Source organism: Elaeis guineensis, chromosome 14, assembly GCF_000442705.2.
Source record: "Elaeis guineensis isolate ETL-2024a chromosome 14, EG11, whole genome shotgun sequence".
Lineage (NCBI taxonomy): Eukaryota > Viridiplantae > Streptophyta > Magnoliopsida > Arecales > Arecaceae > Elaeis > Elaeis guineensis.
Genome location: NC_026006.2, coordinates 6,424,954 through 6,497,042, shown reverse-complemented (window position 1 = coordinate 6,497,042; position 72,089 = coordinate 6,424,954). Strand labels below are relative to the sequence as shown.

The 72,089-nt window shown below is 37.9% G+C and overlaps 1 protein-coding gene across 2 annotated transcripts; it reads right to left on the bottom strand.

Moving 5' to 3' along the window:
- Positions 1–12,970: 12,970 nt before the first annotated feature.
- On the bottom strand, positions 12,971–71,106 carry LOC105034502 (ferredoxin C 2, chloroplastic). 2 transcript variants are annotated; one of them, XM_073248837.1, is made up of 7 exons: positions 70,713–71,106; positions 70,528–70,591; positions 69,732–69,820; positions 52,580–52,648; positions 52,384–52,428; positions 51,871–51,945; positions 12,971–13,119 (listed from the first exon to the last, which is right to left on the bottom strand). In XM_073248837.1, the coding sequence occupies exons 1-6, from the start codon at positions 70,932–70,934 to the stop codon at positions 51,901–51,903; spliced, it is 534 nt and encodes a 177-aa protein (XP_073104938.1). In that variant the 5' UTR covers positions 70,935–71,106; the 3' UTR covers positions 12,971–13,119; positions 51,871–51,900. The 2 variants fall into 2 exon arrangements, with proteins under 2 accessions (XP_073104938.1, XP_010907995.1); XM_010909693.3 differs by lacking the exon at positions 12,971–13,119 and having other exon boundaries at positions 51,677–51,945.
- Positions 71,107–72,089: the final 983 nt, after the last annotated feature.

Here is a 72,089-nt window from a genome sequence, read left to right as displayed (position 1 = left end):
ACTTTAATAGAGATCATAGTATACATCTCACTACCAGATAGAATTGAATCTATAGGATCATACAAACAAAAGAATCAATTTTGAGTCACCAATTGGACTTATGAAGTCCTGATTAGATTTGGATTTAGAGAAATCCTATAGACTTTAGAAATTTCTTGCTAGCACATGATTAAATCCAATTCTTTTTTAGACTTGAATTCTTTATTTGATAAGGATTATACTAAATTAGTTACATGCATTAGATCTAATCCAAATTAAATTTAGAATTGGGTTCAAAGGGCTCGATTGTTGAGCACCAACATGCTTTGGATCAAGCCTTTATTGCACCATTTGATTTGATCAAATTGGGTGCACCATATGTGGATAAACTAGAGGGACCACACTTCCCTTAAATCTAATTTGGGCGTGGACTATTGCATAGCAAGAGATGGGCGCAACCCCATCTCCTTGTGGGGTGAGGATCCTAGAGGGCGTCAATAGTTGGCGCCTCCTCCCTTTTCCTTATGAGATAAGGAATGCCTAAGAGTTTAAAAGAAAAAAATCTTAATAAGATTAGGATTCCTCTTTAAATAAAGATTGAAGTTTGATTTGGACTCTAATTAAAGCCCTATATAAGAGGACCCCCTCTTAGCCTTTAAGCATAACAATCAAGCCATCAAAGCAATCAGCCATCCAAGTCTCCATGCCTCCCCACTCTCCCTCTCTATCTCCTATGCCCAAAAGATGTTGGGTGTCCTTGCATCCACACACCCAAAGGTGTTGCGCGTTCTATCTTTCTTCCTAGTTTTGGTTGGTGGTTGTTTTTCATCAAGAAAGATCCAAGGTAGAAGAACAAGCTGATCAAGGAATTGATTAAAAGGATCCAAAGGCTAATCAAAAGGTTGATCAATTACATGTAAAGAAGAAAAAAAGAAAAAGAGGAGCAATCCAAGTCGTTCCGATGTAGATATCCATAGAGATCGAGTAGTTGTATAGCTAAGATAGAACCTACTCATCTTTCGGATCTAGATTTGAAGAAAAAAAAATGAAATAGGTGTAATCCAATTACATGATTTTATTTTCAGATTACAAATCTACATGTATTAATTTCAGCATGTGAACTAGATCCTTGGGTACTTTGATCATATGTGTGCATATTCTAGATTAAAAGAGATTTTAATCTATTATTTCATTGCGTTGTTTTTCAAAAGAGTTTTGAAATCTACATGCACCAGCACTTATGAAATTTCAATAGTAGTATCAGAGCCACGGATTCATGTGTATGAAAATTAACAAGCATGTTTTGAAAAAGGTTATGAAAACCTGATTTTTAATGATACATGAGATATATAGATGTTTGATTTAGAACTGAATTCGTTTAGATCTGATTTATAAATTGTATATGATATATATGATAGCATGATTAGATTTAAAATTTGTTTAGATCTGATTTTATAATTCATATATGAGATATATGAAGGCATGCATAAATCTGAAATTTAGTCTAAATCTGAATTTCATTTCATGTATGAGATATATAATGGCATGTCAAGATCTGAAATTTAGATTGGATCTAAATTTTAATTCATGTATGAGATATATGATGGCATGTCAAAATCTGAAATTTAGTCTAGATCTGAACTTGATTCATAGATGAGATATATGATTGTATGTTGAGATCTGAAAATTTATTTTAAGATCAAAACTTACTTTTTATGCAAAAAATTTAGATATAAAATTTAGTTTTAAGATCTAAAATTTGTGTTAATGCATGAAGATTTGGTTATGGATAGAATAAATTAGGTCAAATAATTGGATTACATCTAGAATTTTTGATTTAAACATAATAGGTCTAAATCGATTTAGCGGTTAATCAAACTAAGTCAAGTATTGATTAAGGTTAGATCAAAAAAGTTTAAGCCCATATAATTATTATTGATCAAATCGATTAACATCCATATGTAGAATCGATAAACCTAAGGACCTAATTCGGCTCTATAGCTTGAGCCTTATTCACTTAAGCAAACCTATTTGAATCAATTGACTAATTGATGTCTAAGATAAATAATTAAGAAGTGGTTACTTAATTAGGACCATTGATCCATCAAGAAGAAGCCTCCCATCGATCTCCAATTATCTGGCCAATTTAGAAGATTATGTTTTGAATGTGGTTGGCGGTTTGATTTAACCTATGCCAATTAGATCAGTCATTTGATGACTGATTAGATGAGACCTAAACTAAATCTCTCCATGAATATTAAGTCTAGAGATCTTTCACCGTTGTAGATATGCGAGTGTGTTACTGGTGTTGATAGTTTTCGACTAGTCACAGTGGTTCAGTTGCACCAGAAACATGCAACCACTCTATTAGCAAAGAGTTGCTCCAGGATAAAGATAGGGTTGGACCCAATAACTATTAGGTCAGGACTCAATGACTGCTGTGCACCTGCTAGTGAATGATGGGTCGGGCTTAACTAAGAAGTGTGGTCAATAATTGTCAGATAAGCCCACATAACTTAAAGATCAAGTAACTGCAACATGCTTAGAAAAGCATCTAGACAAGAGATTGTCCAAGCATTAGTATACGTGTTACCAACAATTGTCAGGTGAGGTGCACAGCATCAGTGGGACTGTAGCACCTATTAGAAATCTAATTGTCATATTAGGATTTTCACTTCTCCACTTGAGAAGTGTAAAGATCCGAAAAAATAGTAAGAGTCTATTTGCTTCTTAAAGTTCATAGAGCAAATATAAAAATTTAAGTACAAATATCTAACTTGAATCTTTATTCTCGCAGTTAAACCATATCAGCTTTGAACCCTCTAGCCCGCATCTTTGAGTCCAATCATTTGATCGAAACTAATTTTAATGACTGACTTAGAAACCTCAAGATTATCTTAATTTTGAAGAAAATAGGATATGTACTTGATCAGAACCCTCCAATTTTACCAAGCCATCCTAGTGTTGAGCAGAGAGCAGCACTTGACAAATAGACAGATGATAACAGTCGAATTAAGTGCTATATGCTGGCTTCTATGTCAAACTAGTTGCAAAGCCAGCATGAGTATATACCTACTGCAGAACTATGATCACTCATCTGTAAGAGTTGTATGATGAGCAGAGCCGCACTGCACATTTTGAAGTGTCCAAGAGACTCCAACATGAAGATACGTGAAGGTAGTCGGTCCGTGAATATTTTTTGATAATGATCAAGGATCTTGAGAAGCTCAAGCTAAATATGCAAAAGAAATTACAAGTGGATTTGATCCTGCAATCCTTTACGAGTTCATATAGTCAATTTACCATAAATTCTCATATGAACAAGTTGGACAGCACTATATCCGAATTGGTCAACATGTTGATCACTACTGAGGATATCTTGAAAAGTTCAAAGTGTACTGCTCTTACTGTAGAGCAGGCATCTTTCAAGAGAAAGTTTACTTGGAAGAAGAAAAAGAATAAGCTTATGAAGAAATAGAAGAAGGAGAACAGGCCAAAGAAGAACACTCCAAAGAAGAACACTCCAAAGAAGGCTGCAAACAAAGAAAAGTATTTCTACTGCAGCGCTGACAGTCATTGGAGGAGGAAAGGTCCGCTATACTTGAAAAGTTTGAAGACCAAGAAGAGTGACACATCTTTGGAAGGTATGTCTAGTTTGCTCATAATTGAATCTAACCTAACGATTTTTTCTACTTCTAGTTGGATATTGAACTCTAGTTTTAGTACTTATATATATACTTCAATGTAGGGTCTAATAAAAAGAAAGAGGTTAAGGCAAGATGATATGATCCTTCGAGTCAGCAATAGAGCAAAGATTGCTACAGAAATTGTTGGCACCTACCCTTTTTGATTACTGTCGGAGTTTAGAATAGATTTAAAGGATTGTTATTTTGTATCTGTAGCTAGTCAGAATTTGATTTTCATATCTGTACTAGCATAGGATGGATTTGATTTCTAATTTAATAAAAACTTTTTCTATTTATTTGTAAAATAAATTGATTGTATGTGATCTTTTAATTGACAGTCTTTATCACTTGTATATTGATGCGAATGTGAATATAAATAAGCAAATAGTAAGTGTCGTAGGTCAAAAGAAACCCCAAAATGAAGTTAACCAAAAATATATATGGCATCTTAGGCTTGGTCATATTAGAGAGGATAGGATAAACAAATTGAAAAATGATAGAATCCTTGATTTTTTTTATTTTAAGTCGCATCCAGCTTGTGAATCTTATCTTCGAGAAAAAATGATCAAGCTGCCCTTTATGGGACATGAAGAAAGGGCCACTGATATACTTACCTTAGTACACATCGTGTGTGGGCCATTTGATGTGCAGACCAGAGATGGTTATAACTAGTTCATTATTTTTATCGATGACTTGTTATGGTACAGATATGTGTTTCTGATAAGACACAAATTTGAAGTCTTTGAAAAGTTTGAAGAATTTAAAAATAAAGTAAAAAAATAAACAGACAAACCCATTGAGGTTCTTCGATCTGATCTAGGAGAAGAATACCTTAGTCAGAAATTTTTAGATTATCTTAAGGACAATGATATGGTCTCTCAATAGACTCCTTCTGATATACCTCAACTCAACAGAATATCCAAAAGAAGGAATAGGACCCTATTATATATGATTAGGTCCACGATGAGCTTCACTGATTTATCCTTATATCTTTAGGGACATATCTTATTAACCACAATATATTTATTAAATAAAATTTATTCTAAATTTGTTCCTACCACATTATATGAGATATGGTATGATAGAAAGTCGAATCTAGATCATCTAAAAACTTGAAAATATCCAGCGTATGTCAAAAGATAGATGACTGACAGATTAGAGGATAGATCTATCATAGCTCATTTTATTGGATACCCGAAAGAATTCATGGGATATTACTTTTACTTTTTATATGATCACAATGTGATTGTTAGTCGTCATGTCATATTTCTAGAAAAATAGTTTATCAAGAATGATGGCAGTGGGAGGTTAATGAGCTTGAAAAGAAAATATCTGAAGAGTAACAAGCTCTAGATCTTCAAGAACCTATTATTATGAGTAAGTAGTTAATGTTCCTCTACCACCTCATAGATCTGTATGATCTCCTATCCTCCTAAAAGGTATATAGGTATGCTTACAAAAGATGTAGAGAAAATATTTTTTATGAGAGATAAGGATCATAAAGATGATCTGAATATCTTTGACGAGATGATGTCAGACATCAATTTCAAAAAATGATTAGATGCAATGAAGTCAGAAATTGACTCAATGTATTCAAACCAAGTATGGACTTTAGTAGATGCACCAGAAGGTATAGTACCCATTAGGTATAAATGGATCTACAAAAGAAAAATAAGTGCAGATGGCCAGATAGAAACTTATAAAGCTAGACTCATGGTAAAAGATTATAGTCAGCGTGAAGGTATTGACTATCAGGAAACCTTCTCGCCTGTAGCCATGCTTAAATCTATCCATACTCTACTTACTGTCGTAGCTTATTATAATTATGAAATCTGATAGATGGTGTGAAAACTACTTTTCTAAATGGATATCTTGAGAAAGATATCTATATGAAGTAACTTTTGGGTTTCACTTCCGATGATGGAGATCACACAGTCTGCAAGCTGCAAAGGTCCATATATGGATTAAAGCAAGCTTCTCGAAGTTGAAATTTTTATTTTGATGATGCAATCAAATCATTTGGTTTTATCAAAAATAAGGAGAAACCATGTGTATACAAAAAAGTCAGTGGGAGCGCAATAACATTCTTTGTATTGTACGTGGATGATATTCTCTTTATTGAAAATGATATTCTCATGCTGATCTCAGTCAAAAGATAGTTGTCCAAGAAATTCTCCATGAAAGATTTAGAGGAAGCATCCTATATTCTTGAAATTAAGGTCCATAAGGATAGATCTAAGAAAATGCTAGACCTGTCACAAAAACTGTACATAGAGAAAGTACTGAAGAGGTTCAGCATGAAAAACTCTAAAAAGAGACTTCTACCTCTTGGGCATGGTCTTCACCTTTCCAAGATGATGTATCCGACCACATCTGAGGAAGTTCAATGCATGAGTAGGATTCTTTATGTCTCGATAATAGGGAGTCTCATGTATGTCATGCTGTATACTCAACCTGATATTGTCCTTGCTGTGAGTGTCATGAGCAAGTATTAGTCGAATTCAGACGAGGAACACTAAATAACTGTGAAGAATATCCTTAAGTACTTGAGAAGAACTAAAGATTTATTCTTGAACTTTAGAGGAAAATCTGAGTTGCGAGTCAAGGAATATACTGTTTCAGACTTCATGTCTGATCCTGATGATAGAAAGTTTACATCAGGACATATGTTCGTATGCAATGGTGATGCAATTAGCTGGAAGAGTTCTAAATAACCCATCAAAGTAGATTCGACCACCGAAGCTGAATATATTGCTGCTTCAGATACCTAAAGAGGAAGGCTTCTGGTTCAAAAAGTTTATCACGGAGCTTGATGTAATGACGTCGGATGCCATACCACTATACTACGATAACAATGGAGCCATAGCACTAGCTAAGGAGTCCGGATCTCATCAAAAATTCAAGCACATCGAGTGTCGATTCCACATCATACACGACAACCTCAAGAAGAAATATATCGAGGTGCGAAGAGGAGACTCCGTAGATAACGTAGTAGACCCACTAACAAAATAATTAAGCCAGCCAAAGATAAAAGTCCATTTTGAGAAGATAAGACTTAGATTAATGGCCACTTGACTCTTATTCAAGTGGGAGATGGTTAGAAGTATGTCCTAGAAGCCAATATGGCTCACATATTGTATTTTTCTAGGACATAAAATTTGTACTTGAAACATTGATCTGATCAATAAAAAAGATAATTTTATTTTTTATTCAAATATGATGTGTCTTTGAATTATTCAAAAAATTAATTTTTACGATATATATTCTCAAAGAGTTGAAAATTAGAGGTATATATAATTAATTTCTAATTTACCCCTGATCATAGTATCATCATGAAGATGTTGATCGATCTGGATAGACCAGTGTATGGATCGTTTCTTTCGAGATAGATGAGTCTCTAATCTATAGTGTAGAAATATTGAGTGACAAATACGATAGTTGTTAAAGAACAACTAGTACTGAACGTGATCATACGAAAGATCACGTGATTTTCTACTCAATCATCAGTGATCATCTCGATGCTGTAGTTATGTGAATGTACCTTCAATCTGTGGTGATACGATGACTCACAATGAGGTTGCTGGAGTTTCACTGCACAGAAACATGACCTTTTAGCCACTTGAGTCCTTATAGTGTATGTTGGCGACAGTTGATCCACTATAAGAGCAGAGTGAGCATCTAGATGAAATCTATCAACCTTGATAAAAAGTAGTACTATAGGATTTGAAAGTCTAAGTCCTTAAATCTGTAGCCACAGTAGTGTGATTGATAGAAAAGAGTTTCTATAAGAATCACAATTAGATTTGAGCTAATTGAATTCATCATATGACTGATATTGAGGTTCAACGATTTATCCATGACCTACCATCGAGTCGAGACTCACGATAAAGGGACTAAATCAGATGAAAACTACATCTGGAGGTTTTTATTCGATTCTACTGGGTTGCCACTATATACTAATGAAAGAACCAGATCTAGGATTTCAGGATTAAATCTTGAAACTTTTCAAGATCAGACAGCGAAAGACTAAAATAAATCAAAATTTATCTTATAAAACTAGAGAATCCCTATATTTAAGATCCTATTACATGATTATTACATAACATTAAATCAAAAATTAAAATATAAAGAGCAAAAACTACATGTTGATCATATCAACATGTTTCTATACTACATCTAAGGTATGTAAAATATAATAGATCAGATCTATTACCTTGCAAGTTAGACGTTCTAACTTTACTGATCCAGACTTGAGGATGATGTTGCGAGCCGCACATGCATCCGACCTCTAAAAGTCATCCACACAAGCCCATGAATCACGATCAGAAGTCTTGATCTAGAAAATCAGCACAGTATGCTAGTACTGCACTGATCTTTCTTCGATGATCGATCAGATGCCTCTTTTTTCTTGATTTGGACTCTTCCAAAAATGAGAAATAGGAGAAGGAGTTTTAAATGTGAGACACTCAGAAAACTCACAGATGGAGGAAGGAAAGAGGTGAATTCAGCAACCCTAGAAGAAGACCCTCTTCTTCTTCTCTTTGCTCTCACCTAGACACCTAGTTTTGTGTCTATTATATCTCCATGCCCCAACACTCTTTCTCCCTGATTTTCACATGCCCCAAAGGTATCTCAATGCTCTATAATCCACAAAACTCTCAAGAAAAAAATTATCTTAAATAAAGAGATATGAAGAATCTTTGTCTAGGTCAAATACCTAGTCAAAAAAAATTCAATTAGGGTAAGACAAGGGGTGCCCAACTCTTGGGCGTCCCCTCCTTTTTTTGTCATGGACCACCAGCAAAAGGCGCACAATATGTGCCATAAAAGCCATGAAAATCTCAAATAAAATCTAGATAAAATCAATGCCATAAGGAAAGAGTTTTGGTTTCTTAAAATTCTATCTCATAGAATTTGAAATTCAAACTAATTCCTACTTTGACTTGGTCCACAACCACATACCATGTAAGAGAGAGAGTGAAATACTTTAGGCATGCGTGAAGGCTTGGGAGAGAAGATTTTGTCGCACAAAATAAGAGAGAGTGGGCATGGGGGATTAAGTTGGTGCAAGATGGAATCCTAGTCTTACTAGGATTCAATCTATGACTTGTTCAAATTTAGTTTTTCAAACCAAATCAAACCAAAACCAAATCAACCCAATTAAAATAGGTATTGATCAAATTAAGAACCTAATTTAATCAGATTAAATTAGATTTAAATCTGATTTAATTTTCTAATCGAATTAGAAATTAGGTTGATCTAAATCCTAATTAAACTAGGACTAGTTTTTTCTTGCACTTGGCTTATCCAATAAACCAATTGGACTTGATTCAATCAAGTCCAAACTAAATCTAATTAAATCATATTCAATTAGAATTAATCTCAGCCCATTGACTTAATCAAATTAAGCCAATTAGCAATCGAATTACTAATCGATCCTCCTGCAACACTTGCACTAGGTTAAATATCAATCGTATTGATCATTTAACCCTAGAATGATTCGTAATCATTGATCAACCATCTGATCGGATCGTGAACTCTAATGTGTGTGACCTTATAGGTCCGAACCTAAGCCAATAGTACAGAAATAAATTTCTGTACCAATCGAAGTGAACATCTAGCAATGGTACTCGACGGTCGGATAGGTCAAATGTGTAGAACAACATCCTTAGAACCCATGCGGATATAGTTTTTATATAATTCATCTCCTTGACCAAAATGCTCATAGGACACCTCAGAGTTCAACTGTCAACTCTGATCAGGTTGTCCACATTGTATTTCAAAATATCAAATCTATCTGATGGATTATCCTGATCAAAATTTTGCTAAATTGAAATACCGCAACTCATTCTTCTCCAACTCTTGGAGTGATCAATCCCATCTTGATCACACTCTAACTTTGCAAGTACTTGACTGTGCTCAGAAGCCTTCCGTCACTGAATTAAAAATTTAGTTAGTCCAGTACCAAAGCACAGTGAGTTGCTTGCAAGTCACTAAGGTGATCTCAGGTCTAAGAGACAATTATACCTATATTCCATTAGAGACATTCTCGATAGTAGAATGCTCTGGAGTTGGTCACGTTCAATGACGATGTACCCTTACATCTCACCTGTATGTCATACTAGTATCTCCACACTCCTTGATTAAGAGGACAACTAACCCATATGGCCTACAGCGACCTATGCTCGATAGAAGCTATCGTCCTTATTAACAGCCTATCATTTGGTTGTGAACAATTTTAAGGACTAATCGATAAATCTTCTCTTTATCGAACCTAAATAGTCCTAAGGACTTCATCACAACAACGAAGTTCATTAGAAGATAAAAATTTATGATGAAAATATCAAAAATATATTTTATTTATTAACAAATAAATTATAATACAAGGTTACTCAACCATCAACAGATTGACGATTGACTTTTGGGACATATTTTTCAATAACTCCCACTTATCCTAAAGCCACTCGGCATAATTTCTAATACCCATCTTCGACTTGTGATTGTCGAACTCCTTTATCGCTAGGGCTTTAGTGAAGAGGTCGGTCAGGTTCTCCTTTCTGTCGATCTTCTGAAGGTCGACGTCACCTCGATCCATGATCTTTCAGTCCAGATGGAAGCGACGTAAAATGTACTTCATTTGCTGGTGTGCTTTGGGTTCCTTCGCCTGAGCAATGGCACCAGTGCTATTGCAATAGAGCAGAACCAGACCATCGATGGAGGGTGCTACTCCGAGCTCGGTGATGAATTTTCTCAGCCACAGCTTTCTTCGTGACATCCGATGCTGTGATGTACTCCGCCTCACAAACAGAGTCTGCCACAGTATGCTGCTTGAAACTCTTCCAGCAGATGGCTCCACCATTCAGAGTAAAGATATAACCTGACACGCTTCTGCTGTCATCATGGTCAGATTGAAAGCTGGAGTCTGTGAACCCCACAAATTTTAGATCTGACTCACCATAAACCAACCATTGGTCCTTAGTATTTCTCAAATACTTAAGGATGGCTTTAATCACTTTTTAGTGATTTTCTTCAAGATCAGATTGGTATCTACTCACTACTCCTAGTGAGTATGCCATATCAGGCCTTTTACATGTCATGGCGTACATGATAGATCCCACGATCGAAGCATATGGGACTCTACTCATACGCTCTCTCTCTTCAGAAGTTGTCGGACAATCCTTATTAGAGAGAAATTCTATGGCCTATCGGTAGATAGTCCTTCTTGAAATTCTCTATGCTGAACCTCTTCAGCACAGTATCTATGTACGTGGACTGGGATAACCTAAGCATCCTTTTAAATCTATCCCTATAGATCTTCATCCCTAGGATGTAGGATGCTTCATCCAAGTCCTTTATAGAGAACTGCGATGACAACCAAACTTTTATTCCCTGTAATGCGGAGCTGTCATTCCTGATTAAGATAATGTCATCCACATACAAGACAAAGAATATCACAACTGGACCATTTACCCATTTATAGATGCAAGGCTCTTCTCCGTTCTTAACGAAACCATACGTTTTGATCATCTTATCAAAATGCATGTTCCAACTCCGAGAAGCTTGCTTCAATCCATAAATAGATCTCTGAAGCTTGTACACCTTAGATTCATTTATGGATGTAAATCCCTCAAGTTGTATCATATACACCTCTTCAGTCAGCTCTCCATTCAGGAAAGCTGTCTTTATATCCACCTGCCAGATCTCATAATCCAGATGGGTAGCTATTGCAAGCATTATCCGAATGGATTTGAGTATTGCCATATGGGAGAACATCTCGTTATAGTCAATATCATAATGTTGACGATATCCCTTGATAACCAGACGGACTTTATAGGTCTCCACCTTTTCGTCTGCACCCCTCTTCCTTTTGAAGACCTATTTACCCCCAATGAGTTTAACCTCTTCAGGTGGGTCAACCAATGTCCATACATCGTTGACCTTCATAGACTTCATTTCAGATTTCATAACTTCAAGCCATTTTTCGGAATCAGATCTCTGCATTGCATCCATATAGGTGATCGGATCCTCATCGTTCTCATCAAGTTCGATGGGATCACCGTCCCAGACCAAGAAACCGAAGTATCGTCCGGCTGATGCGGTACTCTACCGGATCACCTTAGTGATGCAAGTACATTGGGCTTCGAATCTGATCTAATCAAATTCGACTCTGGTTCAGCTATTGGTGTCGGTCCTTCTACCTATTGAACTTGATCAAGTTCAACCTTAGAGGCAACGGTTCCTTCACCAGAAACTCCTTTTCTAAAAAGGTTGCCTTAAGGCTGATGAATACCTTTTGTTCATCAGCATGGTAGAAAAAATATCCTTTGATCTCTTTGGGATATCCTATGAATGTGCATTTGTCAGACCTAGGTCCATGTTAATCTGTAACTAACCGTTTGACATAGGCTGGGCACCCCCAGACCCTAAGGTGTGAAAGTGCTGGCTTACGTCCTATCCATATCTCATATGGAGTCTTAATTACAGACTTACTTGGAATCCTATTTAATAGATAACAGGCCGATTCAAGTGCATATCCCCAGAAAGATTTTGGCAAGCTGGCAAAATCCATCATGGATCGGACCATATCTAACAGAGTCTGATTTCTCCTTTTAGACACACGATTATACTGTGGTGTTCCTGGAGGAGTCCATTGAGAAAGAATTTCATTCTCTCCTAGATATGTGAAAAACTCACCAGAAAGGTATTCTCCTCCTCGGTCAGACTGAAGAGTTTTAATACTCTTCCCAATTTATTTTTCTACTTCACTTCGGAATCGTTTGAACATTTCAAATGAATCCGACTTATGTTTCATCAGATAGATATATCCATATCTGGATAGATCATCCATGAAAGTGATGAAGTAGAAATATCCATCTCTAGCATTTGTGCTCATGGGCCCGCATACATCAGTATGTACTAGGTCCAAGAGCTCAGTAGCTCTCTCACCTTTTTCAGTAAAAGATGACTTGGTCATTTTACCAAGAAGACAGGACTCACAAGTTGAAAGTGATTCACAATCATTGACTTTGAGGATTCTCTCTTGAGTCAACCTATTTATCCTGTTCTTATTTATATGACCTAGCCTACAGTGCCATAAGTAGATATTTGATATACTATCTAAACTAGGATGCTTGCCAGTAGAATAGACTACGTTAACAGGTTGTGATAACATATACACACTATTGTTCAAATATCCACAAAAAATAGTAATACTATTCATAATGATATTACAAACTTATTTCTTTATTGAAATTTCATAATCATTTTTTATCAGAAAACCTACAGAAATAACATTTAAAAAGAAAATGGGACAGAAATGACAATCATTAAGAACAACAGTATGGGACTCAAATACAAGTTTCAAGATTCCTAATGCTAAAACTGAAACTGGTCTTCCATCTCCAATGTTTAGGAACCTCTCGCTTTGCTCGAATCTCCTACTGACCTGCAACCCCTGCAATGAATTGCAAATATAGTAAAGGCTATCAGTATCCAATACCCAGTCAGTTATATCACAAATAGAGAAATTGCAAGGAGTTATCATATAAATACGTTGCCCAACAACAGCTTGCTTCTTTCTTTGCCTGTTCGGGTCCAGGGAGGCAATGTACTGAGGACAGTTCCTCTTTCAGTGCCCCTACTTCTTGCAAAAAAAGCATTCAGCTTGACTCTTATCGGGCTTGATCTTTCAGGTCTGGCCCTATACTGATGTCCCAACCTGAACTTACACCTTCTTTACTTTCTTCTTGTTCTTCTTTCCTTTCTCAAAGGGTCAAGAACCAGAAGACGAACCTCCTACTAGGTTCACCGACTTCTTGTGGAGTTGGTGATCCTTCTTAAAGTTCTGAAGCAACCCCAGTAACCTGTGGTAGTTTACTTCAGGCTTTGTCATTCTATAATGAGTGAGGAATAGGAGATAAGACTTGAGCAGCGAGTTCAGTATTGCATTTTTTTCAAAATGCTCATGCAAGGAAAAATCGAACTTGCTCAAACGCTCCATCAGCTCGATCATGTACAATACATGATCAGTGATAGAGGCACCATCCTGCATTTTGGCGTTGAAGATGGCATAACTAGTCTTATGCCTCTCCGCGTCATCAGGTGTGCCAAAGGTATCCTCCAACACTTGAAATATATCCTTTGGCTGAGCTATCTCAAATCTACGACTAAACTCGTTGCTCATGGCAGCCAGCATGATGCAGCACACCGTGGTCCGATCACTGAGCCACTTTTGGTAAATGTCTCTGACTGTTCCACATGCATGACAGTTGGCTCCTCAGGTGCAGGATCCGTTATCACATATAGGATCCGTTTATGCTCTAGGACTATCTTGAACTTTCGGTGCTAGCTACCAAAGTTGGATCCCACCAAATTTTTATTGTCCAATAGTGATCAGAGTTATAGGAAAGTGGCCATATCTACATAAAGAAAAACCATAACCTAATTAGTAATTGATTCATTAAACCTAAAGATTTAGACTTTAATCAAAAGGTTTTTTCCACTATTTTATTCGAATTGGTAGCCTCTACCTCCAATTCGAGAAATTATCCTAATTCCTTAGTGGGTACTAGAATCCACTTAGACTGCACACAAACCCAACTTTGGTTGGCCAACCCATGTACATCTAAGGGTAGGTTCATAACCAATTGTTTCTCTAAATAATTTTTAGTAATTTTAATTTTGTTTCGGTCCCTAATCAGTAAGCTTTGGCCTCCACTGAAAAGATCTGGTTAGGTCCAACCATTAACATGACCATACTTAGCCCATCTAGCCAATGAATGATTAGGCCCAACTTTGGTTGGCTAACCTAACCATCATTTAGAAAGATGCAGTTAAGAAATCATATTATAAATGACAATTCCATCAGCTAATAAGCATCAGGCCTTTGTGCCTCCAATGATTATCCAACTGATGGACCCATTATCATCCACTTAATGGGAGGCTATGATCTAGTTATCACCATAACTATTTCATTTTAAGGATCTAATAATTTTAAAAAATTTAATTGATTTAGAGGAGGAGGTCCGATGAACCAGCTTATCATGATCCTCCCACTGGCTTCACCAAGTCAGCTTAAGGGAGACCATTAAAAGGGCTGATCTAGGAGCACCTAAATCAGTCACACTGATTTACCTAGCTGACATGGGTCAGCTCGAATAGTCAAGTGATTCGATCAAAATATAATTTCACTAAGAGGCTAAGTAAGTTCGATCGATGGGAGGGTCTGCCAAAGCTTGTCTTAGACACCATCAGAAATGGCTAGGTAAGCGGGCTGCCAATTAAAAACCACCGATCTGATTTACCTTAGACACCAACTGATTTAATTAGTTTCGATTAGATCAACCTAACAGTTCGTGCTAGACCGTTTAGCCAAGAATCAAGTCCATTTGGTTCTCGTTAAAGATATAGACTTGACCAACTACAACTATTGTAATTGATTTAGAGAATTCTTGACCTAATCTAAGACAACAATTGATTAGATTTAGTCAATTCTCTAATTAAGTCCATCTTTAATCTAACCTTTGGTCTAACCCAATTAATGGACCTAATTCTCACTAACCTATTAACCAAATGTGTTATGGTTTGTGTCTTAAGTTCTTCAATTCACAATTCTAGAACCTAATCAAATAACTTCTTAATTCTCAATTAAGTTTTGGACTGAGGGTTGGGGTTCATCTTTTCGAAAATAATTTTCATATTTATAAAATATTTTTATAATATGGTTCAACCAACCAAGTTGTATGTTTGATTCATAATCAAAATGCAAGTGAAATAAGCATGAAACTACTTTAGATCTAATCTAAACAAATTCATGTAATTAAAATAATTTCAACTTTAAACTACGCAAATTTTTCAGATAAATATACGATGGTTCTTTGCACGAAAATTATTAACAAAGAGATTTTATTTTAGATTTAAATATCTTTTAAATCTAATAAATCATAAATTTAATCTAGATCACATCTAACAAATTTATGATTAAAGATAGATCTACACGAACTAGGACAACCTTTGCACTATAAGGGATAAACCTTATAGCAGGACAACCTACAGTTCGTGATTGATCTAAAAATTTTAATTTTAGATTTAACAATCAGATTATAAATTAGATCTAATCTAATAAATAATCTAAATATGTATAAACAATCATGTAATAAACAACCTAGGCTCTGATACCAATTAAAGAAACCAGATCTAAGATTTTAGGGTTAGATCTTGAAAATTTTTCAAGATCAGACAGCGAAAGACTAAAATAAATCAAAATTTATCTTATAAAATTAGAGAATCTCTAAATCTAAGATCTTATTATATGATTATTACATGACATTAAATCAGAAATTAAAATATAAAGAGTAAGAACTACATGTTGATCATATCAACATGTTTCTATACTATATCTAATGTATGTAAAATATAATAGATCAGATCTATTACCTTGCAAGTTAGATGTTCAAACTTTACTGATCTAGGCTTGAGGATGATGTTGCGAGCCGCACATGCATCCGGTCTCTAGGAGTCGTCCACACGAGCCCACGAATTACGATCAGAAGTCCTGATCCAGAAAATCAGCACAGTATGCTAGTACTGCGCTGATCCTTCTTCGAAGGTCGATCAGATACCCCTTTTTTCTTGATTTGGACTCTTCCAAAGATAAAAAGTAGTAAGAGTTTTAGATGTGAGACACTCTCAGAAAACTCACGGATGGAGGAAGGAAAGAGGTGAACTCAGCAACCCTAGAAGAAGACCCTCTTCTTCTTTTCTTTGCTCACACCTAGACACCTAGTTTTGTGTCTATTATATCTCCACACCCCAACACTCTTTCTCTCTAATTTTCACATGCCCCAAAGGTATATCAATGCTCTGTAATCTACAAAAATCTCAAGAAAAAATTCAACTTAAATAAAGAGATATGAAGAATCTTTGTCTAGGTCAAATACCTAGTAAAAAAAAATCCAAATAGGGCAAGACAAGGGGAGCCCAACTCTCGGACGCTCCCTCCTTCTTTTTCTATCATCGACCACTAGCAAAGGACGTACAATATGTACCATAAAAGTCACAAAAATCTCAAAAAAAATTTAGATAAAATCAGTGCCATAAGGAAAGAGTTTTAATTTTCTAAAATTCTATCTCATAGAATTTGAAATCTAAACTAATTCCTACTTTGACTTAGTCCACAACCACATACCATATAAGAGAGAAAGAGTGGAATGCTTTGGGCATGCATGAAGGTCTGGGAGAGAAGATTTTGTCACACAAAATAAGAGAGAGTAGGCATGGAAGGCTAAGTTGGTGCAAGGTGGAATCCTAGTCTTATTAGGATTCAATTTATGACTTGTTCAAATTTGGTTTCTCAAACTAAATCAAACCAAAATCAAATCAATCCATTTAAAATAGGTCTTAATCAAATTAAAAATCTAATTTAATCAGATTAAATTAGATTTAAATCTGATTTAATTTTTCAATCGAATTAGAAATTAAGTTGATCCAAGTCCTAATTGAACTAAGACTAGTTTTTTCTTGTACTTGGCTTATCCAATAAACCAATTGGACTTGATCCAATCAAGCCCAAACCAAATCTAATTAAATCATATTCAATTAGACTTAATCTCAGCCCATTGGCTTAATCAAATTAAGCCAATTAGCAATCGAATTGCTAATCGATCCTCCTGCAACACTTGCACTAGGTTAAATGTCAATCGTATTGATCGTTTAATCCTAGAATGATTCTTAATCGTTGATCAACCATCCGATCGGATCGTGAACTCTAATGTGTGTGACTTCATAGGTCCAAACCTAAGTCAGTAGCACAGAAATAAATTCTTGTACCAATCGAAGTGACCATCTAGTAATGATACTCGACAGCCGGATAGGTCGAATGTGTAGAACAACATTCTGAGAACCCATGCGGATATAGTTTCCATATAATTCATCCCCTTGACCAAAATGCTCATAGGACACCTCAGAGTTCATCTGTCAACTCTGATCAGGTTGTCCACATTGTATTTTAAAATATCAAATCTATCTGATGGATTATCCTGACCAAAGTTTTGCTAAATTGAAATACAGCGACTCATTCTTCTTCAACTCTTGAAGTGGTCAATCCCATCTTGATCACACTCTGACTTTGCAACTACTTGACTGTGTCCAAAAACCTTCCGTCACTGAATTAAAAATTCAGTTAGTCCAGTACCAAAGCATAGTGAGTTGCTTGCAAGTCACTGAGGTGATCTCAAGTCTAAGGGACACTTATACCTATATTCCATCAGAGACATTCTCGACAGCAGAATGCTCTAGAGTTGGTCACGTTCAATGATGATGTACCCTTACATCTCACATGTATGCCATATCAGTGTCTCCACACTCCTTGGTTAAGAGGACAACCAACCCATATGACCTACAGTGATCTATGCTCGATAGAAGCTGTCGTCCTTATTAACAGCCTATCATTTGGTCATGAATAATTTTAAAAACTAATCAATAAATCTTCTCTTTATTGAACCTAAATAGTTCTATGGACTTCATCACAACAACGGAGTTCATTAGAAGATGAAAAATTATGATAAAAATATCAAAAATATATTTTATTTATTAACAAATCAATTACAATACAAAGTTGCTCAATCGTCAACAGATTGATGATTGACTTTTGGGACATATTTTTCAACAACTAGTAGATGTCACTGATGGATTATGAGAGCTTACTAGATTATTTTAGATCGACAGTCTATGTTGAGAAAGAGTAGAATTATTCCGATCCATTGAAAAAAATTTCAATGATACTATAATAGAGATCATAGTATACATCCCACTACCAGATAGAATTAAATTTATGAGATCACACAAATAATGGAACCAATTTGGATTGATCAATTGGACTTATGAAGCTCTAATTGGATTTAATCCTATTAAGTTTAGGAAAGCCTTACTAACACATGATTAAACATAATTCTTCTTTGAACTTGGATTCTTTATTTGATAAGGATTAGATCAAATTATTTCCATACATTAGACCTAATCCAAATTAGATTTGAAATTGGGTTCAAAGAGCTCAATTGTTAGGCGCCAACATATTTTGGATCGTTTTTATTACGCCATTTGATTTGATCAAATTAGGTGCACCATATGTAGATAAACTAGAGAGACCATGCCTCCCTTAAATCTGATTTGGGCGTGGGCTATTAGATAGCAAGAGATGGGCACAATCCCATCTCCTTATGGCGTGAGGATTCCTAGAGGGCGCCAATAGTTGGCACCTCCTCCCTTTTCCTTATAAGATAAAAAGGAATGCCTAAGAGTTAAAAGTAATAATCCTAATGAGATTAGGACTCCTTTTTAAATAAAGATTGGAATTTGATTTGGACTTCAATTAAAGCCCTATACGAAAGGACCCCCTCTTAGCCTTTAGGCATAACAATCAAGCCATCAAAGCAATCGGCCCTCCAAGTCTCCATGTCTCTCGTCTCTCCCTCTCTATCTCCGATGCCCAAAAGGTGTTGGGCATCCTTGCATCCACGTGCCCAAAGGTGTTGGGCGTCTCATCATTCTTCCTAGTTTTGGTTGGTGGTTGTTCTTCATCAAGAAAAATCTAAGGAAGAAGAAAAAGCTGATCAAGGAGTAGATCAAAAGGATCCAAAGGCTGATCAAAGGGTTGATCAATTGCATATAAAGAAGAAAAAGAAGAGCAATCCAAGTTGTTCCTACATGGATACTTGTAAAGACCGGGCACTTGTGTGGCTAAGATAAAACCTATTCATTTTTCAAATTCAAATTTGAGAAAAGAAAAAGTGATATAAGTATGTGATTTGATCACACGATTTTATTTTCAAATTAAAAATCTAGATGTATTAATTTCAGCATGTGAACTAGATCGTTAGGTGCTTTGATCATACGCATGTATGTTCTAGATTTAAAAAGATTTTAATTTATTACTCCACTGCATTATTTTTCAAAAGAATTTTGAAATATACATGCACCAGCATCTATGAAATTCCAACACTAAGTTCTCTCCCTCTTAAAACCCTAGCCGCCACCTTCAAGAAAGGAGAAGAAAAGCCTAGCCACCCTAGGGTTTTGGAGTTGGCACCTTGCCATTGTCACCCCCCTTTCTTATGGCCACCTACTTTCTCCTTGGTTTAGGAGTTCTCCATCTGGTGTTGGTCCTCTTGAATAGTGGATTTCCATATCTCCTTGCTACCCAAGGTTTAGGAGTTGAAGCCCCATACAAATCCAACTTGGATTAGGAAAACAAGGGCACTACAAAAAGGCTACCGCCCAACCTCCCTGTTGCCAAAAGTTTTTCAACACCTAAGCCCTAATTTCTTGGGTTTATGGCTATTCTAAAGACTCCACGCAGAGATCCTCTTGCCCCAATAATTAGTATCAGAGCTTCATTGGGCATGAAAGTGAAGGAGGAATTTTTTGGAGTGCAAGGTACAGTGCAAGGCAGCCATCAGTCGCATTAGGATTCCTTGTTCATCTCTTCTCAAAATTTCCTCTTGCTAATTCCAAAATTTCAAATCCTTGGTTAGGGCTCCTACACGTGGTAGGAGTCAAGAAGAAGATCCCCTAGACATCTGGTTGCATGGGGAGGAAAGAGGAAGGAAGCTTTCCAAGAATCAAAAATCCGCACAATCCCCTGGTGAGATTTATTTTTTGAATCTGTTTTGTGGTTGATTTGCTATAGCATCTGATAGCTTTAAAGTAGATTTTGAGAAGTTTGATGGTAAGAAAAACTTCACCTTTGACAGCAAAGGATGAAATATTTATTGGCATAACAAAGGATCTATAAAGTCTTCATGAAGAAGAAGCCGGAAAAGATCAGTGTTGAAGATTGGGAGGAGCTAGAGAAGATAGCATATAGCACAATTAGAATGTCCTTGGTGGATCAAGTTTTACCTAAGATGTGCATAGAGACCATGGTAAAGGGGCTTTGGAAGAAGCTAAAGAAGACCTATATAGGAAGGAATATGACGAATAAACTGTGGTTGAAGAAATAGTTGTACAATCTGGGAGTGCCTGAAGGAGGAGATCTCATCGGTCATATCCAAAAGTTCAATCAAGTTTGCTCGGATGTAATGAGCCTTGATGTGAAGATTGATGAGGAGGATCAGGCGTTGTTACCATTGTGTTCACTTTTCATTTCTTTTGATGGCCTCGTAACAACCTTGGTGTATAGGAAAGAAATCCTAAATTTTGAAGAGATTGTTGGTATATTAAGGTCAAGCAAGTAGAGAAAGAAGATCTATAAGCAAAGCCCTAGTTCCGAGGTTCTTGTTGTGAATGAAATGCATGAAAGACCTAAAGAAAAGGATAGAAGCAAATCAATGGACAAATTGAAGTCTCAAAGCCAAATGAAAACTATAAAGTGCTACAAGTGCCATGAAATTGGGCACTGTAGGAAAAACTGCCCACCTTTGAAGAATCAGAAGAAAAAAGGTGCTTTGAAGAGTAGTTCGACTAGCATGAGAGCAAATTCATTTGAGGATAGTGAGGATGATTTATTGGTGGTTTCAGAAAGTTCTACAAAGAGCAATAGTAAGTGGATACTTGATTCAGCATGCTCACATCATTATACCTCGCATCGGGACTAGTTAGCAACTTATATCAGAACAGATGGAGAGAGCATTAGCCTTGGTGATAATCATCCTTGTAAGATTGTCGGAGTAGGCACAATAAGGGTGAGAATGTATGATGGAGTCATTCGGACTCTTACAAATATCAAACATGTCTTGAACTTGAAGAAGAACCTGATTTCACTAGGCTACTTGAAAAAATAGAGTTATGCTTTTAGTAACCAATTGGGCAGTGAGAATTTGAAGATCACCAAGGGGGCTTTGGTAGTGATGAAAGGCAGAAAATTGAGCAATAATCTATATAGGATGAAAAGCTCAGTTGTGACAGATAATGCAAAGAGGCTTGCAGTAGCATAGAAAAAATAGCTTGCTTATCGACTGTGGCATTATCGGATGGATCACATGAGTAACAGAGGACTCATTGAGATGAGCAAGAAAGGTCTGATTCCAGCATTGAAGAAGGATGAAAATTACCTCTGTGAACCATGTATCTATGGCAAACAGCATAGGATTAGGTTTGTCTGTAGTTCCAAGCATAGTGCAGCAGTGCTTGAGCTAGTGCACTCGGATATATGAGGACCTGTTTTAGCTAGAGATGGAGCAAAATATTTTTTGACCTTTATTGATAACTTCTCGAGAAAGGTCTGGGTGTATTTGATAAGGGAGAAATCAAATGTTTTTGCTTGGTTTAAAGCTTGTAGAGCTAAAATTGAGAAGGAGATAGAAAAACTAGTGAAGTACCTACAGATTGACAATCGAGGGGAGTTTACAAACCATGAGTTCAAAAGTTATTATGAGGAGAATGTTGAAAAATCAGATAGGCAGCATGTGTAGATTTCAAAACTTTGAAGACAGACAGTGAAAATAAAATGAGTTTAACTCTTTAACCCCACATTAAAAGATTAGATCTAAACCTACCCAAGCCCAGGAGAAAATACATCAATAATTTAAAATTTAAAAATAATTATGAGATCAGATCTCATTACTTTTGTGCGGGTAGAAATTCATCGCTTTTAATGATCTCGGATTCATAGAATGTTAAACTGCACGCTTGTCCGACCTCTACAGATATCCATCGGGATCGATCTTGAACTTCTTTCTCCTCATAGAAGATTCTTCTTCTCAAAAAGAATCTCAATCTTTGAACTTGGATCAACTTCTTTGATCTTAACTGCGAGATCAACTCTTTGATCTGCAGCCTTCTTTTTCTTCTTCTCCTCGATCTAGAATCTCCAAGTCACCAACACTGCTTTTGGGCATGTAGAAGAGTGGCACCCAACTTTTGGACATGGAAAGGAAGAGAGGGAGGAGAGGAGGCGTGGAGAAGGGAGAGAGGATTTTTCTTAATCAAAAATTCAACCACTAAAGAAACCCTAGAGTCCTCCCTTTAAATAGACACTGTCCTGACACATATGAGGAACCCAATCAACTTCAAAACGTAAATCCTTATCTTATAAGAATTCTCTACCTTTTTAATCTGATTTATGCCAAATAAAATTAAATATAAATGATAATTAATCAGCCTCTTAAAGCATGTATAAGAGGCATCATAAAATATTTGTCAGGTAGTTGGGGCGCCAACTCTTGACGCCCCACAAAGAGATCTCTAGCCAAAAGAGATGGGGCGTGGATCCCACTCTCTCTCCTCCATACCATGACACATAAGAGAGGATGGGCCCCTCAAGAATTTGGCGCTCAAAATTTTTTAAAAAGAAAATGATGTGCCACCCAATCTTCCATCTATTCCACATGCACACTTAGAGATAATCAGAAGATAAAGAAGAGATAATATTAGGATAATCATACCAACTAATTGACTTAATCAAATATTTTTGGACTCACAATTAAGAGCCCAATTAAATCCAAATAGATTTAGGTTAAGTTCAAGGCTATGGACTTGATCGAATCAAAATTTCGAGAAGAATTAGATTTAATCGTGTGCTAGCATGGTTCTCATAAACCTAATAGGATTTCAATAAATCCTAACTCAATTGAAACTTCATAAGTTCAATTGATAAATTCAAGATTAAATCCCTTAATGTGTGACCCCATAGATTTTATTCTATTTGGTAGTGAGATATATTGTGATCTCCATCACAATATCATCGAAACTCTTTTCGATGGATTGAAATATTTTTAATTTTATCCTTCAAGGGCCATCGATCATCAAGTGATGCCCGATGAGTCTCACAATCCACCAGTGACACCTAGCAGTATGTAGCGGTAATCCAGTATAACGAAAGTATGAACTCCTAGATACAGTTATTGTATGATTCAATCCTTCTATTATGAGTCCCGACTTGATGAAAGTCATGGAGAACTCATCAGACCCCATTGTCAGTCATATGCTAGATTGACTCGACTCAAGTTCATTTGTAAATCTCGTGAAAATTTTTTTTCAGTATTCACATTTATTTTGATCAAAAACTTTCTAAACTCAGTTTCGTAAATCGCATAGGACTTCTCCTTTTTTACCAAGATCGATAGATTCCATCTAGGTGCATCTTACTTCAAACAGCAAATATGATCTTATTGAAGCCAACATATACAGCAAAGACCCGAATGACTAGGGACCAAGAGAACGTGCAGTCAAACCTAGTAGCCTCGCTGCGAATAGCCAATAACACCACAGATTAAAAGGCCACTCACACCACTGAGCATCGAGAAGACCACTGATGAGTGAGTAGACATTCATGTGGTTCTCATGTTGGTCATGCTCAGTAGAAGTTGTTCTCTAACAACCACCCGCATCTTCACCCCAGTGTCTCTACACCACAGACCCAAGATTCATCTGCCCATAAAGGAGGTGAACCGTGCACTGATCTCAAATGGATTGATCATTGTCCTCTGTGACGATCCATTTATCGGGAGTATTTAGAAATTAACCACTAATTAATGTATGTCTCAAATTCTTAATTCTTTAAGAATATACAAAAATCATCTTTGTTAATTTCTAAGATAAATCATGGACACATATACATGATTAGAATGAAAAAACCTTTTATTGATAATAAAAAGATTACAAGTACAAGCTTAGGCCCTGAAAATACATAATGTGTCAGCCAATAATAGGCTTCTAGGGCACAAATCTAACAAACTCCCACTTGACCTAAAGTCAATTGACCATATACCTAAGACCCATCTTCTCAAGATGAGCTTTGATCTTCTACTGATTGAGAGGCTTGGTCAACGGATCCGTCACGTTCAGCACGGAGTCGACTCTCTTTACCTCGACGAACTTCTTCTCGAGGCATTCGCATATGATATGAAATCACTGCTCTATGTGATTGGACTTCTGGTGAGACTTGAGCTCCTTAGCGAGAGCTATGGCGTCGTTGTTGCAGTGCAATGACATCTGATAGCATCACACCCAGCTCCACAACAAACTTCTTGAATGAAAAGACTTCCTTAGCAACTTCAGAGGCGGCGATGTACTGGGCTTCCATGGTTGAATCTACAATGATCGGCTGCCTGAAACTCTTCCAACTAACCGCACCACTGTTACATAAGAAGATGCACCATGATGTAGACTTTCTATCATCGACATCAGTTATAAATTCTGAATCAGTGTATCCCTCAACTTTCAGCTCCAATCCTCCACCAAAGACAAACATCAAATTCTTAGTCCTTCTCAAATACTTAAGAATATTTTTAACAGCAATCCAGTATTCTTCACCTGGATTTGCCTGATATCTACTTGTGACACTCATGGCAAGTGCTATATCAGGGCGTGTACATAACACAGCATACATGAGACTCCCTATTACCAAAGTATAAGGAATCTTGCTCATGCGCTGGATCTCCTCAGGTGTGTTAGGGCACATCTTCTTGGAGAGATGTATGCCATGTCTAAGGGACAAAAGACTCCTCTTGGAGTTTTTCATGCTAAATCTCTTCAACACTTCCTCTATGTACATATGCTGTGAGAGTCCTATCATTCTCTTAGATCTATCTTTATAGACCTTTATACCAAAAATGTAGGAAGCTTCTCCTAGATCTTTCATGATGAATTCTTTCGACAACTATACTTTGACTGACGTTAGCATGAAAATATCATTCTCAATCAGGAGGATGTCATCTATGTACAATACGAAAAATGTGACAGCACTCCCACTGATCTTTTTGTGCACACACGGCTCCTCATTTTTGATGAAATCAAATATTTTGATCACATCATTGAAGCGAATATTCTAACTCCGAAATACTCGCTTGAGTCCATATATGGTCCTTTTCAGCTTGCAGACCTTGTGATCACTATCACTAGACGTGAAATCCAGAGACTGCTCCATATAGATATCTTCCTCAAGATATCTATTTAGGAAGGTAGTTTTCACATCCATCTGCCAGATTTCATAATCATGAAATGCTGCTATGGCAAGTAGAGTACGGATGAATTTCAGCATAGCTACGGACGAAAAAGTTTCATGATAGTCAATGCCTTCGCGTTAACTATAACCTATCGCGACTAGCCTTGCCTTATAGGTCTCTACCTTACCATCTGGTCCAATCTTCTTTTTGTAAATCTATTTACACCCAATAGGTACAATACCTTCAGGTGGATCTACTAAAGACCAAACCTGGTTGGAAAGCATGAAGTCAATTTCTGACTTCATCGTATCCATCCATTTCTCGGAGTCTACATCTAACATTGCCTCATCGTAGATTCTGGGATCATTCTTAATATCCCTATCTCCCATAAGGAATGCTTCCTCTAAATCTTCTATAAGAATACCTAAGTATCTTTCAGAAGGACGAGAGATCCTACTCGATTTACGAGATAGATGAGGTATTACATCTACTGGCTCATTATTGGATTCAGGTCTTTAGACTCGATGCTCTTCAAAGACTTTCTCTTCGAGCTCAATCTTCCTCCCACTACCTCCATCTTGGATAAATTATTTTTTCAAGAAGATGGCATGATGGCTCATAATCACATTGTGATCCTCGAAAAGATAAAAGTAGTATCCCATGGTTTCCTTAGGATACCCTATAAAATGAGCTCTAAAGGACCTAGCTTCTAACTTGTCCGTCTGCTGTCGTTTGACATGGGCCGGACATCTCTAAATCTTGAGGTATCCAAGAGTTGACTTCTTACCATATCATAATTCATATGATGTGATAGGAATGAATTTAGAGGAAATCCGATTCAAGAGATGAATCGTAGAAAATAAAGCATGTCCCTAGAGAAAGTCAGGAAGGTCTGTGAAGCTCATCATGGACTGGACCATATCTAATAGGATCCGATTCCTCCTTTTGGATACCCTGTTGAGCTGAGACATTTCTGGAGGTGTCCACTATGAGACTATGCCATTATCTTTAAAATAGGCCCAAAATTTCCTCCTTGATCTGATTGAAGAACTTTTATAGATTTTTTGATCTATTTTTCTACTTCATGTCTGAATTCTATAAACTTTTCAAAAGCTTCAGACTTTCGGTGCATCAGATACACAAATTCATATTGTAAATAATCATCGGTAAATGTTATGAAGTAGATATAGCCATCCCTGACTTGTACATCAAATGGACCACACACGTTAGTATGTACCATGGCTAAATCTCAATGGCCCTTTCTCCTTGTCCCACAAAGGGCAACTTGACCATTTTTTTTTGAAGACATGATTCACAGACTGGATAAGACTCGAAAGTCAATGATCCAAAAAGACCATCTTTCTCCAGTTTGTTAAGTCTGTCTTCTTCAATATGGTCTAACCTTAAGTGCCATAGATACTTTTGGCTGATCCTTTCTCTAAATCTCTTAAACTCTATGGTATTCACTATTTGCTCGTTAATGTTTACACTTGCATCGATATGCAAATGATAAAGACGGTTAATCAAGAAAGCACATGCTAAAAGTTTATTTTCAAAATAAATAGAACACGTCTTTATTGAAATGAAAATTGTAATTATTTTGTGCTAGCACACAGATAGAAATCAAATTTTTACTAGCAATAGGTACAAAGTAATAGTCTTTTAAAAGCAAACTAAATTCTAATAGTAGTCGCAGAGGGTAGGTTCCGACAGCCGTAGCAGCAATTCTTGCTCCATTGCCGATCCAAAGAGTGATCTCGCCTTTCCTCAACCCCTAACTTCTTCAAGACCCTGCATTGAAGTGCACAAATGAGCACTCGAACCAGAATAAAGAACCCAACTAGAAGAAGAGGAAACGGTTAGATTAGTTTCAATAATGAGCAACTCAGATTTACCTTCAAAAGATCCATCCTTCTTTCGGCTTTTGACAGTCGCCAGGTAGGTCGGACAGTTCCTTCTTTAGTGGCCTTCGATGTTGCAATGAAAATATTTTTCTTTGTCGTGACCTTCTTTGGAACCTATTTTTTGGGCTTGGCCTCATTCTTCTGCTTCTTTACGGGCTTTTTCTTCTTCTTGAAAGAAGACTTCCTTTTGAAGGAAGCCCACTCCATAGTCAGAACTGTGCCCCTTGAACTCTTCAAGGTTCCCTCTGCAGTCACCAGCATATTCAATAACTCCAACAAAGTGGCATCAATCTTATTCATATGGTAGTTCATGATGAACTGTCCATTTGAATCAGAAAGAGACTGAAAGATCAGATCCACCTGTAATTCCTTGTCCATGTTCATCTCGAGCTTCTGAAGCTTCTCTATGTCCTTGATCATTGTCAAACAATGATCATTGACAGACTGCCCATCACGTATTTTTGCTCTAAAAAGTCTCTTGGAGATCTCAAAGTGAGCTGTGCGACTCTGTTCATCATACAACTCTTGCAGATGAACCAGCATCTCCCTAGCAGTCCTCATATCTTCATGCTGCTGCTGAAGATCATTACACATGGACGCTAAGATATAGCACTTCGCCTTGTTATCTTCATCCATCCACTTCTCAAGTGTAGCTCATTGATCAATGGATGGACGAGCAAGTAATGCAGGCGCTTCCTGATCGAGGACATGGGTGAGTTTTTTGGAATTGAGAATAATTCTCAAATTTCAGAGTCAGTCTTTGTAATTGGTGTTGGTCAATCTATTTGTATCAGAGATTTAGGCTAAGAGGTTTGAATTTGACATAGTTATCTATAGAAAGAACAGTTTCTAATTAGATTTTATACTTATAAAAATATTTATTTTAAAAATTTTTAAAACAAACAAAGGCTCCCACTATTTTTTCAAATCTTTCACACTCCTCGATGGAGAAACGAAAATCTATACGCAATTAGTTTCAAGTAGGTACTGCAATCCCATTAATCTATACACACCTCACCTAATAGTTATTGGTGAGAACAGATCGATGAGTGGACAATATTTTATCCATTACTTCTCTAAGCAAAATGAAGTAGGCTTAGTTTCCAAGTCCTGTGACCTCACCTAACAGTTATTGACATATTTCTTAATTAAGTCAGACCCATCGTTCATCAGCGGGTGCAAAGCCATTATTGGGATCCTCACCTAATAATTATTGGGCCCAACCCCATCTCTACCTCAGGATATCAAATGTCAATAGAGTGATTGTACTTTTTCGATGCAATCGAACCACTGTAACCAACTGAGAACGATCAATACCAAGAAGGTACCCACATCTCTATAATGATGGAAGACCTCTAGACTTAATATTTAATGAGAAGATTTGAATTTAGGTCTCTTCTAAATCAGCAGATCTGACATCCGATTGATTAAATTAGATCAGCACATCAATATATCTAACCAGCCTAGTTGGCATAGGTGAACTCGAGTCAACAAGTAACCTAACACGAAACTGAATCTCCTAATATAGCCAGATAAGTAAAGATGCGTGGGGGTACCCCGTTGCTTTCCTTAGATACCAATCAAAATTGGCCAGGTTAGACAACAAAATCAACTAAATAACCACTATCTAAATACTTGCCTTAGACACCAAATTGGTCGATTAGAATCGATTAGATTAACCTATTGAAACCAACATAATTTCAGATCTAAAAATAATTTTTAGATTATGTTTCATTGCATGCAATTAATGGCTTATAATCTTGAAACTGTTTCAGATCTAAACCTAGTTTCATATATCAAATATATGTAGTTTCATATCTAAATTAAATATGTATCACATATACATCAAATTTTAGATCTAAAACTAAATTTACACATATCAAATATGTATAAAATCAGATCTGAAATAATAATCAAAATATTTGAAAAATACCTTTTTAAAAACTGATTCGTATCAAACTAGGACAACCTTTACAATATAAGGGGTAAACTCTATATCAGAACAACCTTATATCAATTTGATGTGAACTTTTAATCATTCTAATTTCAGATCTAAACATAAATTAAACATATCACATATGTTAATTTTCAGATCTAAAAAAATTGATTTAATTATTTCAAAAATAATTTTCAAAATCGATCAATCTTATACTAGGACAATCTTTACAATATAGGAGGTAAATCCTATACCAGGACAACCTTATATCAGCATAAAATTGATTTTAAATCATTAAAACTTTCAGATCTAATCTAAAAATTAGATCATATATGTTTTCAAAATCTATGGTTCTGATACCACTGTTAGAAAATCGAATAGGCAACATATGTAGATTTCAAAACTTTGAAAATAGACAGTGAAAATAAAATAGATTAAATCTTTTAACCCCACATACAAAAGATCAGATCTAGACCTACCTAAGTCTAGAAGAAAACACATATCAATAATCTGAAATTTAGAAATAATTATGAGATCAGATCTCATTACCTTTGCACGGGTAGAAATTCATCATTTTTGATGATCTCGGATTCGTAGAAAATTGAGCCGCACACTTGTCTGTCCTCTACGCATATCTATCGGGATCGATCTCAAATTTCTTTTTCTTCGTAGAAGATTTTTCTTCTTAAGAAGAATCTTAGCATTTGAAATTTGATCAACTCCTTTGATCTTAACTGCGAGATCAACTCCTTGATCTACAGCCTTCTTTTTCTTCTTCTCCTCGATCTAGAATCTCCAAGTCACCAACACTGCTTTTGGGTGTGTGGAAGAGAGGCACCCAACTTTTGGGCATGAAAAGGAAGAGAGGGAGGAGAGGTGTGAAGAAGGGAGAGAAGATTTTTTTTGATCAAAAATTCAACCACTAAAGAAACCCTAGAATCCTCCCTTTAAATAGACACTACCCTGACACATATGAGGAACCAATCAACTTAAAAAGGTAGATCCTTATCTCATAAGAATCTTCTATCTTTCTAATCTGATTTATGTCAAATAAAATCAAATATAAATGATAATTAATCAGCCTCTTAAAGCATGTATAAGAGGTATCATGTAATATTTGTCAGGTAATTGGGGTGCCAACTCTTGACACCCCACAAAGGGATCTCTAACCAAAAGAGATGGGGCATAGACCCCACTCTCTCTCCTCCTCACCATGACACATAAGAGGGGGTGGGCCCCTCAAGGATTTGATGTCCAAAATTTTTCAAAAAGAAAAGGATGCGCCATCCAATCTTCCATCTATTCCACATGCACACTTAGAGATAATCAGAAGATAAAGAAGAGATAATATTAGGATAATCATGCCAACTAATAGACTTAATCAAATCTCTTTGGGCTCACAATTAAGTGCTCAATTAAACCCAAATGGATTTAGGTTAAGTTCAAAGCTATTCGAATCGAAGTCTCGAGAAGAATTAGGTTTAACCGTGTACTAGCATGGTTCTTATAAACCTAATAGGATTTTCATAAATCCTAACCCAATTGGAACTTCATAAGCTCAATTGGTAAATTCAAGATTAAATCTCTTAATGTGTGACCCCATAGGTTCCATTCTATCTACTAGTTAGATATATTGTGATCTCCATCACAATATCATCGAAACTTTTTTCGATGGATTGAAATATTTTCAATTTTATCATTCGAGAGCCATCGATCATTAAAATGACGTCCGATGAGTCTCACAATCCACCAATGACACCTACTAATATATAATGACAATTCAGTAGAATAAAAATATGAACTCCTAGGTGCAGTTATCGTATGAATCAGTCCTTCTATCGTGAGTCTCGACTTGATGGAGATTATAGAGAACTCGTCAGACCCCATCGTCAGTCATATGGTAGATTAGTTCGACTCGAGTTCATTTATGAATCTCATGAAAACTCTTTTTCAGTATTCAAATTTGCTTTAACCAAATACTTTCCGAACTCAATCTCGTAAATCGCATAAGACTTCTCCTTTTCTACCAAGGTCGATAGATTTCATCTAGATGCATCCTACTCTAAACAGCAAACCTGACCTTACTGAAGCCAACATACATAGCAAAGATTTGAATGGCTAGAGACTAAGAGAACATGCAGTCAAACCCAATAGCCTCGCTGCGAATAGCCAATGACACCGCTGGTCAAAGGACCACTCACATCACTGCAGCATCGAGAAGACCACTGACAAGTGAGTAGACATCCATGTGGTTCTCGTGTTGGTCACGCTCAGTGCAAATTATTCTCTTACAATCATCCACACCTTCACCTCAGTGTCTCTACACTGCAGATCCAAGACTTATCTGCCCATAAAGAAGGTAAACCATGCACCGATCTCAAATGGATTGATCACTATCCTCCGTGACGATCCGTTGATTAGGAGCATTTAGAAATTAACCACTAATTAATGTATATCTCAAATTCTTAACTCTTTAAGAATATACAAAAATCATCTTTGTTAATTTCTAAGATAAATTATGGACACATATACATAATTGGAATGAAAAAATCTTTTATTGATAATAAAAAGATTACAAGTACAAGCTTAGGCCCTGAAAATACATAATGTGTCAGTCAATAATTGACTTCTAAGACACAAATCTAATAGAGAATAGGATCAAATACCATCTTACAGTAAAGATAACTCCCCAACAGAATGGTGTGGTGGAAAGGATGAACCGCACACTTACAGAGAAAGTGAGGAGCTTAAGGTGGAAAGCATTACTTCTCAAGTCTTTTTAGGTGATGCTATAACCTTTTCTTGCTTCCTTGTTAACATGTCCCCTCACAGCAAGCCCAAAGGAGGAATTCCAAAAGAGAACTAGAGCAGGAAGAAGATGGAGCTTGGCCACCTGAAGATTTTTGGTTGCCCTAGCTATGCACATGTAGAGGCAACCGAAAGGAGCAAATTGGACCTAAAGTCGTAGAAGCTAATCTTCATTGGGTATCTACAAGGAGTCAAGGGCTTTCTACCATGGGATTCTCATTTTCAGAAGTCTACAAATAGTAGGAATATTATTTTTGATGAAAAGAGATTCTTGGAGAAACAAAGAGTATAGATGGTGCTGAAAAGGCAAAATAGGACAGCAGTGGATAGCTTTCGCAATCAGGTGATGTACCTTCAACTTCTACCTCTAAATATGTTTATTTTGAGGTGGAGCAAGGAAGGAACATACCTACATATGTGGAGGACTAGAAAGGAGATCCATCAGTCTAGGACGAAGTGCAAACCGAGCTATACACGTCGAACTTGGGGCATAGTAGAGTGGGAGTGGCTCTGCACAAGCCTGGGTGCACCATCCGCAAACCGGTTCATTTTGGCATCAATGAGACCATCTCTTATGCTCTCATTACTACCAATAGAGATCTAAAGAACTATCAAAAGGCCATAGAGAGCTTAGATAGAGAATCATAGATGCAAGCCATGATGGAGGAGATGGAGTCTTTTAGGAAGAATCGGACATGGCAGCTAGTGGATCTACCTAAAGATGCTCGATCTATTGGCTCCAAATGGATTTTCACTAGAAAAGAGACACCTTCAGAGCAAGATGGAGTGAGGTACAAGGCTAAGCTTGTAACCAAAGGGTACTCACAAAGAGGAGTGGACCGCTCAGAGATTTTCTTTCCTGTTGTGCATCAGACTTCAATTCGAATGCTGTTGTCGCTTATGACTGAATAAGACTTGGAATTGGAACAGATGGATGTGAAGACAGCCTTCCTTCAAGAAAATTTAGATAAAGAGATCTCTATGGAGCAGCCAAAGGGGTTTTGGGAGTCAAGATCAGAAGAAAATGTCTGTTTGCTACATAAGTCATTGTACGGATTGAAACAGTCGCCAAAACAGTGGTACAAATGCTTCGACTCTTATGTGCAAAGCATCAGGCTTTCTAGCTATGAATATGATCCTTGTGTGCATGTCAAGACACTTGAGGATGAGTTTAGACTTTATTTACTTCTGTATGTGGATGATATGCTGATAGCATATAGGAGTAAAAGAGTAGTATAAGACTTGAAGGTAGCTTTATCTCAAGAGTTTGAGATGAAGGATTGTGCCCTGTAAAGAAGATCCTAAACATCAAAATCCTTAAAGACAGAATCAAGGGGGTTACTGCATGTATCACAAGGGGTTTACATTCGAAAGGTATTTGAGAGATTTGGCTTGAAGAATGCGAAACCAACAGTATTACCACTAACTGGTCATATCAGTCTTTCAAAGTCTATGTCACCCCAGATGGAGATGGAGGCCGAGGAGATAGAGAGAATACCATATGCTTTAGGTGTGAGAAGTCTTATGTATGCGATGGTGTATTGTAGACTGAATCTTGCCCATACAGTCAGTCAGTTAAGCATATTTATAGTGAAGCCTGGTAAGGAGCATTAAAGAGCACTGAAGGATATCTTCAAGCATTTAGTGGGCATAGTTGGACCCAGTATTTGCTATAGGCAGTAAGGTGGTATTTATAAAAGCTCCAACATATCCATGGAGGCTCTAGGTCAGATGGTTGGGTTCATAGATGCGAATTTCAGAGGAGATGCAGACACAAGGCATTTGACCATAGGGTTTGTGTTCAAGTGGAATGGGGATCTAGTCTCTTTGAGATCCTGCTTGCAACCCATCACGGTGCTATCTGCAACCAAAGTGGAGTACATAGGCATTATGGAGACAGTGAAAGAAGCATTGTGGCTAAAGAGATTGACTTCAAAAATGGGGCTTGAACAGAGAGCTGTCAAGATGCACTGTGACAGTCAGAATGTACTGTTGTTGGTCTAGAACTGTCTATCATGCAAGGACCAAGCATATCGATATCAGATACCATCGATCAGAGAGTTAGTAGAAGAAGACGAGGTGGAGTTGGTCAAAGTTCATACAAAGGATAACCCAGTTGAAGCACTTATGAAGACTCTTTCGAGGGACAACTTTCACAGATGTGTGGTGCTGATGGGCCTGATGGATAGATCTGATTTTGTAGCAGCTTTAAAGCACCAATGTGAAGATTACAGGCTCAGGTGTGGTGCTCCCGAGCCTCAGACAGTTAAGAGAAAGGCTATGGTTTGAAGTCCATGAAGCATTCATGGAGGTTCTAGCACTGTTTTAAGCCCTAGGTTGGAGGCAGTCAACTCTCCATGATTTTGAGGCCCAGGAGACATGGGCCTTGAGAGGTTAATCCACTTTTTGGCTAGGTTTGGGTCCAAGAAGGGTGAGAACACATAAGGCATGGGTGTACATAGGCTTGGCTGAGTGCAATCACATATGGTTTAGCCATTGGGAGTTTTTGGTTTGGATCAAGTTGACCAATTGTATACATATACATGACGTAATTGGTTTTACATATAATGAATCAATTGAAATCCTTTCTCCCTGACATCCTCTCTCCCTCTCTAACCCTTCTCACATCCTATGCTCTCTCCCTCTCAAAATCCTAGCCCCCACCTTCAAGGAAGAAAAAGAAAACCCTAGCCGCCCTAGGGTTTTGGAGTTGGCACCTTGCCATTATCACCCCCCATTTCTTGTGGCCGCCCACTTTCTCCTTGGTTTAGGAGTTGTCCATCTGGTGTTGGTCCTCTTGAATAGTGGATTTTCAGATCTCCTTGCTGCCCAAGGTTTAGGAGTTGAAGCCCCATACAAATCCAACTTGGATTAAGAAAACAAGAGGCACTACAAAAATGCTGCTACCCAACCTCCTTGTTGCCAAAAGTTTTTCAATGCCTAAGCCTTAATCTCTTGGGTTTGTGGCTATTCTAAAGACTCCATGCAGAGGTTCTGTTGCCTCAATAATTAGTATCAAAGCCTGATTGGGCGTGGAAGTGAAGGAGAATCTTTTTGGAGCGCAAGGTACAACGTAAGGCAGACATCAAGATAAATTCTAGTCACATTAGGATTCCTTGTTCATCTCTTCTTGGAATTTCCTCTTGCTGATTCCAAGATTTCAAGTCCTTCATGAGGGCTCCTACATGTGGTAGGAATCAAGAAGAAGATCTCCTAGACATCTAGTTGCGTGGGGAGGAAGGAGGAAGGAAGCTGTCCAAGAATCAAAAATCTGCACAACCCCCTGGTAAGATTTACTTTTCGAATCTATTTTGTGGTTGGTTTGCTATGGCATCGGTAGCTTTAAAATAGATTTTGAAAAGTTTAATGGCAAGAGAAACTTCACCCTTTGATAGTAAAAGATAAAGAATTTGTTGGTACAACAAAAGATCTACAAAGTCTTGATGAAGGAGAGGCCAGAAAAGATCAGTGTTAAAGATTGGGAGGAGCTAGAGGAGATAGTGTATAGCACAAGCAGGTTATATTTGGCAGATCAAGTTTTACCTGAGATATGCACAGAGACCATAGCAAAGAAACTTTAGGAGAAGCTAGAGAAGACTTATATAAGAAAGAACATGATGAATAAACTATGGTTAAAGAAACAATTGTGTAGCCTATGAATGCCTGAAAGAGGAGATCCCACCAGTCATATCCAGAAATTCAATCAAGTTTGCTCGAATGTGATGAGCCTTAATGTGAAGATTGACGAGGAAGATCGGACATTATTGCTGTTGTATTCACTTTTCATGTCTTTTGATGGCCTCATAACAGCCTTGGTGTATGAGAAAGAAATCTTGAATTTTGAAAAGATTGTTGGTATATTGAGGTCAAACGAGCAGAGGGAGAAGATTTGTAAGCAGAGCCCTAATTTTGAGATTCTTGCCATGAATGAGAGGCATGGAAGACCTAAAAAAAGGGTAGAGGCAAATCCAAGGACAAATCAAAGTCTTAAAGTCAGATAAAAACTATAAAGTGCTACAAGTACTATGAAGTTAGGCACTTTAGGAGGAACTACCCACTTCTGAAGAATCAAAAGGGAAAAGGTGCTTTGAAGGGTAGTTCGACCAGCATGGGAGCAAATTCATCTGAAGATAGTGAAGATGATTTACTAATAGTTTCAGATGGTTCTACAAAGAGCCACAATGAGTGGATACTTAATTCAGCATGCTCGCATCACTATACCTCGCATCGGGACTAGTTTGCAACCTATATCAGAACAGATGGAGGGAGCATTAGCCTTGATGATGATCATCCTTGTAAGATTACTAGAGTAGGCACAATAAGGGTGAGGATTTATGATGGAGTCATTCGAACTCTTACAAATGTTAAACATATTTCGGAGTTGAAGAAGAACCTGATTTCACTAGGCTACTTGGAGAAGCAAGGTTATGCTTTTAGTAGCCAATCGGGCAGCAGGAATTTGAAGATCACCAAGGGAGCTTTGGTAGTAATGAGAGACAGGAGATTGAGCAATAATCTCTATAGAATGGAAGGCTCAGTCGTGATAGATAATGTAAAGAAGCCTGCCGTAGCATAGGAGGAGCAGCTTGCTTCTTGACTGTGGCATTATCGGATGGGTCACATGAGTGACAGACTTACTGAGATGAGCAAGAGAAGTCTGGTTCCAGCATTGAAGAAGGATGGAAATGACTTGTGTGAACCATATATCTATGGCAAACAATACAGTGTTAGGTTTGCCATTACTTCCAAATGCAGTGCAGCAGTGCTTGAGTTGGTGCACTCAGATATATGGGGATCAGCCCCTGCTTCAGCTAGAGGTGGGGCAAAATATTTTTTTGACCTTCATTGATGACTTCTCAAGAAAGATCTGGATGTATTTGATCAGAAAAAAATCAGATATTTTTATCCAATTTAAATCCTGAAGAGTTGAAGTTAAGAAGGAGACAAGAAAATCAATGAAGTGCCTGTGGACTGACAATGGAGAAGAGTTTACAAGCTATGAGGTCAGAAGTTATTGTGAGGAGAATAGGATCAAACACCATCTTGTTAGGAAATGTGTCCCAAAAAGCCAATCGTCAAGCTGTTAACGGACCAAGTATTGTAATTGATTTGTTAATAAATAAAATATATTTGGCATCTTCATCATAAGCTTTCATCTTCTAATGAACTCCGTTGTTATGATAAAGTCCTTAGGACTATTTAAGTTCGATAAAGAAAAGATTTATCGATTAGTCCTTAAAACTGTTCACGACCAAATGATAGGCTGTTAATAAGGACGACAGCTTCTATCGAGCATAGATCGCTGTAGACCATATTGGTTGGTTGTCCTCTTAACCAAGGAGTGTGGAGACACTGGTATGGCATACAGATGAGATGTAAGGGTACATCATCATTGAACGTGACCAACTCCAGAGCATTCTACTGTCGAGAATGTTTCTGATGGGATATAGGTATAAGTGTCCCTTAGACTTGAGATCGCCTCAGTGACTTGCAAGCAACTCACTGTGCTTTGGTACTGGACTAACTGAATTTTTAATTAAGAGATGGAAGGCTTCTGGGCACAGTCAAATACTTGCGAAGTCAGAGTGTGATCGAGATGGGATTGACCACTCCAAGAGTTGGAGAAGAATGAGTCGCTGTATTTCAATTTAGCAAAACCTTGGCCAGGGAAATCTATTAGATGGATTTGATATTTTGAAATACAATGTCGACAACCTGATCAGAGTTGACAGTTGAACTCTGGGGTGTCCTATGATCATTTTGGTCAAGGGGATGAATTATATGAAAACTATATCCGCATGGGTTCTAAGGATGTTGTTCTACACATTCGACCTATCCGGTCGTCAGGTAGCATTGCTAGATGGTCACTTCGATTGGTACAGAAATTTATTCTTGTACTATCGGCTTAGGTTCGAACCTATGAGGTCACACATATTAGAGTTCATGATCCGATCGGATGGTTGATCAACGATTAAGAATCGTTCTAGGGTTAAATGATCAATACGATTGACATTTAAACCAGTGTAAGTATTGCAGGAGGATCGATTAGCAATTCGATTGCTAATTGGCTTAATTTGATTAAGCCAATAGGCTGAGATTAAGTCTAATTAAATATGATTTAATTAGATTTAGTTTGGGCTTGATTGGATCAAGTTCAATTGATTTATTGGATAAGCCAAGTGCAAGAAAAAACTAGTCCTAGTTCAACTAGGACTTGGATCAATCTAACTTCTAATTTGATTAGAAAATTAAATCAGATTTAAATCTAATTTAATCTGATTAAATTAGGTTCTTAATTGGGTTAATACCTATTTTAATTAGGTTGATCTAATTTTAGTTTGATTTGGTTTGGGAAATCAAATTAAAACAAGTCATAAGATAGAATCCTAGTAAGACTAGGATTCCACCTTGCGTCACATAAGCCTTCCCCACGCCCTCTCTCTTATTCAATGCCAATCTCCACTTATTTTGTGCGACAAAAGCCCTCTCCCAGGTCTCTCCCACGTTCACAAAAAATTTCCTCTCTTCTTTCTTACATGGAAGGTGGTTTGGATCAAATCAAAAAGGAATAAGTTTGGATTTCGAATTCTATGAGATAGAATTTTAGAAATCCAAAACTCTTTCAATTTTGCACCGAATTTATCCAAATGTTTTTTGAAATTTTTATGACTTTTAAGGTACACATTGTGCACCCTTTGCTGGTGATCCATGCACGAAAATATGGAGGAGGTGCTCAAGAGTTGGGCGCCCCTTAACTTGCCATGTTTGGATAAGCCTTAACTAGGTATTTGACCTAGACAAGGACTCTATCATATCTCTCTGTATAAAATGAGTTTCTTCATAAAATATTCGGAGAAGACAGAGATTTGAGAGACCTTTGTTCCATTCAAAAATCAGAGAGAAAGACCTTTAGATCTTGGAGATATAAAAGACGCAAGTTAGGGTGTCTAGAGAGAAAAACGTGAAGAAGAAGAGGGTCTTCTTCTAGGATTTTTTGTTTTCATATCTTTCCTCCCTCCATCTTGAGTTTGCTGAGAGCGTCTCAGATCTGAAACTCCTCCTTTTACTTTCCATCTTTGGAAGAGTCCAAATCAAGAAGAAGGAGGCACCTGATCAACCATCAAAGAAGGATCAGCGCAGTACTAGCATACTGTGCTGATTTTCTGAAGTAGGACTTCTGATCGAGATTCGTGGGCTCGTGTGGACAACTCCTAGAGGCCGGACGCGTGTGCGGCTTGCAACATCATCCTTAAGCCCGGATCAGCGAGGTTAGAGCATCTAACTTGCAAGGTAATAGATCTGATCTATTGTTTAATACATACATTAGATGTGGTATAGAAACATGTTGATATGATCAACATGTGGTTCATGCTATATTTATATATTTTAATTTCTGATTTAATGCTTTGTAATAATCATGTAATAGGATCTTAGATCTAGCGATTCTCTAGTTTTAGAAAATAAATTTTGATTTATTTTAGTCTTCCGCTGTCTGATCTTGAAAAAATTTTAAGATCTAACCCTGAAACCCTAGATCTGGTTCCTACAATTGGTATCAGAGCCTAGGTTCTTTATTACATGATTATTTATACATGCTTAGATTATTTCTTCGATTAGATCTAATTTATAATCTGATTATTAAATTTGAAATTAAAATTTTAGATCAATCACGAACTGCAAGGTTGTCCTGCTGTAAGGTTTATCCCTTACAGTGCAAAGGTTGTCCTAGTTTGTGTAGATCTATCTTTAATCATAAATTTGTTAGATATGATCTAGATTAAATTTATAATTTATTAGATTTAAAAGATGCTTAAATCTAAAATAAAATCTCTTTGTTAATAATTTTTATGCAAAGAAATTATTTAAAGTTGAAACTGTTTCAATTACATGAATCTGTGTAGATTAGATCTAAAGTAGTTTCATGTTTATTTCACTTGTATCTTGATTATGAATCAAACATGCAATATGATTGGTAGAATCATATTGTAAAATTATTTTATAAATATAAAAATTATTTTTTGAAAAGCCGAACCCAACCCTCAGCCCAAAATTTAATTAAGAATTAAGAAGTTGTTTGATTAGGATCTATGATTGTGAATTGAAGAACCTAAGACACAAATCATAACATATTGGGTTAATGGGTTAGTGGGAATTAGGTCCATTAATTGGGTTAGACCTATGGTTAGATTAAAGATGGACTTAATTAAAGAATTGACTAAATCTAATCAATTGTTGTCTTAGATTAGGTCAAGGATTCTCTAGATCAATTACAATAGTTGTAGTTGGTCAAGTCCATGTCTTTAACGAGAACCAAATGGACTTGATTCTTGGCTAAGCGGTCTAGCACGAACTGCTAGGTTGATCTAATCGAAACTAATTAAACCAGTTGGTATCCAAGGTAAATCAGACCGGTGGTTTTTAATTGGAAGCCCGCTTACCTGGCCATTTCTGATGGTGTCTAAGGCAAGCTTTGGCAGACCCTCCCAGTGATCGAACTTACCTGGCCTCTTGGTGAAATTATGTTTTGATCGGATCACTTGACTATTCGAACTGACCCATGTCAGCTAGGTAAATCAGTGTGACTGATTTAGGTGCTCCTAGACCAGCCCTTTTAATGGTCTCTCTTAAGCTGACTTGGTGAAGCCAGTGGGAGGATCATGATAAGCTGGTTCATCTGACCTCATCCTCTAAATTATTTAAATCTTCTAAAATTATTAGGTCCTTAAAATAACAAAGTTATGGAGATAACTGAGTCATAGCCTCCCATTAAGGTGTTTGATAATGAGTCCATTAACTCAATAATCATTGCAGACCCAAAGGCCTGGTGCTTGTTGACTAATGGAATTATCACTCATCACATGACGACTTGGAAGTGTCTCTCTAATGGTGGTTAGGTGAGCCAACCAAAGTTGGACTTAATCATTCGTTGGCTAGATACACCAAGTATGATCATGTTAATGGTTGGACCTAACCGGATCCTTACAGTGGAGGCCAAAGCCTACTGATTAGGTTTTTGGGGCAAAATTAAAATTACTAGAAATTATTTAGAGAAATAATTGGTTATGAACCTACCCTTAGATGTACATGGGTTGGCCAACCAAAGTTGGACTTGTGTGCAGTCTAAGTGGATTCTAGTACCCACTAAGGAATTAGGGTAATTCCTCGAATTGGAGGTAGAGGCTACCAATTCGAATAAAATAGTGGGAGAAACTTTTTGATTAAAGTCCAAATCTTTAGATTTAGTGAATCAATTACTAATTAGGTTATGGTTCTCCTTTGTGCAAATATGGCCACTTCCCTATCGCTCCGATCATTGTTGGACAATGATATGTTGGTGGGACCCAACTTCGGTAGCTGGTACCGAAAGTTGAAGATAGTCTTGGAGCATGAACGGATCCTATATGTGATAATGGATCCTGCACCTGAGGAGCCAGCTGCCAATGCACGTGGAACAGTCAGAGACACTTACCAGAAGTGGCTCAGTGACCGGACCATGGTGCGTTGTATCATGCTGGCTGTCATGAGCGATGAGTTCAGTCGCAGATTCGAGACGGCTCAGCCAAAGGACATGCTTCAAGTGTTGGAGGATGCCTTTGGCACACCCGATGACGTAGAGAGGCACAAGACTAGTTGTGCCATCTTCAACGCCAAAATGCGGGATGGTGCCTCAGTCACTGATCATGTATTGTACATGATCGAGCTGATGGAACGATTGAGCAAGGACGGCTTTCCCTTGCATGAGCAGCTTGGGAAAGATGCAATACTGAACTCGTTGCCCAAGTCTTATCTCTCATTCCTCACTCATTATAGAATGACAAAGCCTGAAGAGAACACAAAGCCTGAAGAGAACTACCACAGGTTACTGGGGTTGCTTCAGAACTTTGAGAAGGATCACCAACTCCTCAAAGAGTCGGTGAACTCAGTGGGAGGTTCGTCTTCTGGTTCTCGACCCTTTGAGAAAGGGAAGAAGAACAAGAAGAAGAAAGTGAAGAAGGTGCAAGTTCAGACTGGGACATCAGTGCAGAGCCAGACCAAAAAGATCAAGCCTGATAAGAGTCTATTCTACTGGCAAGCACCCTAGATTAGATAGTGTGTCAGATATCTACTTATGGCACTATAGGCTAGGTCATATAAACAAGAACAGAATAAACATGTTGACTCAAGAGAGAATCCTCGAAGTCAGTGATTGTGAATCACTTCCAACCTGTGAGTCCTGTCTTCTTGGTAAAATGACCAAGTCACCTTTTACTGAAAAAGGTGAGAGAGCTACTGAGCTCTTGGGCCTAGTACATACTGATGTATGCGGGCCCATGAGCACCAGTGCTAGAGGTGGATATTTCTATTTCATAACTTTCACGGATGACCTATCCCGATATGGATATGTCTATCTGATGAAACATAAGTCAGATTCATTTGAAATGTTCAAACGATTCTGAAGTGAAGTAGAAAAACAAACTGGGAAGAATATTAAAACTCTTCGATCTGATCGAGGAGGAGAATACCTTTCTAGTGAATTTCTCACATATCTAAGAGAGAATGGGATTCTCTCCCAATGGACTCCTTCAAGAACACCACAGCATAATGGTGTGTCTGAAAGGAGGAATCGGACTTTGTTAGACATGGTCCGATCCATGATGGGTTTTGCTAGCTTGCCGATATCCTTCTGGGGATATGCACTCGAATCGGCCAGTTATCTGTTAAATAGGGTTCCAAGTAAGTCTGTAATTAAGACTCCATATGAGATATGGACGGGACGTAAGCTAGCACTTTCACACCTTAGGGTCTGGGGGTGCCTGGCCTATGTCAAACGATTAGTCACAGACAAACTTGGACCTAGGTCTGACAAATGCTCATTCATAGGATACCCCAAAGAGACAAAAGGATATATTTTCTATCATGCTGATGAACAAAAGGTGTTTGTCAGCCTTAAGGCAATCTTTTTAGAAAAGGAGTTCCTTGGTGAAGGAACCGTTGTCTCTAAGGTTGAACTTGATGAAGTTCAACAGGTAGAAGGACCGACACCAATAGCTGAACCTGAGTCGGATATGATTAGATCAGATCTGGAGCCCAATATACCTGCACCATTAAGGCGATCTGGTAGAGTACCACGTTAGCCAGACAGATACTACGATTTCTTGATCCGGGACGGTGATCCCATCGAACTTGATGAGAATAATGAAGATCCGATCACCTATATGGATGCAATGCAGAGACCTGATTCTGAGAAATGGCTTGAAGCCATGAAATCCGAAATGGAGTCCATGAAGGTCAACGATGTATGGATATTGGTTGACCCACCTGAAGGGGTTAAACCCATTGGGTGTAAATGGGTCTTCAAAAGGAAGAGGGGCGCAGATGGAAAGGTGGAGACCTATAAAACCCGTCTGGTCGCCAAGGGGTATCGTCAACGTTATGGTATTGACTATGACGAGACGTTTTTCCCTGTGGCAATGCTCAAATCCATTCGGATAATGCTTGCAATAGCTGCCCATCTGGATTATGAGATCTGGCAGATGAATGTAAAGACAGCTTTCCTGAATGGAGAGCTAACTGAAGAGGTGTATATGATACAACCTGAGGGGTTTACATCCACAGATGAGTCCAAGGTGTGCAAGCTTCAGAGATCCATTTATGGACTGAAGCAAGCTTCTCGGAGTTGGAACATGCATTTTGATAAGGTGATCAAAATGTATGGCTTCATTAAGAATGGAGAAGAGCCCTGCATCTATAAATGGGCAAATGGTCCAGTTGTGGTATTCCTTGTCTTGTACGTGGATGACATTCTCTTAATTGGGAATGACATCCCCGCACTACAGGGAATAAAAGTTTGGTTGTCATCACAATTCTCCATGAAGGACTTTGGTGAAGCATCCTACATCCTAGGGATGAAGATCTATAGGGATAGATCTAAAAGGATGCTTGGGTTATCCCAGTCCATGTACATAGACACTGTGCTGAAGAGGTTCAGCATGAAGAATTTCAAGAAGGGCTATCTACCGATAGGCCAAGAATTTCTCTCTCTAAGAAGGATTGTCCGACAACTCCTGAAGAGAGAGAGCGTATGAGTAGAGTCCCATATACTTCAGCCGTGGGATCTATCATGTACGCCATGATATGTACAAGATCAGACGTGGCATACTCACTAGGAGTAGTGAGTAGATACCAATCTGGTCTTGGAGAAAATCACTGGAAAGTGGTTAAAGCCATCCTTAAGTATTTGAGAAATACTAAGGACCAATGGTTGGTTTATGGCAAGTCAGATCTGAAACTTGTGGGGTTCACAGACTCTAGCTTCCAATCTGACCATGATGACAGCAGGAGCGTGTCAGGTTATATCTTTACTCTGAATGGTGGAGCCATCTGCTGGAAGAGTTCCAAGCAACATACTGTGGCGGACTCTGTTTGTGAAGCGGAGTACATCGCAGCATCGGATGCTGCGAAAGAAGCTGTGTGGCTAAAGAAATCCATCACTGAGCTTCGAGTAGCACCCTCCCTCAATGGTCCAGTCCTGCGCTACTGCGACAGCACTGGTGCCATAGCTCAGGCGAAGGAATGCAAAGCACATTAGCGGACGAAGCACATCTTGCGTCGCTTCCACCTGATCCGACAGATCGTGGATCGAGGTGACGTCGACCTTCAGAAGATCGACGGAAAGGAGAACCTGACCGACCCCATCACTAAAACCCTGGCGATAAATGAGTTCGACAACCACAAGTCGAAGATGGGTATTAGATACTGTGCTGAGTGGCTTTAGGACAAGTGGGAGTTGTTGAAAAATGTGTCCCAAAAAGTCAATCGTCAAGCTGTTGACGGACCAAGTATTGTAATTGATTTGTTAATAAATAAAATATATTTGGCATCTTCATCATAAGCTTTCATCTTCTAATGAACTCCGTTGTTATGATGAAGTCCTTAGGACTATTTAAGTTCGATAAAGAGAGGATTTATCGATTAGTCCTTAAAACTGTTCACGACCAAATGATAGGCTGTTAATAAGGACGACAGCTTCTATCGAGCATGATCGCTGTAGACCATATGGGTTGGTTGTCCTCTTAACCAAGGAGTGTGGAGACACTGGTATGGCATACAGGTGAGATGTAAGGGTACATCATCATTGAACGTGACCAACTCTAGAGCATTCTGCTGTCGAGAATGTTTCTGATAGGATATAGGTATAAGTGTCCCTTAGACTTGAGATCGCCTCAGTGACTTGCAAGCAACTCACTGTGCTTTGGTACTGGACTAACTGAATTTCTAATTCAGAGGCGGAAGGCTTCTGGGCACAGTCAAGTACTTGCGAAGTCAGAGTGTGATCGAGATGGGATTGACCACTCCAAGAGTTGGAGAAGAATGAGTTGCTGTATTTCAATTTAACAAAATCTTGGCCAGGATAATCCATTAGATGGATTTGATATTTTGAAATACAATGTGGACAACCTGATCAGAGTTGACAGTTGAACTCTGGGGTGTTCTATGATAATTTTGGTCAAGGAGATGAATTATATGAAAACTATATCCGCATGGGTTCTAAGGATGTTGTTCTACACATTCGACCTATCCGGTCGTCGGATACCATTGTTAGATGGTCACTTCAATTGATACAGGAATTTGTTCTTGTGCTATCGGCTTAGGTTCGGACCTATGAGATCACACACATTAGAGTTCATGATCCGATCGGATGGTTGATCAACGATTAAGAATCGTTCTAGGGTTAAATGATCAATACGATTGACATTTAACCCAGTGCAAGTATTGCAGGAGGATCGATTAGCAATTCGATTGCTAATTGGCTTAATTTGATTAAGCCAATGGGCTGAAATTAAGTCTAATTAAATATGATTTAATTAGATTTAGTTTGGGCTTGATTGGATCAAGTCCAATTGGTTTATTGGATAAGCCAAGTGCAAGAAAAAACTAATCCTAGTTCAACTAGGACTTGGATCAATCTAATTTCTAATTTGATTAGAAAATTAAATCAGATTTAAATCTAATTTAATCTAATTAAATTAGGTTCTTAATTGGGTTAAGACCTATTTTAATTAGGTTGATCTAATTTTGATTTGATTTGGTATGGAAAACCAAATTAAAACAAGTCATAAGATAGAATCCTAGTAAGACTAGGATTCCACCTTGCGCCACATAAGTCTTCCCCACGCCCTCTCTCTTATTCAACGTCAATCTTCACTTATTTTGTGCGACAAAAGCCCTCTCCCAGATCTCTCCCATGTTCAGAAAAGGTTTCCTCTCTTCTTTCTTACATGGAAGGTGGTTTGGATCAAATAAAAAAGGAATAAGTTTGGATTTCGAATTCTATGAGATAGAGTTTTAGAAATCCAAAACTCTTTCAATTTTGCACCGAATTTATCCAATTTTTTTTTAAAATTTTCATGACTTTTAGGGTACACATTGTGTACCCTTTTCTGGTGATCCATGCACGAAAATATGGAGGAGGTGCTCAAGAGTTGGGCGCCCCTTAACTTGCCATGTTTGGATAAGCCTTGACTAGGTATTTGACCTAGACAAGGACTCTATCATATCTCTCTGTATAAAATGAGTTTCTTCATGAAATTTTCGGAGAAGACAGAGATTTGAGAGACCTTTGTTCCATCCAAAAATCAGAGAGAAAGACCTTTGGATCGTGGAGATATAAAAGACGCAAGTTAGAGTGTCTAGAGAGAAAAACATGAAGAAGAAGAGGGTCTTCTTCTAGGGTTTTTTATTTTCATATCTTTCCTCCCTCCATCTTGAGTTTCCTGAGAGCGTCTCAGATCTGAAACTCCTCCTTTTACTTTTCATCTTTGGAAGAGTCCAAATCAAGAAGAAGGAGGCACCTGATCAACCATCAAAGAAGGATCAGCGCAGTACTAGTATACTGTGCTGATTTCCTGAAGCAGGACTTCTGATCGAGATTCGTGGGCTCATGTGAACGACTCCTAGAGGCCGAACGCATGTGCGGCTTGCAACATCATCCTTAAGCCCGGATCAGCGAGGTTAGAGCGTCTAACTTGCAAGGTAATAGATCTGATCTATTGTTTAATACATACATTAGATGTGGTATAGAAACATATTGATATGTTCAACATGTGGTTCATGCTATATTTATATATTTTAATTTCTGATTTAATGCTATGTAATAATCATGTAATAGGATCTTAGATCTAGGGATTCTCTGGTTTTAGAAAATAAATTTTGATTTATTTTAGTCTTCCGCTGTATGATCTTGAAAAAGTTTCAAGATCTAACTCTGAAACCCTAGATCTGGTTCCTACACATCTCACAGTAAGGATGATTCCCCAACAAAATGATGTGGCAGAAAGGATGAACCACATACTTGTAGAAAAAGCTAGGAGCTTGAGGCTGCAAGCATCACTTCCCAAGCTTTTTTGGAGTGACGCTATAACCTTTTCTTATTTTCTTGTTAATAGGTCCCCTCATAGCAAGCTCAAAAGAAAAATTCTAGAGGAGATCTGGAGAAAGAAGAAGGTAGAGCTTGGCCACCTGAAGATTTTCGGTTGCCCTATCTATGTACATGTAGAGACAACCAAAAAGAGTAAATTGGATCTGAAGTTGCAGAAGCTAATCTTCTTCAGATATCCATAAGGAGTCAAGGGCTTCTTACCATGGGATCCTCATTTTCAGAAGTCTACAATCAGTAGGAATATTATTTTTGATGAGAAGAGCATCTTCAAGAAGCAAAGGAGTGTAGATGGTGCTAAGAAGGTCAAACAGGATAGCAGTGGACAGCTTTCACAATCAGATGATGTACTTTCAACTTCTAGCTCTAAACATATTTATTTTGAGGTGGAGCAAGGAAAAAACATGCCCACACATGTGGAGGACTAGAAAGGAGAACCATCAATCTAGGAAGAAGTGCAAACCAAGCCATGCATGCCGAACTTGCGGCATAGTACAATGAGGTGGCTTTGCACAAACCTCAGTGCACCATCCGCAAACCAATTCATTTTGGCATCGATGAGATCGTCTCTTATGCTCCCATTACTGTCAATGGAGATCCAGAGAACTATCAAGAGGCTATGAAAAGTTTAGACATAGAATCATGGATGCAGGCCATGATGGAGGAGATGGAGTCTTTTAGGAAGAATCAAATATGGTAGCTGGTGGATCTATCTAGAGATACTTGACCTATTGGCTCCAAATAGATTTTTACTAGAAAGGAGACACCTTCAGAGTAAGATAGAGTAAGATACAAGATTAGGCTTGTAACCAAAGAGTACTCATAGAGAGGAGTGGACTACTCAAAGGTTTTCTCTCCTATTGTGCGCCATACTTCAATTCGAATGCTATTGTCGCTTGTGGCTGAACAAGACTTGAAATTAGAGCAGATGGATGTGAAGACGGCCTTCCTTCAAGAAAATTTAGAGGAGGAGATCTATCTAGAGCAGTCAAAGGGGTTCTGGGAGCCAGGATCAGAAGAGAAGATTTGTTTGCTATATAAGTCATTGTATGGATTGAAGCAGTCGTCAAAGAAGTGGTACAAACATTTCGACTCTTATGTAAGGAGCATCGAACTTTCTAGGTACGAATATGATCCTTGTGTGTATGTCAAGACACTTGAGGATGAGTCTAGACTTTATTTACTTTTGTATGTGAATGACATGCTAATAGCATATAGGAGTAGAAGGGTAGTGCAGAACTTGAAGGCAGCCTTATCTCAGGAGTTTGAGATGAATTTGAATCTTGCAAAGAAGATCCTAGGCATGAAAATTCTCATAGATAGAATCAAAGGGTTGCTGCATGTATCACAAGGGGATTACATTTGAAAGGTGATGGAGAGATTTGGCATAAAGAATGCGAAACCGACAGCATTACCACTAATCGGTCATATCAATCTTTCGAAGTCTGTCACCCCAGACCGAGATGGAGGCTGAGGAGATGGAGAGAATACCATATGCTTTAGGTGTGAAAAGTCTTATGTATGCAATGGTGTATTGTAGGTCAGATCTTACCCATGCAATCAGTCAGGTCGGTAGGTTCATGGCGAAGCCTGGCAAGGAGCATTAAGGAGCACTGAAAGATATCTTTAGGTATTTGGTCGGCACAGTTGGAGTCGGTATCTACTATGGGCAGCAAGGTGGTGTTTATGAAAAGCTCCAACATATCCATAGAGGCTTTGGGTCAGATGGTTAGGTTCGTGGATATGGATTTTGAAGGAGACGTGGACACAAGGCATGCTACCACAAGATTTGTGTTCAAGTTGAATGGGGGTCTGGTCTCTTGGAGATCCTGCTTGCAACCCATCATGGCATTATCTACAACCAAAGTGGAGTATATCGACATTACGGAGACAGTGAAAGAAGCATTGTGACTGAAAGGATTGACTTCGAAAATGGGGTTTGAATAGGGAGCTGTCAAGATGCATAGCGACAGTCAAAGTGTACTGTTGTTGGTTCAGAACTTTGTCTATTATGTAAGGATCAAGCATATTGATATCAAATATCACCGGATTAAAGAGCTAGTAGAAAAAGATGAGGTGGAGCTGGTCAAAGTTCATATAAAGGATAATTCAGTTGATGCACTTACGAAGACTCTTTCGAGGGACAACTTTCACAAGTGTATAGTGCTGATAGGCCTGATGGATAGATCTAATTTTACAATAGCTTTAGAGTATCAAAATGAAGATTGTAGACTCAAGTGTGGTGCTCTCAAGCCTCAAATGGTCAAGAAAAAGACCATGATTTGAAGTCCATGAAGCATTCATGGAAGTTCTAGGGCTATTTTGGACTCTAGGGTGGAGGCAGTCAGCTCTCTACGATTTTGAGGCCCAGGAGACATGGGTCTTAAGAGGTTAATCCATTTTTGGACTAGGTTTAGGTCCAAAGAGGATGAGAGCACATAAGACATGAGTGTACATAGGCTTAGGTGAGTGCAATCACATGTGGTTTAGCCATCGGGAGTTTTTCGTTTGGATCAAGTTGACCAATTGTATATATATACATGATATAATTAGTTTTACATGTAATAAATCAATTAAAACCTATTCTCCCTGACATCTTCTCTCCCTCTCTAACCTTTCTCACATCCTAAGCTCTCTCCCTCTCAAAACCATAGCCATCACCTTCAAGAAAGGAGAAGAAAACCCAGGCCACCCTAGGGTTTTGGAGTTGGCACCTTGCCATTGTCGCCCCCCTTTCTTGTGGCTGCCCACTTTCTCCTTGGTTTAGGAGTTCTCCATCTAGTGTTAGTCCTCTTGAATAGTGGATTTCTAGATCTCCTTGCTTCCCGAGATTTAGGAGTTGAAGCCCTGTATAAATCCAACTTGGATTAGGAAAATAAGAGGCACTACAAAATGGCTGCCACCCAACCTTCTTGTTGCCAAAAGTTTTTCATTGCCTAAGCTCTAATCTCTTGGGTTTGTGACTATTTTAAAGACTCCATGCAGAGATCCTCTTGCCCCAACCACCCCTCCCCCCCCACTTTAGGTGTTCATCGCCAAGTTACGTCTCCCTTCGAAGATCTTTGGAGGCCTCAACCTCTCCCTCTCTCTCATCCTCCCTCTCCCACCCTTTCTCTCTCATCCTCTCTCTCTCCCTCTTTCAGTTCACCCTAGAATAGCATGGTCGCTAGCTGGTTTGAGCCCCAATACCATTTTGACGAACCATGGTTCAAAAAAGATATTTGTCATCTATCAGATCTTGTCAACTGATATGTCCATTTGAGTTGGTTAGGTCCCTCTCCCACCCTTTCTCTCTCATCCTCTCTCTCCCTCTTTCAGTTCACCCTAGAATAGCATGGTCGCTAGCTGGTTTGAGCTCCAATACCATTTTGACGAACCATGGTTCAAAAAAGACATTTGTCATCTATCAGATCTTGTCAACTGATATGTCCATTTGAGTTGGTTAGGTCTTTGTTCCTCCCAATCCTTTTAGACCCTTTTCTTGTAAAACCAAACTCCTCTTTGTAGCATGTCTCAGATGTTTGCTAATTATATATAAATTCTCAATGACTTAATTGTGTGAGTTATATGTTCTTTAATTTGCTTAGATCAGACTGCATCCACATCAAACTCTAACATCCCTATGCTCATCTTACGTGCATTGACATGTAGATGACCTAACATTTTAATCATTTCAACTTTCTTAGCATTATTCATAAAAGAATCGACTCCCAAAACCTAAAAGCCCCTCCCAGGTACCTAATATCTATAATAGACATTGCTAAATACATGAACTTTTTCTTTGTACCATAGATAAAAATAAAACATACGATCACATAGAGGTATATCTTGGGCAACCCTTTTCTCATCCTACTAAAGTTCCATTCATCTAATAAAAACACTAGCTTCTCACTTTTATAGTACAACTAACTCCATTATTTATGTTTCAGTGATTTTTCCATTATGCAACATCAAGCGACCCTTCACATTGCAAGTTATAAGTCTAATGTTCCAGGGTATCTTGGTGGCTGTTTTAAAATAGTAGAATTTTGCTCCATAGGAAGCCACATCATGTGAACTTCAATGTCTTGTGAAAATGCAATCTTCGAACATTTTGTTTTGATTTCACTTTCCTATTGAGTGATTGACTACAGAATAAAGCACATAACCAACAAAGATGAGAAAAGTCCCCAAGAATACTAAAACTAAATACAGCTGTTGACCAGTAATGTAGGAAGGGAAAGAATGAAATGGCTTGGTGGAGGAGGGTAAAACTGCTTGCCTTTGGATAAAGGCTAGACTCTGCTTTGAATCATTCATCGCCCATGGCCAGCTCCAGTGCATAGTCATCCTTTTCCTGCATGTTGAGCCAATAATTAATTGATCAAGAACTAAAATCAGTGGACTGTTCACAAAATGCTGTGGAACATGTAAATTTGACAGCAAGTAATATAGAATTGATATTATGTGCTGCAAAAACAATAACACACACAAATCACGTCTAATTTTAGCTTGGTATATGTGTTGCAGCTGTAATATCAAGGATGTAATGTGTTCCCGGGACATGACAATTGACAAGGTCATCCCGTTGAAGATGGAAAGGGAAGAAAAAAAACATGGCAAGCAGCATTTCCTTGGCTGTTCAGATAACATGAGAAAGTTCCAAGCAAATTCAAAGAAAGTCGCATGTTAACGCTAGCATGTGCATATGCATACACTAAAATCTTAATTCTGATTTTTCTTTTTCCTCAATCTAACTGTCCCTCTCATCAAAAAGAAGGCTGAGAAAACTCACAATAGGTCCCCGTGCAAAATATCGTCCAAATTGAAGCCAGTAAACCTACAAAGGAAAGGGAAGTTATATTTAACTGATATCATGGCATAGTCTAAACTGTCCATGATATTTAGAAAAAAAGAAAGAGTTTATTGGTTCACTCTCTTGGAGTTCTATTTTTAATAGTCATGATGAGTCTTGCTTTGAAATATCATACCTCATCCTCATCCTGAGTTTCAACTTCAATATCAGAAGATGGGAAGCCCACACAAAGTAATGCATAACCCTGAAAAGAGTAGTGAACACACTAGTTCTTGTAAATCTCTTCAATATAATTAGCTGAAGGGACACAGAAATGGATCATCAAAAATAACAGAAAAGTAACAAAATGAGGAAGAAAATCATAGTGATTATCACTTTGACTCTAACATGTATTCAAAATTGTAAAGTAACATAATATAAATGAGTATCTTTCAAAATTTCCAAATAAGCTTGTTATCTACAGGCTGACCATATGGGCTATGAAATGTTAATCATACTATTTATAATTCATGCAATTTTAGTTGTCTCATATGTCATGCCAATTATTACAGATCTAGATGTAATGAATTCCCAATATTTTAGAAAAGTATCAACCAGAGTTGAAACAATTTACCCTACGATACATCGAACAATAAGTCTGCAATGATCTCTAAAAGTTCTATGCTAATACTTGTTAGAAATTTATAGGAGCAAATTAATATAGAAAAGCTGGAAAATTTCTTAACCATGATGATATTCTTCACTATAAACAGCAACATGTGCAGTATTGCCTGGAAGTTGGCTTAATTCAGTAAAAAACACAGAAATAAGAAAATGATACTAGGTGGTTGGCCCCGTAAAAAGCCTAATAGTGCTCTTGATCAAATGGAAATTATTTCAGAATTCTGGCGTTATGTAAGGATACCAAAACAAAGTGAGTTTTTCCTTTTATAATGACAGTTTAGTGATTTTTTTTTGAAATATTCTGATTTCAGAATGGGGAGGCAAATAATTTGGATGGCAGGTTAGCTAAAGGGCCTATTTATCTAATCAAAGATTTCAAATGTGTATTGTGTTAGATGTATGCCATAGAAACTAATATGGCTGATACATTATAATAATTCTAAGACACAATTTTGTACTTAATATATTGATATAATCAATAAAAGGATAATTTCTTTTTCATTCAAGTGTGATGTGTCCTTGAATTGTCCATGGAATTAGTTTCGATACATATGCTCAAAGTGTTCAGAATTAGAGACTCGTATTTAATTCTTAAATACTCCCAGTCATAGGATCATCACGAGAATGATGATAGATCCAGATAGACTGGTGTACAAACTGCTTCCTTCAGGATAGATGAGTTTCTGATCTACTATGTAAAGACACAGGATGACGAGTGCGGGCGGTTGTTAGAGAACAACGAATACTGAGCATGACTATATGAGAAATCACTTGAATTTCTATTTGATCATCAGTGATTATCTCGATGTTGTAGTTGTGCGACTGATCCTTTGACTTGAGATAGTACTGCTGCTCGCAGTGAAGCTACTGAAGTTTGACTGACACATAAACATGAGTCTCAATGAGCCCTTATAGTAGATGTTGGCGACAGTTAGTCCACTGTAGGAATGGGGTGCGCATCAAGATAGGATCTATCGACTTTGAAAGAGAGGAGTAGTCCTATGAGATTTGAAAGGCTAAGTTCAAAAATCTATAGCCATAGTAGTATGATTGATGGAAAAGAGTTTTCATAGAAGTCACAACTGGACTTGAGTTAATCGAATCTATCATATGACTAATATTGAGATTTGACGATTTATCCATGATTTGCTATCTAGTCGGGACTCACGATAGAGGGACTGAATCATACGTTAACTACACCTAGAGGTTCATTTCAATTTTACTGGATTGTCACTAAATACTGCTAGGTGTCACTGGTGGATTGTGAGAGCTCACTAAGATCATTCTGGATCGACAATCCTTGCTGAATTAGAGTGAAATTATTTTAACCCATTGAAAAAAATTTCAATAATATAATGATAAAGATCATTGTATATTTCACTATCAGATAGAATTGAACCTATGGGGTCACATAACAAAGAGATTAGGTTTGGAATAAGTAATTGAGCTTATGAAGTATCAATTGGGTTTAGAAAAACCCATTGGATTCATTATAATCTTGCTAGCACATAGTTGGACCCAATTCCTCTTTCCGTTAGAATTACTTATTTGATAAGATAATTTTAACTTAATTACCTGTTAATAACCTATATGAATAAGATTCATGAGACTCTAATTGTTGGATGTCTAAGGTTATGAATCATATTAATTAAGGATGCAAGTCCCTAATTAATTCCCTTGATAGTTATTTTTGGGCGCCACTTTGATTTGATCAAGTTGGGCATGTCCATTGATTAGAGGGCTTTTAGTTCTCTTATGGGATGTCTTTTAGATGTATTTTGGAGTATCTAATTATGGATACAAGGGCTCTAATTGTTGGCGCCTAAAGGGTATCCTAAAGTAAGTTGGATAACTTAAATTAATAGAAAACCCAATGTAAGTAAAACTTGTATTATGTGATTGAATAGGATTCAATCATTGTGCCTATTTAAAGAAACCTCCCCTAAGGTCCCTGGAGAATCCAAACCAGCAGCTCCTCATGCCCAAAGGCTCTCCCCACATCCTCTCTTCCTCTCCCTTCCTCTTCTCTTGGGCGTTCTACATGCTGATCCCTTGAGACACGAGTCCCAAGAAGTTCCACGCCCAAAGTGTTGGGTGTCCCACAATTTGCTAGTTGCTAGTATTTTGTAGCAGCACAAAGCAAGGAGCAACTCTAGAGAAGAGGAAAAGAAGAAGATCAAAGAGAAAGATCAAGCGTTGATCACGATCCAGACTTCGTTCAGATTCAACAGGCTAAATTTTGGAGAATCAAAATTCAGATTAAAGAGGACTGTTCTAAGCTGATCCTGAGTGGATACTCATAGAAGTCGGACTTTTGTGTGGCTAAAAGAGAATCTCTTCTCTTTCAGATCTAGATTCGAAGAAAAAGATTGCAAAATAGGTATGTGATTTGATCACAATCTGAATTTCAGCATATATCAATTTTAGCATATGAGATAGATCTATGTGGTTTTATATTTTCATGCATGCATAATTCAGATTAAAAATATTTTAATCTTATTCTCCGCTGCAATGTTTGAAAAATAAAATTTTTGAAATACATATACATGCACCAAATCTCGAATTCTAACAATGGTATCAGAGTCATGGATTTTTATTTGCTAAATTTTGATATACATATTTTTGAAAAAAATTTAAAATTAGATTTTTTCTTAATATATGAGATGTATAGATGGATCTTCTAATCTAAAATTTGATTTTGCATTTAATTTCAAAACATATAGTTGATATGTAATTGCATGTATAGATCTAAATTTTGATCTACAAAGAGTTCTAGTTCATATTCATGTGATATATAGATGCATGCATAAAATCTGAAATTTTTATATGATTTGAATTTTGATTTACATATGTGATATATGATTATACATTTATATCATAAATATGCTTTTAATCTGATCTATGATTAGTATATAAGATATATGATATCATACTTAAATCTGAAATTTTGTTTAGATCTGATTTTATATGCATATATTTGATATATGTTTGTATGCTAAAATCTGAAAATTATTTTCATATTTTAAAATTTACTGTTATGCAATAAATTTAGATTTGAAATATGATTTTAGAATCTAAAATTTGTGTTTGTACAAGAGAATTTTTGTCATAAGAAAATCATAAATTAGGTCATGTAATAGGATTGTATTTAAGGTTTTTGATTTGAGTCATATGGGTCTAACTCGATTAAATAATTGATCATACCGAGTCAAGTGATGACAAGGGTCAGATCAATTAAGTTTATGATCATATAATTATTATTGATCAAATCATTTGAATCCCATATGTAGAATCAATTAACCTAAGGAACTAATTTGGCTCGCTGGTTTGAGCCTGATTCACTAGTGCTAACCAATTCTGATCAATCAACCTATTGGTGTTTAAGGCAAGTTAATGAAACATGATTATTTAATTGGTTCTGTTAGCCGACTTGATCAATTTATTGGTGTCTTAGGAAGACAATGGGAGACTCTCATCGATCTCCATTTACTTGGCCAATTTGAAAGATTGGGTCTTGAATTAGGTTACTTAGCAATCTGATTTAGCCCATACCAGCTAGATCGATCATATGATGACTGATTAGATGAGATCTAAACCTAAACTTCTCCACAAATATTAAATCCACAGGTCTTCCACCATTGTAGATGTGCGGAGGTGCTACCGACGTTGATTGTTTTCGATTAGTCACAGTGGTTCAGTTGCATTGAGAACACGCAACCACTCTATTAGCAAAGAGTTGCTCTAAGATAAGGATGGGGTTAGACCTAATAACTATTAGGTGAGAGACCAATAACGGCCTTGCACCTGCTTGTGAATGGTGGATTGAGTTTAACTAAAAAATGTAGACAATAACTGTTAGATGAGCCCACATGATTTAGAGGTCAAGTCGCTGCAATATGCTTAGTGAAGCATCTGGACAAAGAGTTGCTTACGCATCGGTGTGCATGTTACCAATAACTGTTAGGTGAGGTGCATGCCATCAGTGGGACCGCAGTACCCAGTAGAAATCCTTTATCATGTTAGGATTTTTGTTTTCTTCTCGGAGAGTGGAGGGATCCAATAAATTAATGGGAGCTATTGTTTGCATCTTAAAATCTCTAGAAGTAAATATAAACATTAAGTATAAAAGTCTAACTTGAATTTTTACTCTCACAGTTAAGCCACGATATCAGCCTCAAACCCTCTAGCCCGCATTCTTAAAACCAATCGTTTGACTAGTACCAATTACAAAGACTGGCTCAGAAACTTCAGGATTGTCTTGACCTCAGAAAAGTTAAGCCATATTTTCGATCAGGATCCCGTAATGCTACCAAACTGTCCTACTACTGAGCAAAGAGCTACTTTTGAGAAGTGAACGGATGAAGACAGTTGGATCAAGTATTATGTACTGGCGTCTATGTCAAACAAGTTATAAAGCCAGCACGAGCATATGTCTACTGCCTGGGCCATGATCACTCACCTACAAGAGTTGTATGGTGAGCAGAGCCGTACTGCATGCTTCGAAGTATCCAAAAGATTCTTCAATCTGAAGATGTGCGAAGGACAGTCTGTCCATGAGCACTGTATGATAGTGATCAAGGACATTGAGGAGCTTGGGAAGTTTGGACTAGAAATGCAAAAGGAATTCTAGATAAATCTGATCCTTCAATCCCTGACCAGTTCATACAGTCAATTCATTGTGAATTTTTATATGAACAAATTTGACTGCACTATTCTCGAACTTGTCAACATGTTGGTCACCACGGAGGGTACCTTGAAGAGTTCAAGGGACACTGTTCTTACTGTGGAGCAGACTTCTTCTTCCAAGAGAAAGTCTACTGGAAGGAAAAAGATTTTAAATCTGCGAAAAAGCAAAAGAAAGAGCAAACCGAAGAAGAATGGTCCAAAGGCGGTCGAGGTAAAGGAAAAGTATTTCCACTGTCATGCTGAAGGCCACTGGAGAAGGAACTGTCCTAAATACCTAAAGAGACTAAAGACTAAAAAAGATAATAAATCTTCTGAAGGTATGCTCGTAATTGAATCTAACCTTATGTTTCTTCTACTTCTAGTTAGGTATTGGACTCTGGCTCGAGTACTCATATATGTACCTCAGTGCAGGATTTGATAGAAAGTAGAAGGTTGAGGAAAGGTGACATGATCCTTCGAATCGACAATAGAGTAAAGGTTGCTACAGAGGCCATTGGCACTTACCCTCTTCGATTACCGTCTAGTGTTAGATTAGATTTAAAAGACTGTTATTATGTTCCTGTAGCTAGTTGGAATTTGATTTCCGTATCTATGCTAACACAGGAAGGTTTTGAAATTTGTTTCAATAAAGATTTTTGTTCTATTTATTTACGAAATAAATTTATTGTACGAGATCTTTTAATTGACAGTCTTTATCACTTGCATGTTGATGCGAATGTGAACCTAAACGAGCAAATAGTAAGTGTCGTTGGTCAAAAGAGATCCAAAGATGAAATTAACCAAAAGTACTTATGGCACCATAGACTAGACCATATTGGAGAGGACAGGATAAACAGACTGAAGAAGGAAGGGATCCTTGGCTCTCTTAATCCAGAGTCGTATCCAGCTTGCGAATCCTGCCTTCAAGGAAAGATGGCCAAGTTGCCCTTTGTAGGACATGGAAAAAGGGCCATAGGGTTACTTGCCTTCGTACACATCGATGTGTGTGGGTCATTTGATGTGCAGATCAGGGGTGATTATACTTCATTATCTTTATCGATGATTTGTATAGGTACGGATATGTGTATCTGATAAAACATAAGTCTGAGGCCTTTGAAAGGTTCAAAAAATTTAGGCATGATGTAGAAAAACAAACAGGCAAATCCGTTAAGATTCTTCGATCTGATCGAAGAGATGAATACCTCAGTCGGTAATTTTTGAAATATCTTAAGGACAATAGTATAGTCTCTCAATAGACCCCTCCTGGAACGCCTCCACTCAATGAAATATCCAAAAGGAGGAATAGGATCCTATTGGATATGATCCGATCCATGATGAGCTTCACTGATCTACCTTTATTTTTTTGAAGACATGGCTTGTTAACTGCCATTCACTTGTTGAATAGGGTTCCATCAAAGTCTATTCCTACCACACCGTATGAGATATGATTCAATAAGAAGCCGAGTCTAGGTTCTCTCAAGATTTGGGGATGTCCGACCTATGTCAAGAGACAGATAACGGATAAGCTAGAGGATAGATCTATTATAGCTCGCTTTATAGGGTATCCAAAAGAATTCATAGGATACTACTATTTTTCATAAGATCATAATGTGATTGTGAGTCGAAATATTGTATTTGAAAAAAAATAGTTTATCTAGGATGACGGTAGTGGGAGGTTAGTGGAGCTCGAAGAGAGTCTTTGAAGAGCCCAGAGCTATAGATCCTCAAAAATCCATAGTCCATAAGCAAATAGTTGATGTTTCTTTACCATCTTGTAGATCTAGCAGGATCTCCCGACCTCTTGAAAGGTACATAAATATGCTTACGGAGGAAATAAAGGAAATATTTCTTATAGGAGATAGAGGTCATAGTGATGACCCTAATACCTTTGACAAGATGATGTATGACATCAATTTCGAGAAATGATTAGATGCTTGAAGTTAGAAATTGACTTGATGTATTCGAACTAAGTCTGGACTTTAATAGATCCACCTAAGGGCATCGTATCCATTGGGTGTAAATAGATTTATAAAAGAAAAATAGATGCCGATGGTAAGGTAGAGACCTATAAAGCTAAGCTTATGGTAAAAGTTATAGTCAACGTGAGGGCATTGACTATTAAGAAATCTTCTCGTCCGTAGCCATGCTGAAATCCATCCGCACTTTGTTTGCTATTGTGGCTTACTATAATTATGAAATCTTGTAGATGGATGTAAAAACTACTTTCCTGAATGGATATCTTGAGGAAGATATCTAGATGGAGCAGCCTATGGGTTTCACATTTGGTGATGGTGATCACAGAGTTTGCAAGCTGTAAAGGTCCATATACAGATTAAAATAGGCTTCCCAAAGTTGGAACCATCATTTTGATGAGGCAATCAAATCGTTTGATTTCATAAAAAATGAAGAGGAACCTTGTGTGTACAAGAGGGTCAGTGAGATTGCGATCACCTTCCTCGTATTATACGTGGATGATATTCTCCTTATTGGGAATGACATTCTCATGCTGATCATAGTCAAAAGATTATTGTCCAAAGAATTCTTCATGAAAAACCTAAAGGAAGCATTCTATATTCTCAGAATAAAGGTCTATAAGGATAGACCTAAATGGATGCTTGGTCTGTTACAAAAGCTGTATATAGAGAAGGTGCTGAAGAGATTTAGCATAAAAAACTCCAAGAGAAGTCTCTTACCTCTTAAGCATGGTATTAGTCTCTACAAGACGATGTGTCCGACCACATCTGAGGAGATACAGCGCATGAGTACGATTTCTTATGCCTCAACTATAAGAAGCCTCATGTATGCCATGCTATGTACTCAATCTGATATTATCCTTGTCGTGAGTGTCACGAGCAGGTATTAGTCGAATCCAGACGAGGAGCACTGGATAGCCGTGAAGAACATCCTTAAGTACTTAAGAAGGACTAAGGATTTGTTCTTGATTTTTGAAGGTGATTCTGAGTTGCGAGTCGAGGGCTATACTGATTTAGACTTCATGTCTGATCCTGATGATAGAAAGTCTACATCAGAGTACGTGTTCGTTTGCAATGATGGTGCAGTTAATTGAAAAGTTTCAAACAACCCATTATAGCGAATTCGACTACGGAGGCTGAGTATGTCGCTACTTCGGATGCTGCAAAGGAAGGCTTCTGGTTCAAAAAGTTCGTTGCGGAACTTGGGGTTATGACATCGGATGCCATACCACTGTATTGCGACAACAATGAAGCCATATCACTTGCTAAAGAGCTGAGGTCTCATCAAAAGTCTAAGCACATCGAGCGACATTTTCATATCATACGTGACTACCTCGAAAAAAATATATCGAGATACGAAGAGTAGGCTCCACGGACAACGTGGTAGATCTGCTGACTAAGCAATTGAACCAACCAAAAATGAAAGTCCACCTTAAGAAGATGAAACTTAAATTTGTGGCCAATTGATTTTAGTCCAAATTGGAGATTGTTAGATATATATCTTACAAGCCAATATGGCTGACATATTGTAATAATTCTAGGGCATAATTTTGTACTTAATATATTGATATGATCAATAAAAGGGTAATTTCTTTTTCATTCAAGTGCGATGTGTCCTTGAATCGTCCATGGAATTAGTTTCGATACATATTCTCAAAGTGTTGAGAATCAGAGACATGTATTTAATTCCTAAATACTTTCGATCATAGGACCATCATGAGGACGGTGATAAATTCGGATAGACTGGCACACAAATCGCTTCCTTCAAGATATATGAGTCTCTGATCTACTGTGTAGAGACACAAGATGATGAGTACAGATGGTTGTTAGAGAATAACTAGTACTGAGTATAATCATATGAGAGATCACTTAGATTTCTATTTGATCGTCAGTGATTATCTCGATGCTGTAGTTATGTGATTGGTCCTTTGACTTGAAATGGTACTGCTGCTCGCAGTGAGGCTGCTGAAGTTTGATTGATACATAAATATGGATCTCAATGAACCCTTGTAGTAAATATTGGCAACAGTTAGTCCACTGTAGAAGTGGGATGCGCATCAAAATAGAATCTATCGACTTTGATAGAGAGGAGTAGTTCTATAGAATTTGAAAGACTAAGTCCAAGAATCTATGATTATAGTAGTATGATTGATGGAAAAGAGTTTTCACAGAAGTCACAACTAGACTTGAGCTAATCGAATCTATCATATGACTGATATTGAGGTTTGACGATTTATCCATGATCTGTCATCTAGTCGGGACTTACGATAGAGAGAATGAATCACACGTTAACTATACCTAAAGGTTCATTTCAATTCTACTGGGTTGCCACTACATACTGCTAGGTGTCACTGGTGGATTGTGAGAGCTCACTAGAATCATTCTGGATTGACAATCCTTGCTGAGTTAGAGTGAAATTGTTCGGACCTATTGAAAAAAAATTTCAATGATACAATGATAGGGCTCATTGTATATCTCACTACCAGATAAAATTAAACCTATGGGGTCACACAACAAAGAGATTAAGCCTGAAATAAGTAATTGAGCTTATGAAGTGTTAATTGAATTTAGAGAAACCCATTGGGTTCATGATAACCTTGCTAGCACATGGTTAGATCCAATTCCTCTTTTCATTGGAATTATTTATTTGATAAGATAATTCTAACTTAATTACCTGCTAATAACCTACATGAATAAGATTCATGAGACTTCAATTATTGGGTGTTTAAGGTTATGGATCATATTAATTAAGAATGCAAGTCCCTAATTAATTTTCTTGATAGTTATTTTTGGGTGCGACATTGATTTGATCAAGTTGGACATGTCCATTGATTAGAGGGTTTTTAGTTTTCTTATGTAGCATCTCTTAGGTGTGTTTTGGGGTGTCTAATTATGGGTGCAAGGGCTCCAATTGTTGGTTCCTAAAAGGTCTCCTAAAATAAGTTGGATCACTTAAGTTAATAGGAAACCCAATGCAAGTAGGACTTGTATTATGTAATTGAATAGGATTCAATCCTTGTATTTATTTAAAGGGACCTCCCTAAGGTTCCTAGAGCATCCAAACCAACAATCCCTCATACCCAAAGACTCTCCCCATGCCCTCTCTTCCTCTCCCTTCCTCTTCTCTTAGGCGTTCTACACGCCCATCCCTTGGGATGCGAGTCCCAAGGAGTTCCACGCTCAAGATGTTGGGCGTCCCATAGTTTACTGGTTGCTGGTATTTTGTAGCAGCACAAAGCAAGAAGAAACTCTAGAGAAGAGGAGAAGAAGAAGATCAAAGAAAAAAATCAAGTGTTGATCGCAATCCAGGCTTCGTTCAGATTCAGCAGGCTGAATTTTGGAAAATCAAAATTCAGATTAAAGAAGGCTGTTCCGACTGATCCCGAGTGGATACTCATAGAGACCGGATGCTTGTGTGGCTAAGAAAGAACTTCTTCTCTTCCAGATCCAGATTCAAAGAAAAGGATTGCAAAATAGGCATGTGATTTGATCACAATCTGAATTTCAGCATATATCAATTTCAGTACATAAGATAGATCCATGTGATTTTATATTTTCATGCATGCATAATTCAGATTAAAAATATTTTAATCTTATTCTCCGCAGCGGTGTTTAAAAAATAATTTTTTTGAAATACATATATATGCACCAAACTCCGAATTCCAACATATTGGACCCCTGTTTCTTAATTGGCACCATGCACATGCTTCACTCTTCAATGAACCCATAAATGTCAATTACCATCTAATACAAGAATAAACAAAAGAAAAAGATAGACTGCCATGATCCAGCAAGGGGGCTTGAATTCTAAATCTGTTATAGCCCAAAGCCCAAGCCCATCTAGCAAGACCCAAGCCCAAAAAAAAAAAATAGAGAGAAACAGGGGATCGGGAAGAAGACTCCCGGTAGGAGTCTTCTTCTCCGATCAAATCTCGAAGATCGGAATCCTAAGACCACCGGGAGTCCTAGGGTTCTCTATAAAAGGACCTTCCCCTTCCTTAGAAGCCGATCATCGGCCCTCTTCCCCTCTCTTTCTCCCTGATTTTCCGATTTAGAGCCGCAGACACCCGTCTTGTTCTCGCCATGATTGCTCGCCGGTGGGGTCACCGGAGGCCGAAGTGAGTTCTCCTTCTCTTCCTCTCTTCTTTCCCCTTCTTCCCGTGCCTTTGTGCGCGACTGCCGGCGACGGGTGTCGCCAATTTTTGGTCGGAAAAGAGACCTCTGTTTTGGCCTCTTTTCCCTTGGATTTTTTGGTGCCGGCGATCGCAATCGATCGCCGGCCATGCCTCTCCGTAACCGGGGGAGTGGCCCCCCTCTACCGTCGGCCTCCACCGTGGCGGCTGTGGCCTGAATGGCCCGGCAAAGGACGGGACCCGCCGGTCCCCTATTCTGGCCTGGAAGGAGCCCGAGAAGAAAAAGAGAAAAGAAAAGAAAAGAAAAGAAAAGAAAAGAAAAAGAAGAAAAAAGAAGAAAAAAGAAGAAAAAAGAAGAAAAAAGAAGAAAAAGAGAAAAGAAAAGAAAAGAAAAGAAAAAGAAGAAAAAGAAGAAAAAGAGAAAAGAAAAGAAAAGAAAAAAAAAATAAGAAAAAAAAATAAAATATATAAATAAATAAATAAATAATAAAATAAAAAAGAATGAGAGAGAGTTTCTCTCTCTTCTCTCTTCTTTCAGTCTAAAATCTTATTTTCTCTCTCTGGAATTGAACTTTCTCTCTCTACTTTCTCTCTCTAGAAATTGCTCTCTCTAGATTGTTTCTCTCTCTTGATGGATTTTTCTCTCCAAAGTTATTCTTCGAAGATTAGCGTAGTAAAAGGCTTCATTTTGATGATTTTGATCGAGTTTAGGAAAGAGTCTGATTTTAAATGAGGTTTTGATTTGGGACTTGTTTAGATTTAATTTTTGAATTAAAATTAATGTAAAAATATAATTTTGGATAATAGGCACTGAAGAATCTCCTAGAAGTTAGTCGATCTATTCATTCAGTGCTCCGTGAAAGGTAAGTAATGAATCATCTTCTCGAGATATTTCATATTTATTCTAAAAATAAATAATTATTCTTTAAAATTATGCATGATTTATGAAATTATATTTTGAAAGAAAAGTGCTTTTGAAATATTATGGTACGTCGATTATGCACATATTCAGTGAAAAATTTATGATATATTATGATACAAAGTATTTTGATACAGATCGGATTTATGCTCTCAGCCTAACTATATTTCAGTGGGCCCCGTCAATGGGGATTATACGTTGATACTCAGTGGACCCTGCCAGTGGAGGTTGTACGCTGGTGTTTGTGGACCCTGCCAGTGGGGGTTGTACGTTGGTATTCTGTGGATCCCGCCAATGGGGGTTAAACGTTGGTCATAGTCGAGGCTGTTGAGTTACGAGTGTTTTGAATCGAATCAGATTTATGATTATATTATATGTGAATATTTGAAAATATTGGATTTGTATTAAATCAACATGAAATATATTTTTATGTTTATTTGCAACATTGTTCTTGAAAATTATATAATATCTGAAATATCTAGTTGAGATATTTGTTACTTATTGGGCTGTCTAGCTCATTACCTTTCTTTCTATTTTTCAGATTCAGATAATTAATTTCGAGCGTGGGAAGAAATATTGGGATAGAGCTTTTAGAGGCGAGATTTAGCATTGTTAACTTCATTGAACTTAGATCTATTATTTTATTTTTAGTAAAATTTTATTGGATGTAAGATATTTGTTTTAATTACTTGAATTAAAGTTGAATAATAATTATTTGAATTTATTCCGCTATGATGCATTGATATCGTGATGAGATGCCTTGCATACTTATAGAGAGAGTTCTTCATAAGTATGCGGTGGTTGCTGCGACCTCCTGCTCGCGATCTCGGGCCGGGGGCGTGACAATTAATATGGTATCAGAGCATAAGTGGATAAATTATGACACATAGAATTAGACATAGTATGAGTATAGGTGGGTAAATATTAAAAATATTGGGACGATAAAGTATGAGCATCATAATAAACCCATCATAACAAATAGATAAATGAATCTAATAAGGTTTTACTACTACAAGGTTATCATGCCTCCCCGTGGAATGACAAGAACTACTCAAGGAATTGCAAGAGAGACATCACAACCATGGGATGGTAGCACTCCCCATCTGACCAGTGGTACCCCTCAGGAGGAGGGAGTCGTAGATCCTAATGGGAGTACTTCGAGAGCACGTCAGGAGCCAGATATGGCTTAGTTAATGTAGACCCTAATCAGGATGGTACAAGCGCAACAACAAATACAGCAGCAAATGTTTGAACAACAGCAGATACAACGAGATACACAACAACATCAGCATCCACCACCACAACATGGAGAGCAACCAGTACAACGAAACAACATTTCAGAATTTAAAAAGCTTGCTCCTCCAGCTTTCAAGGGGACTACTAAACCTTTGGAGGCTGATAACTGGATAATGGAGATGGAGAAGGCCTTTGCTGTCCAAGAGTGTCTTGATGAAAAAAAGATTCGATATGCAGCTTATTTACTACAAGGAGAAGCATACAACTGGTGTCAGCGACTACAGCGCAAGTATGAACAAGATGGCAAAATACTTACCTGGAAAAGATTTTGGATTGCATTCTATGATCAGTATTTTCCTCGGAGTATAAGGATCCAGAAAGAGCAAGAGTTTATTTATTTAAAGCAAAAGGGTATGAGTGTGACTGAATATGAAGCAAAATTTACAGAGTTAGCAAAATTTGCTCCGAGATTAGTGGATGGTGAGCAAGAACGTGTTCACAAGTTTGAGATGGGACTGAGAACTGAGATTCGAAAACAAGTGGTTCTATATGAATTGACAACTTATGCAGATGTGGTAAACAAAGCACTGATAATTGAAAGAGAAGTCAATGAAGAACGCATGGAAAGGGAAAGAAAGCAAAGAAAGAGAGCAAAATCAAATGATACACAAGGGCAGAATAATAAAAACATCAAAAGTTCAGCTAAGGGAGCAATAGATAATAAGACTCAATAGATTGACAGTAAGCAGTGCTCCAGATGTGGCAAAAATCATGCAGACAGGAATTGCCATTGAAATACAGGTGCTTGTTTCAAATGTGGTCAGATGGATCATAAAATTGCTAGCCACCCGCTAAATACAAAAAATTAAGTTGGCCAAAGAACTTATGAAGGACAACATAGGGGTGGTGGACAGATTTCTAAAACCCAGAGAAGAGTTTATGCGCTTACTCAACAGAATGCACAGGCTTCCAATACAATGGTGACAGGTATGAAAAATTTCAAGGACAAAATTTTTTTTAGGGGTGAAGAATGTTATAGCCCAAAGCTCAAGCCCATCTAGCAAGACCCAAGCCCAAAAAAAAAAAAAAATAGAGAGAAACAAGGGATCGGGAAGAAGACTCCCGGTAGGAGTCTTCTTCTCCGATCAAATCTCAAAGATCGGAATCCTAGGACCACCAGGAGTCCTAGGGTTCTCTATAAAAGGACCTTCCCCTTCCTTAGAAGCCGATCATCGACCCTCTTTCCCTCTCTTTCTCCCTGATTTCCCGATTTGGAGCTGCGGACACCCATCTTGTTCTCGTCGTGATTGCTCGCCGGTGGGGTCACCGGAGGCCGAAGTGAGTTTCCCTTCTCTTCCTCTCTTCTTTCCCCTTCTTCCCGTGCCTTTGTGCACAACTGCCGGCGACAGGTGTCGTCGATTTTTGGTCGAAAAAGAGACCTCTGTTTTGGCCTCTTTTCCCTTGGATTTTCCGGCGCCGGCGATCGTAATCGACCGCCGGCCATGTCTCTCCGTAACCGGGGGAGTGGCCCCCCTCTACCGCCGGCCTCCGCCGTGGCAGCCGCGGCCTGAATGGCCCGGCAAAGGAGGGGACCCGTCGGTCCCCTGTTCCGGCCTGGAAGGAGCCCGAGAAGAAAAAGAGAAAAGAAAAGAAAAGAAAAGAAAAGAAAAAGAAGAAAAAGAAGAAAAAGGAAGAAAAAGAGAAAAGAAAAGAAAAGAAAAGAAAAGAAAAAGAAGAAAAAGAGAAAAGAAAAGAAAAGAAAAAAAGAAATAAATAAAATAAATAAATAAATAAATAAATAATAAAATAAAAAAAATGAGAGAGAGTTTCTCTCTCTTCTCTCTTCTTTCAGTCTGAACTCTTATTTTCTCTCTCTGAAATTGGACTTTCTCTCTCTACTTTCTCTCTCTAGAATTTTCTCTCTCTAGATTGTTTCTCTCTCTTGATGGATTTCTCTCTCCAAAGTTATTCTTCAAAGATTAGCGTAGTGAAAGGCTTCATTTTGATGATTTTGATCGAGTTTAGGGAAGAGTCTGATTTTAAGTGAGGTTTTGATTTGGGACTTGTTTAGATTTAATTTTTGAATTAAAATTAATGTAAAAATATAATTTTGGATAATAGGCACTGAAGAATCTCCTAGAAGTTAGTCGATCTATTCATTCAGTGCTCCGTGAAAGGTAAGTAATGAATCATCTTCTCGAGATATTTCATATTTATTCTAAAAATAAATAATTATTCTCTGAAATTATGCATGATTTATGAAATTATGTTTTGAAAAAAAAGTACTTTTGAAATATTATGGCACGTCGATTATGCACATATTCAGTGAAAAATTTATGATATATTATGATACAAAGTATTTTGATACAGATCGGATTTATGCTCTCAGCCTAACTATGTTTCAGTGGGCCCCGCCAATAGGGATTATACGTTGGTACTCAGTGGACCCTGTCAGTGGGGGTTGTGCGCTGGTGTTTGTGGACTCTACCAGTGGGGGTTGTGCATTGGTGTTTGTGGACCCCGCCAATGGGGGTTAAACGTTGGTCATAGTCGAGACTGTTGAGTTACGAGTGTTTTGAATCGAATCGAATTTATGATTATATTATATGTAAATATTTGAAAATATTGGATTTGTATTAAATCAGCATGAAATATATTTTTATGTTTATTTGCAACATTGTTCTTGAAAATTATATAATATCTGAAATATCTAGTTGAGATGTTTGTTACTTACCGGGCTGTCTAGCTCATTACCTTTCTTTCTATTTTTCAGATTCAAATAATTAATTTCGAGCATGAGAAGAAATATTGGGACAGAGCTTTTAGAGGCGAGATTTAGCATTGTCAACTTCATTGAACTTAGATCTATTGTTTTATTTTTAGTAAAATTTTATTGGATGTAAGATATTTGTTTTAATTACTTGAATTAAAGTTAAATAATAATTATTTGAATTTATTCCGCTATGATGCATTGATATCGTGATGAGATGCCTTGCATGCTTATGGAGAGAGTTCTCCATAAGTATGTGGCGGTTGCCGCGACCTTCTGCTCGCGATCTCGGGCCGAGGGTGTGACAAAATCAGAAAAGAACGCCCAACATCTCCTGACTTGGTTTATCAACCAATTTTTTTTTTTAGTGTTTCTATGGAGATTGAACACATCCCTCTCTGATGAGAAGTTCGGAGGAAAAGGTGTCAGTTTTCCCTGAACTGACATGTGTTTTATGCTCTCCCAGGTGAAAGCTTAGCCAGAATTTCCTTTCTCTGTATAATGTAGCTGGATTTGTCTTTCTTGAGAATACAGTTGGAAGTCCAACTCCACAGATATATACTGGTCCATACTGAATGAAGAAATCCGAGATAAACAGTGGCTTGACAGAAAAAAGGAACAGAAATCTGGTGATAATGATCTTAAAGCCTCTCAAGGATAAGTGCATATGACTTCAGTCTTCAAATGTAATGGTATGCTGATGTTTGTGTGATGTCCGTCCGGATTCATAATGTTTGATTTTGATGTATAATATGTTATCCATTCGAAAATGAGAATTTTGCTCCACAAAACAGAAAAGAAAAGCAGTTTGCGACATGGACCACAAGATTAAACATAATAATATTCGTAGCAAAGGGTTGAGGTCATGATGCAAAAGGTTCATGATACATAAGACAGGAAAATATCAGTTAATCGCAGAAAACTTCAACAATGATTCACAAAATAAAAAAGAGAGAAAGCAAAGCAACCTTAGATTTCAGTTCTGCAGATATTCCAAGAGCCTCAGGTTGTTTAATTTGACCAGATTTTATCCGAACTGCACAGCTTGTACAGCAACCTAGTCAATGAAATTCAACTGATGTCAGTATGCTCAATTAAAGAACAGAATCCTTTTTTGGAAAGAGAAGGAAGTTGATGGTAACACATGCAGGCGAAGCAGATACCAGTTCTGTTACAAGAAATTGACAAGCATTCTAGTTTTATTCCTCTTAGAAAAGTTGTATGAGTAGAAAGATATAGAAGCAAAAGAAGAATCAGGCGCATATCAAATAACAGAAAATATACACTATTTTTTTTTCTTCTTATGGGATCCTTTGCTAAATTAAGGAATGCACATTTGTGGCAAGGCATGAGAAAAGCTTGAATGTTTCGTACATGATGGCCGATGAAAGAGTTGCTTTACTATGTTAATTGATACACCTAAGTGAATATTCATTAATCATGCATTACAGCTATGGATTTCCTTTTTATCCTTCAACTAGTTCAGGAGGTTTACGCCATAAGGTTCCAATAAAAGATGGCATAAATGGGTGTGTGTGGTGAAAAGTGGTTCACGGTGACCAATCATCACTGATTGCATTGCAATTAGCAATTCAGGGTAAATGACACATGGAGGCTGAAATATGAAGCACAAAAAAGCACCATATCTTCTATTAAATCATGGATTCTATGCACGCTAGTAGAATATAACCATATAAACAAAACGAGGCATAAGAAGCAAATTAAGATGCTATTGGTTGGGAGTGGCGTGGAAGGAGTCTGCACCGTGGCGGCAGGCAAAGGGGAGGGAGATGTTCTGGGCTTCCGCGGTGTGGAGAATGTACTGATCCTGCAGTTCTCAGTCCAGAACCAGAAAAAATTAAAGATGTTTTCCGACCTGAATGAAACATCGAAGAAGAGAAGAGGGATTGATTCGATCAAAACGGTGGGACTGGAAAGCATCATTATACCTCGGGGACCACGAAGTGGTGGACGACTCCGCGCTGGCGGTCGTGGACGGTGACGCGGTGACTTGGCACGGGCGAGGAGGAGGATGTGATCTTCTTGGGGCTTTTCCTGCTGGAGTGGTGGTGGTCACCATTTGCTGGTCTCGGAAGGAGTCGATTCCGATTTGGAGAGGAACCGAGGAGGAAAGAGCCTCGGCCCTTGTAGCAAAGGATTCGGAGATCCATCACCGTTCGCTTTTACCTCTTAAATATATCCTTCCATCTTCCTCTTCGTCGTCCCCGTGTGCACTATCTTTTGCAGCCTCGGTGCGAGAGCCAGACGCCGACGGCACGCAACGCTATCCCGAAGCGGATGTGGGGGGAACCAATCCGGACTGCTAGCGCTTCCACAAACAAATCACGCACACTGCCTGTCTACTATATAAACTATCAGAGGGCATGCTATGGTCCGATCAAGACCCGACCGAACCTGCTAGCATGCAGGTCCTGTTGTCTGAACAAGGTAGATACTTTCGTTATAATTAGATTTTATCATTATTATAGATAGAGTAGAAAATGAGTCTCATAATATGGTATGGAATGATTGGATTTGTTTAGCTCAAAATGGATATATGGTAGCCTGCACCAATCAAACTAGGTCCGGATCTAAGGTTGTATTTGATAACCAGCAGCAATTTAAAGTAGGCCCATTGAATTATTGTATTTGATATATTTTTTGGATGACAATTCAAATTGCCTTAGCAATCTATATTGTCTCTCATAAGGTAATCTAAACAGCCTTGAGGAGGGGTGGCTATCCAAATTATTACTTCTTTGGTAATGTTGCAATAAAAAGTTTAGACAAAATTATCTCTCAAAAAAATATAAAAAATCTGCCACCCAACCCTCCTCTCCCACCCCCTCCTTCAACGCCACCTGTGGCTCCTCCGCATGTGCCCCCTGCCCGCTGCTCCTCCATCTCCCTTCGCCTATCCATGACTTCTCTGCCCCCCCACTTGCCCATAGCTCCTTCATCCTGTCACTTGCCCGCAGCTCCAGCCTCCATCTCCCCCCCACCATGACGGATCGTCGTCTCCCTCATTGGTGATGAAGGTTTTTTCGACGGTGATGGTGGAGGAATGATCAGCTTGATAATCAACGAGGGCGCGATGAGGGAGGGAGTAGTGGTGGCGGAGGCATTGGCAGGTCTCGTTGAAGTCTTGCTCTACCATGCCAAATTTGTCAACTCCGATGGTGCCATGGAGGACGATGATGATGAGGAAGAGACAGAGGACGGTGAGCTACCCCCATGGAGGGTGCACTGGATCTGATGGACCTGCTGCTCCCCTAAGCATCGGCCTCATATTTCTGACACTACTGTACCACGACCTCCCCTCTCTC

Coding starts and splice junctions, on each gene's coding strand:
- LOC105034502 (XM_073248837.1), bottom strand. CDS start 70,934: ATGGATCTCCGAATCCTTTGCTACAAGGGCCGAGGCTCTTTCCTCCTC. Junction 52,429..52,579: donor AAACTCAGGATGAGGATGAG/GTATGATATTTC, acceptor TTTCCTTTGTAG/GTTTACTGGCTTCAATTTGG. Junction 51,946..52,383: donor ATTTTGCACGGGGACCTATT/GTGAGTTTTCTC, acceptor CTCAACATGCAG/GAAAAGGATGACTATGCACT.